The sequence below is a fragment of the Micropterus dolomieu genome, linkage group LG01 (genome assembly GCF_021292245.1).
Source record: "Micropterus dolomieu isolate WLL.071019.BEF.003 ecotype Adirondacks linkage group LG01, ASM2129224v1, whole genome shotgun sequence".
Taxonomy (NCBI): Eukaryota; Metazoa; Chordata; class Actinopteri; order Centrarchiformes; family Centrarchidae; genus Micropterus; species Micropterus dolomieu.
Window position 1 is genome coordinate 4,291,414 of NC_060150.1, and position 72,089 is coordinate 4,363,502.

Sequence of the window (72,089 nt, forward strand, 5' to 3'; positions counted from 1 at the left end):
ATAAAAAGGAATTGAGTAGTCTGATGGTCTGTGGGAAAAAGCTTTTAGTGAGTCTGGCAGTACTGCGGTAGCGTTTGCCAGAGGGCAGTAGGTTAAACAGACCATGGGTGGGGTGAGCGGAGTCGTTGATTATTTTGGTGGCTCTGCTAAGGCAGCGTGTCTGGCATAGATCCTGCAGTGTCTGGGTGGAGGTTCTGCTGCTTTTCTCCGCCGTCCTCACCGCTCTCTGGAGGGCCTTCTGGTCGGAGGGGTGACAGCTGCATGAGGCTGCTGGACATGATGGTCTCCATAGTGCCTCTATAGAAAGTTGTGAGGAGGTTTTGATTTTCACCCCCTCACAGGAAGTGAAGGCGTAATAAAGAGAGCTAATGGAAAATCTAACTCTACCAATAGTCCCCTTAACTCTGTAGGCTTTGTGAGGGTACCTGAGTGACTGAATGGCTATAATCCACAGCACAGATTGAAACTAAATCTTTTGTTGGAGGGAGGGACGTGGGTTATCATTGTCCAGATTTATGCGATTAGCAGCAGCAGTCTCCTGTATTCTTCCTCTACTCTCCTCCTCCTCCTGTATACCCTGCCTCCCCCCCTTCGCCAGTAAGTTGTTTTTTTTTTTTACCTTTCTTTCAGTTTCATTGTCTGTGAGGCTTGAGGCAGGAAATTGTGATGACGCTGGGCTACTGTGATGCCACGTGGACCATTTATTTTGGGTAAGGGTTAAAGGGAGAAGTGCAGGTTCAGCATATAAATAATTTATTGCTAGTGAAGTAGACCAAACAGAAATTATAAAAATAGTTTTGTACAGAGTTTGTTATTTTATTTTGCCTGCCATTTTACTGTGTCTGACAACAGAAATCTTAATATTCTGGCTTCTGACCTTATTGATGTTAGTGGTGACTAGTAACTATACATTGAGATTACCAGCACTGTGAAGAAAGACATGTTAAAAACAGAAAACAGAGCTTAAGTCATCATGGATTGGCTGAGAAAAATGACATCACATGCCTCTCTCTCTCTCTCTCTCTCTCTATCGCTCCACATCAGACACACTTTCTGGTGCGCGTGAAACCATGGATGCTGAGCGGCCAGGTTTTTTTTTTTATTCCGGGAATATCGATGAGTAATCAATAAGTATTAGTGATTGGTTGCTGTTGATTTGTTATGTGTTTTTATTATATATTCTTATGACAAACCGGCTGGTTGGTACAGCGTCTACCCCCCAGAGAGGAAAACTGCCACATACAAATGTGTTAATATCATACACGAAAGAGAAATCATAACAGAAGCAAAGGATCAACAACACAGAGTAAACTCTGATTCCTTCGGTGTAGCAGCAGAGCAGGGGAGGAGAAAACAAAGAAATAAAGGGATATAGAATTATAGAAGGACTACGGAAGGAATTGTGGTGCGAAAGCCGGTGGGAAACTTGGAGGAAGGGAAGTGGACAAGAGCGCAAGCGGAGAGAAAAGGAAGAGAAGTCTCGGGTTGGCAGTTGTTGGTGCCCCGCCATGCAACATGAGTAACGACAGTAACGGAGGTGGGGGGCTTCAGCCCCTCTGGAACTTCAATGGTGAGTGAAAAGCTCAATTCATTTTGTAAACAGACACGTGCACAGTTGTTAATTAAGGCTTTGACCATTTACAGTTGGAAATGTCAAACAAAAGACGGTGTAGGTTCATTGTAATTATATTAACCAATTAAAAACATAAAATATGCGTATAATTTAGGATTTTAGAAGTTCAGAAGTTTCTGGACAAGTCAAACAACACATGGCAAAAGAAAAAAATAAAATAATGCTGAACACTGTGAAGCAAATAACGTGGAAATTTTCACAGCCAACTAATACTGACATGTAAATATGTGGCATTCTTTTAAATTATAGTAAATTAAACAAGGGCTGCATTTACTTATTATTCTGGCGTTGATGTTTTTTTCTACCTTTATAGCTAATAATTGACTGATAAAGTGCTCTTGGATCAGCAGGCAAGTGATACTTTGATATGTACATGATCAATATCAGCATCATGTTGAAAAGATGAGTCAGAATAGGGTTTTCTTCTTCATGACCATGTCTAAATGATGGAAGGGCATGTTGTTTTTTGGAAATCCAAACAGAAAGAGCAGCAGCTTTTCCTTTGGGGCAAAAAGGAAAAAGAGAAGAAAAGAGGTGGTGAAGGAGGAGATAATGAACACAGAGTGAGAGAAGACATGCAGAATTAGGTTTTCAGAGATTTAAAAGCCTGAATGAACCCCGCTGCCCCCTCTCCACCCTGCTCTTTTTATGAAATTTTCCCTCATCTTTTCATATTTTTATTGGAATATAAAAGTATCAAGGCTGCAAAAGAGCAAAGATGGATGCAAAGACATATAAATGGAATTATGTGTGTAAATGGATGGTGCAAATCAACATGTTGTGAGGATCCCTCAGTGTGTGTGTGTGTGTGTGTGTGTTTGTGTGTGTGGAAAGATAGTGAGAGACATAAGAGAGAGAAGGAGAGAAATGTGGGAAATGCAGTTTATAAACCATTAGAAGACATTCAGTGTACATCTGTCAAAAGCCACTTAGTGACTGAACATGTAAAGCTTTAGTTCAGGGCTTTTGTTTTGGTTAACTCATTCTTCTTTGTATTAGACTGCATGATCGTGAAAGACGTCAGGAGGTAGAGCAGGTTGCCCGCAAATTACAAGATTGGTGGTTCGATCCTTCAGTCTGCATGTCAAGGTGTCCTTGTTCAAGATACTAATCAGCTTCCGATGGCTGTGCAATCCGTGTGTGAGTGTGAATGTTAATTTCTGTTCTGATGAGCAGTTGGCACCTTTGCCGCTGCCATCAGTGTATGAATGTGACGTAGTTTAAAAAGCGCTTTGAGTGGTCGGAAGACTAGAAAGGTGCTATACAAGTACAGTCCATTTACCATACTGTATGGAAAAGCAAAATATTAAAGATTCACCTTACATTGGAGTCCAATATAATGGGATAAAAACAACTGCCTCAAAACTGAAGGAAAACTCTGACACCTCACTGTCAACAAAAACAAGTTTGTCAGAGGTTGCATTAATTGGCTGCTAGTTTAAAATGGCTGCTCACTAAGTGTATATGTTTATTAGAATAGTATTTAATTAAAGGTCTTTATAATGTGCATATTTATACATCTTAACTGACAAATTGCATGTACAAAACAGCATGTTGGTTGAATGAGTTTTTATGTGGTAAAAATAAAAAAAGGCCTTTCTGTCACTGAAGGAAAAGTGGAAGCAAGACTGCGTGATAGAATGAGTGACAGCTCTGAGATCCAGATAAAACATCGGGGGGTTGATGTAACAGTCCCCCTCCATTTTCTGTGATTCCTCCCCTGTCTCCTCCCCTCCATCAGCAGCTCTTCTGTTCTCCTCGCCTCCCTCTCTTCACCTCTTATGCCTGCTCTGCTAATTCTATCCTATTTACATCCTCGCTCCTGCAGAGAACAGATCCCCATGGTGTATAGGCATGCTTGTCTCTGTGTGTGTGTGTGTGTGTGTGTGTGTGTGTGTGTGTGTGTGTGTGTGTGTGTGTGTATATAGTTATTTGTGTGGATAAAAAATTTTGGATGGGGGTGTGTACACATTTTTGTGTATTTCAGCAAGCAGCGGTGTGTGTGGAGCATTCATTTCTTGTATGTATCTACTGTATGAGTGGGCATGTGTCTTTGTGTGTTTGTCTTTGCATCAAAAAACAAAAAAACAAAGCAAAAAACCAAACATGCATGCAGGTATGTATGTTTTTTACTCTGATCAGGTGAACTCTGAATACTTTTCATTTCAGCCATTTTGTCATTATTTGAGAGATCTCCCTATTACTAGTGTATGCTGATGCTTAATGCTCAACGCTATAACATGGGGCCACTATACGATGTGCGTGTCATGGGGTCACTATAACATGGTGTCACTATAGACCATGTGCATGTCATGGGATCACCATGGACCATGTGCGTGTCATGGGATCACCATGGACCATGTGCGTGTCATGGGATCACCATGGACCATGTGCGTGTCATGGGATCACAATGGACCATGTGCACATCATGGGATCACCATGGATCATGTGCGCCTCATGGGATCACTATATACCATGTGCACATCATGGGATCACCATGGATCATGTGCGCGTCATGGGATCACCATAGACCATGTGCACGTCATGGGATCACCATAGACCATGTGCACATCATGGGATCACAATGGACCATGTGCACATCATGGGATCACAATGGATCATGTGAGCGTCATGGGATCACCATGGATCATGTGCGCGTCATGGGATCACTATATACCATGTGCACGTCATGGGATCACAATGGACCATGTGCACATCATGGGATCACTATATACCATGTGCGTGTCATGGGATCACCATGGATCATGTGCGCGTCATGGGATCACTATATACCATGTGCACATCATGGGATCACCATGGATCATGTGCGCGTCATGGGATCACTATATACCATGTGCACATCATGGGATCACCATGGACCATGTGCGTGTCATGGAGTCAATATAACATGGGATCACTATATACCATGTGCGCGTCATGGGATCACCATGGATCATGTGCGCGTCATGGGATCACCATGGATCATGTGCGCGTCATGGAGTCAATATAACATGGGATCACTATATACCATGTGCGCGTCATGGGATCACCATGGATCATGTGCGCGTCATGGAGTCAATATAACATGGGATCACTATATACCATGTGCGCGTCATGGGATCACCATGGATCATGTGCGCGTCATGGAGTCAATATAACATGGGATCACTATATACCATGTGCGCGTCATGGGATCACCATGGATCATGTGCGCGTCATGGGATCACCATGGACCATGTGCATGTCATGGGTTCATTATGGACCATGTGCGGGTCATGGTGTCACTATAACATTGTGTCACTATAGACAATGTGCGTGTCATGGGCTCTCAATAATATGGGATCACTATGGACCATGTGCACATCATGGGATCACTATATACCATGTGCGTGTCATGGGATCACCATGGATCATGTGCGCGTCATGGGATCACTATATACCATGCGCACATCATGGGATCACCATGGATCATGTGCGCGTCATGGGATCACTATATACCATGCGCACATCATGGGATCACCATGGATCATGTGCGCGTCATGGGATCACTATATACCATGTGCACATCATGGGATCACCATGGATCATGTGCGCGTCATGGGATCACCATGGACCATGTGCATGTCATGGGTTCATTATGGACCATGTGCGGGTCATGGTGTCACTATAACATTGTGTCACTATAGACAATGTGCGTGTCATGGGCTCTCTATAACATGGGATCACTATGGACCATGTGCATGTCATGGGTTCATTATGGACCATGTGCGGGTCATGGTGTCACTATAACATTGTGTCACTATAGACAATGTGCGTGTCATGGGCTCTCTATAACATGGGATCACTATGGACCATGTGCATGTCATGGGTTCATTATGGACCGTGTGTGTCATGGGGTCACTACGGACCACATGTGACGCGTGGTGCCACTTGACGAGGTCAGCAGTCACCAGAACTGCTTGATAAAGGATCAATAACCATGACAACACTTACAGAGAGCAAAGAATATGAGAGACTCTACTATATAGCAACTTCGGACATGTCACATTCACCCCATTCTCCCTCTAAGGCGGAGGCTACTTGCAACGTGCTAACTGCACATCAGAATAGAACTGGACACACTCATACACCGATGGCACAGCCATTGGGAGAAATTTGGAGGATTGTGACAAGGACACATGCAGACTGGAGGATCTGGGGATTGAAGGATGCAATGATGACACAGCAATTAACAGTATAGGATGAACAGGTGCAAATAGCAGATGTGAAAAACATGCTCCATTAGTGGAATGCAAAGGCGATGTAGCATTTAGCTAAATTCCAGTGGCTTCCAAAGGATGAAACCAGTTACAGAAAGTTAATAAGAACATTTACTCAAGTACTGTACTTTAGTACAATTTAGAGGTACTTGTACTTTATGTGAGTATTTTCATTTTTTACTAGTTTATACTTCTACTCAACTGCATTTCAGAGGGAATATTGTACTTTTGACTCCACTACATTTATCTAAAAGATATAGTTAGTTACTTTTCAGGTTAAGATTTCGGTTTAGATTAGAACCTGCAACGTACTGCGTTATAACTCCGGAGTTACGGTGTAATATTTTGTAGGAAGCCGGAGCAGCCGTAGAGAACCTTAAGACTTATAGTCTTGGCATTCTTTCATCTAGAAACTCCATTCAGGTTTCTCAAACATTCTGAAAAATCACAATATTGTACAATATTCAGCTTTCTTAGAAGTTGTTTTCTTTTTTTTTTAAATGTTTCACATCTTTCACACAACATTGTAATGAACATATTTATTAACTAGGCCATAGGAATTTCACCCTTTGAGTAAATGACCTGGCGTTTGAGTGGTGCCTCTCAGCTTGATCTCTATTAAATGAACTGACCCAGGCCTGAGATAGCAACACATTCTTACTCCCAACTCGTCACATATGGGCTCTTGGTCAAGAACCCTTGGCGTCGCCTTTTAACGCCCTGGGTAGCCCTTTTTTTGACGTTCCTCGGTCAAGTTAGCAACAGTAAATTTTCAACGTCTGGATTAGACTTTCAAATTAAAAGTATTTGTTAACGTTGAAACATCACAATTTGGTTAGGTTTAGGCAACAAAAACACATTGTTAGGTTTAGGTTAAAATAACGATGTTACATACGTTACTTAACTTAAGTTAGTTAAGTAACGTTGCTTGCGTTACTTATGCAACTTATGTAAATTACATACTTTAAATAAAAACATTCAATGTTGACTTTTTGATGAATGTTTGGTTTCTGACCCACCCACCTCCTTACTTACAGCATTTTAAGGAAATATTGTGTGTAAAATATTATCAGGGCTGCTATTCACATAAATTATATTTTAATTAATTTATAAACCCGTGGACTTTGATAACTCCTCTTTTCTGCTCATGTTCTGCACATTCAAAATTGATCCTACATATCCGTGTCCACTGACATGTCGAGAAAAAAAACAATATTTAATCATTCCATCATCATTTGATGAGAATTCATATATTTATTTTTTTAGAAGTTTATCTGCCCTATACTCCGCTGTGCATTAGCTTGCATTATTACTGCTGATATGATAGAATCCCCTTCAGACCATCTGACAGACCATTTGGATGAGACAAGAAAGTGGAAATCTCACTGAAAACACTTCTGATCAGACATTAATCTCACCACAAATCCACACAAATGTTAATTTCACCATCTCCGATAAAGTGCAGCTCACTGTCGCTTCAGTGGAAAGCATCCTGGAGTAGTGAGAATTTAATTCAAAAGAAAGGCAGAAATATTATTTTATTTTTATTGGAGTGGTGGGGGAAGAGGTGGGGTGCGTAAAGAATTGAACATAATTTACAACTGTAGTTCAGCTATCATTGTCTACTCTGTTTCCACCCTGTTATGGCCTAGTTTTTGAGGACACGGCAGTTGCCATGTTGCATTCAGTGTGTGCCTGTGTGTCTGTGTATGAATGTGAATGTGTTTGTGTCAGCCCCAGATGTTACTGGCGCAATCCCTGTGAGCTGGCTTCAAAATAGGCACAGAGGGATGTAAAGTTGGAGAGAGAAGGAAGGATGCAGAGGCCCGATAGACGAATTAGGGGGTAGAGGTTTGACAAGAGGCAGATGAGGATTTACACCAACTGTTCAAACTAGATTGGACAACTAGTCTGGCCTAGACTGTAGATAGATTGTTTATTGTCCTTTTCCGAGGAAATTTGTTGCCACAGTCTATACGGAGCTTCACATTAAAATATATAAATCAACATAATTACATAAAAGACATCAGATTCAGCCACATTTATACACACTCCAGCCTTACAGGGATTGATTGAAACTGCACTGGAAATGATTACGGCAGGAAAACAAGCATTTCTTTTCACACAGCAACAAAGTAGTGAGAGAATTGTGGTATTTTTCAGATGTAATATGCTGTGAAAGTGCAAGATATTGGTTCATACTGGTCATATTGTTAGGGGTCCTCTTTTTGGGACCTAAAAAATGCTTCCGGACAGGATTTATAAATTGCCCAAAATGTGTGGGATTCGGCTTTTACTTTCTACAATCAGCATTTTTGCATTGCTTTGATCAGTACATTACATTTTACTCTTTGGTGTACTGACTTCTCACAGCCTGCTGGAAGGCTTCTCTTCTCTGCCCTCTCCACCGGCGGAGAGGCAGTAGGGAGAAGATCAGGCGCTTTTTTTATCCATTCGTGTGCACAAAGTTGTTCATCAATCAAAATCACTTTTCCTGAACTGACAAATCACAGCCTGGATGGGGTGGGACATTAAAAAAGGTTGACTGGTGCTGCAGCAAATATTCAAAGAGTTAACCTTGTTATGCATGAATGTTTCTCATTATAGACAAGTTATCACTTCATTAGCATCAACACATTAAAGACTAACCACCATGGAGACCATTTTTTTTGGACAAGGATTTAATGAATGACAACAATGTACCATAATGAAACTAATAAAGGTGCTAGCGATCTGTTAGCCCAAATGTAGGCCCTATTAAAGTTCAATAGCTGAATTTTAAGTTCGTTGTTGATGAGGAGTCTTTTGAGTTTAATGGCTGTCCGTATTTATTCGAGCCAAAGTGCACAGATGAATATTTGATCTGTGAATATACACCTAAAAAGTGACTCTTCAATAGCTGAATTGCTCAACAATCATTTGAACCTGTTCCATTATTCACAATAATAGCAGAACATTTGTTTGTTTTTTATCTTTACAGTCATTGTGGAAGCAACTGCAGCTACCCCCACTGAGTGACACATGGTACAAGGAGGCATAAGACATTGTTTATTTAACTGTGTATGCCTATCTATGCTATGTTGGTTTTTGTTTTTTATAAGTTTCCATCATTTACAATAATAATAAAAGAAGCACACCTGTGTTTCTGTATCTTTATTTGAAATATATATATTTTTAAAAATTGTTTTTAACAAAAGCAACATGGCATTACAATTTACACTGTGCTAGATCTATCATTCGACATTCCCTGTAATTTACCACATTTTCACCTGTACATTTTGTTGCCTGTGGTCTGCGAATGTTGGCGTTATGATTCATGATTGCAGTGCAGCCTCTTTTAAGCATACTTCAGCATGGAAGAGTGGTACACCTCCAGAAATCCTGTTTTGGTTCAAGTTTGAAAACCACAGTGTGTGCTACAACTACAGATGACAAATTACCTCATAATCAAGTTGGCAGAAATATTCCTACAACTACAAATAGATAAAGTAGTATTTTTCTAGCTGGGTGTAACAGTGTTAGGGCAGTGCAGACAATAGAACAGTGTTACTAGTCCTCACAGCAGTGGCCATTTTTTATTCAGTAACTGTTGAACAACACAGTTGAACTTGAATGAAACAAATCTGACTATGCACAAAAGGCATAGCATTGTGCTTGAAGCTTATCATCTGCTTCAAGTCTCAAAGGAGATTCTTTTCCACCACAACAGCTTTGAGAGCGTGGAAAGCAGCTGAATCTGCTTTGAGCCACGTTTTTCTTCTCCGCTCTATCAAGGCTGGGTGATGACAGGTGTACTCAACCCCATTCTCCTCCCATCTTTGCCACAAATATGAGCAGCAGTGACTTCAAACGATGCAAACAATCCTACAAAACTATGAACGGACTCCAAATGACACTTTTATCCTTCTATTATCAATATTAGATACGGGAAGAACATCTTTATCACAAAATCTTCTCCAGCAAAGCTGCGCTAATGTCTTTAAATTCCCCAAGTGCTTCACTTCCGCAGTAACTGCAAAGACTCCCACTCTCAGTCAGTCTGCCCTCTGCACAGCATCCAGCCCCGGATCCCACCGTGGCAAGAGAAAAGAGCAGCAGAACTTTCTTCTCACCCTGATCATCTTCTTATAGGCCTTTCTTAGGGATTTTTAAATTGGGGTTCTCTCTTCCCCCACAGCCACTTAAGTGGCAAGACATCTTCAGTCAGTTAAAGAGCCAGAAATGGTTTTTCAGTTGCTAGAAGCAGAAGTAAACAATGGTTATGTTATCGGTCCATTTCAGTCCTCTTCATTCACATTGTTCAGCACTAGCCTATTAGGATTAGCCACAAGAAAGTATTCAGGGAAGAAAAGATTAATCTTCGACTTGCCCGCACCCTCAGCCTATGCATACTCAACTTAATTTCCGAGGCGCTCTGCTGGATTTTGTTTTACAGAGTCAGAGTCTCCTCCATTCTTCATCTGCTGGATGATTTGCTGTCATAGATCCCCCGCATGACAATTCAGGCCCGTCCCTGTCCAAACTGAGACATTGTTTTCAGGCGCTCGGCATCCCCCTGCCAGACGAAAAAACAATAGGCCCAGGCATATGCTTGTAGTTTCTTGGGATCAGACTAGATTCCACTGACATGAATGTGCGCTTCCTAAGTCGAGAAAAGCATCCATGAGATGGTCGCTGCCAATAATATCACAAAACATCAGCTGCTCTCTCTTCTTGGCCATCTTAACTTCACCACGCGCACAAGCGGGAAGCTTCCGGTCTACAATATGAAGCGAATGCGGAAGTCCCTGAAACCTGCATTATGTTGAAAATCCAGCAGGGGGCGACTCTTCTGGTTGCAAAAAGAAGTCCGGTTCCATTAGAAATAATGGGAAAATGACCCTACTTCTCAGCTGAATAATTACCCCAGTAAACATTATTCTGATGAGTTTATGGTCTCGGTCGCTAGTTTCAAGTCTTCTTCAATACAAAATGATGTTCATTTAGTAAATTATGGTCCCATTAGTTTTAAAATAGACCACAAAGCAGAGTATATTTCAGGGCAGGATTATCTATGATTGACAAGTCGTTACCATAGCGACCTGTCAATCAGGCTAGAGCCGACTCGTACCCTCGGCACTGTGTAAATTTAACCAGCGCCGCTGAAAAAGCTTATTAGGAGTCGGCTGTTCACTTTGTCTGGTGAGTGCATTTAGTTTTAAGACTGTTGTTTGCTAGACAAAGTTATCAGCCCTGTTAAAATGACAGTTAATGTGAGTTACAGATGCACCTAGCAAATCAAGCTAGCTAGCTCCGCACCAGGCCGTTAGCTCCGCCGTATCGTCACTTCCGGGCACTTCTTGGTTGCAAAAACTCGACATGGTGTCCCCCTATTGGCCAAAACTTGAGGCTTCAAAACGGCAGTCCACAAACCAACGGGTGACATTACGATGATTACGTCCACTTCTTATATACAGTCTATGCATGCGCACCATTGCGCTATTTGATCTCACATTTACTAGATATGGCATCTTCAGTGTCAAATCTGCAAGATCTCATAGATGAAGGGTGCCACTCTGACCTATGATGCTCGATCACTGGAACAGCATCACTTTCTTCTATGATGAGTTTTTCACAGATGCTGCTCCATTGTTGGGTTTTTGTTGTTTTGTTTCTTTCCAAAGCCAGCCTCTTCTGAAATGTATGAGATATATCCCATTGCCATAGCATGCGATGTCTGGGGTCAACACTGGAAACGCATCTCAGTGCTATATGACAATGAAGCAGTTGTTGCCATAATCAATAGAGGCGCTCCTCATCTGAAGATATGAAGCCCTTCATGAGAAACACTACTTGGTTGTTCATCACTCATAACTTCATCATCACGGCCCGTCAGTTTGTTGGGGAGTTAATTGTTATCCAAATTCAGTGTAGGTCTGAAATGACCTTTTTCACTGCCTGCCACTGTGTCAGGTAGGACTGCCTCATAATAGTCGACTAAACCATAGGTCGATGAGACGTGTCTTAGCTGAAATACATTTCATTTGTTGAGTAGAAAAAAGAAAGAGGCCTCCCGTAACACACGGACCAGGTCTAAACACAGCCTCCGAGACCGATGGAGGCTGACGACAGGGAATACAGTACCAACATGATTTACAGCAGCTCTGACCAGGACTCTGACTGAGTTAATTTGTAAGTAACATTACACATCATCCATCGCAAGTAAATCCTGTTGTCATTCTAAGTTCAGTATATTTACACAAAAACATTACATGCATGTTTGCATGTCTTTCAGTACATAACAATCACCCAACCTTACTTAATAACAATCACTAACAACGATGCATTTCACCAGAAACCGTCAGATGACAATACAATGAGTGCTCAATACAGAACCCACAGTTCAATCACCAATAAATGAGTCCTCATTTTAGTTCAAATAAGTTCATATCTCAACAAAACCCTCCTCTTCTGGATCCTTGCTAGCAAGCAAAAAATACAAATTTTGCATTTCAACACAAAAGATGGCCAACAAAAATAAAAGCAAGTAATGCTTCTGGTAACCAGTAGACAAGCTTAGTCATTACCTCCTGTAGTCTGGCTAGTGGAGAAGGGTCCGGCTGTGGTCGGAAGACCAGGGGGCACAATGTGAAGGGGTGTGGCGTGAGCATTTAGTTAAACCCCTAAAATCAGAGCCTCTCAATAGTTCGTGTAAGTAAGCAACAAAATATAGCTTTAAAAAAATCTGATTGTTTAAAATCAGCACATCTGACTCAAATTAACATGTGCATAAAATATTAAGCATTCAGTGGATCATCCCCGCTATATTTGTGTATTTAGGAAATGTTACTTATCACACACATATAATCACATGATTGTATGTACATTGTAGTTGTCCACCGTGACCCTTTCTATCCCACATAGTGTGTGCGTGTGAACGCATGTATGTGCTGTGTGTGTCTAGGCCACTCATGTGCAGCACAATATGCCCTGCCTCCTTCTCATAGGAGTAGTTTTAATGGTGAAAGCACATTTAGCTCCTGGAAATCTGAGATCTCAGAGTTGCTAAAATGTTCCTGATTTCATCTGATGTTTTGCATTGTAAGAGGAAGTGCATCTCCGTCTCACCAGTCAAACAGTGACAACATGTTCTGTATTCTTCTGGATGCCATGATTTTTTTGTCTTCCTTTTTCGTTCGCCAGTTTGTGGTCACTGAGCCTGTACTTGGTTAGGATGTCTCTGCTTTCTATCTCTGACAGTAGAGAGATATTCTGACAATTCATAATCTCTTTCTTAGGGGCAAATAAAATTCTGGCTTTTAGGTACTCCATTCCAATGTTTCAAATAGGTTTCTTTTAGGGTTGCACGATTATGGCCAAAACGATAATCCCGATTATTCATATTGAGATCACGATTATTATTCATTGGTTTTAGGTACAACATATTTATATTGAACTTTCAAATTTAAATAAACAGACAACTGTTTTCACATCCATGATGTGCAGCATTTCTGCTAATGTACAAATCTTTGCTTCAAAATAAGACTGGTTCTTAAAGTGCATCATGTCCTCTAAGCAAAATATAAATAACATTTTATCCGGAAAGTCCACTGAGTCCAGCTACTGCTGCGCCACGGTTTTGTCCCTGTCCTCTGCACAGCGTTAACTTCCACTGGAAACGTTTCAGGACCTGAGTACATTGTTGGCTTGTTGTTATTTTGACCTTTTTGTGCTTCTACCTATGGCTTCTACTCTGCTGACCAGCAAGGGCTCTTTGCGAGACGGGTTTTTTTCGGTTGTCTTCACAGCTGCATCTCCCCCAGGGAGCATTTCAGAATCAGAGCAGTTTCCCTGCCTGATTTTGCTGACATGTTTAGAATTTGTTGATTTGGTAATCAGAGCTTGATTTTAGATAAATGGTTCTTTTTTGTCTGTTTTAACTGTGTTTTTTGTTGATTTATGATCGGGAGCATGCACAGGGTGTTTTAGTTTGAAAATTGACCAGATTCTCTATGCCGTTCTGTGTTTGACTTCCTGCCCAGTTTGATCTGCTCTGTGCAACTTGACGCGGCTTCTGTAGACTCAGGCGCAGCGGGCACATGCGGACTCGTGGACTTTGATGTCTACTCTGGACTGTAGCAGCAGGAGGGTGCACGTGCAGCCAAATCGCCCCCCTTGGCTGTAAGTTTAGGAAACACTTGATTACTCACGTGGTTTACTTTGATATGGTGTTTGGAAAGCAGCGGCGTTGTGCTGGTGAGAGCGTGTCTGAGACGGGGCAGTAAGTCTCAGCACCAGCTGACTTAGGGGACTTTTCTGGGCAAATGATCAGTCGTTATCTGCCTAATTCTGCTCTACATGCATTTGTTGGTGTTTGCTTGTAAAATGTATCTGCAGAAAAAGATTCTGATGGATGTTTTCCCAATGGATATAGCTATGATGAGTGACTGAAATTGATTTTTAAGTGTTTTTGCCTTCTACATGATTTGTATGAACTTTTTTGTTCAAACCTAAGAGAACATTTCAGTTACGAGAAAATTTAGACAGGCCATGTAACCAAAACACTTCACTAAGCACAAATTTAGCTATCTCTCTGGGTGAGGGTAACTTAGGCAGAGGAACACAAAGAGCGGATTTGGAGAAACAATGTGAATGAAGTCCTGTGAGATGTGGGACCATGGTTGATGGAAAACTGGAAGGGGCTGAAGCATGAAGAGAAACCTTGTGCTGGGAACGTACTTGGCAGGCAGCTATGCATTCCTGAGTATCTGACTCCATTGTGGCGTCACCAGAATCACTTCTGGACCTCCAAAACACCAGGTTGCAACTGATTCTGGGTTTGTAAGCATGGCTAGAGGCATGAACCAACTGGAGAGTGGAGGGGTTGTGGGACAAAAAGCAAGACTTGAACAGGCCAGCAGACAAAGGGCTGAGGGTCTTCATACAAAAGGAGGTAGACCGGTTGGCCCATTAATTGGAAGATTGGCAGTTAGGTCCCCGGCTCCTCCAGTCTGCATGTTGAAGTGTCCACGGGTAAGTTACTGAACCCCAAAGTAATTAATGAATGTTTAGTTTCTGTTTCTGATGAGCATTTGGCACCTTACCCTCTGCCGCAGTGTATGTATGGATGTGAATGTGACATGTTGAGTAAAGCGCTTTGAGTGGTCTGAAAACTATAAAGGCGCTTTACAAGTAGTCCATTTACTATTCACACAGAGACCAAGGGACTCCAGCATGCTCTGTGCAGCGTCCCACTCGTGGTCTCCTCAAATAAAAATGATAATCACACGAGCCAAGCTTTCATCCATGTGGGAGTTGCGATTGGTCTCCAACACTGTGGGTGCTATCGACCAAATCACAGCAAGGAGACAGGAAGCCTGTCGTTTAGGAAGAAAGCAGGGAAAGCAGAATGTGACGGTTCTTAATAAAAATGATGCATGTCGCCACTGCACAGCTCATGTGCAGGTTTCTACTTACTTTTTAAGTTCTTCTGGTTTTTATAAATGTGTTTGTTATCTGATCATCTATGTGTTTTGGAAGGTGGCAGAAATGGAACGGACCGGCCTGGTCTGCAGACCTGCAGACCTGCAGACCAGGCGTGTGCCTGTTTAAATTTCGAGAGGCACGTTCTGGGTCCTCTGTTTGCAGAGCATACAGCCATCTTAATACGGAACTATGTGTGCAGTAAAGTGGAGATTAGGTGACTGATAAAGGCAACACTTAGAACTACTGAGGGTAGAAGAGGGTCTGAAATGTACATATTATTTTTTTGTGTCCAGTCCCCAATTAACGATGATTCAGCCATTTTGTAGTACAGACAGTGTTTTATCCATGCAGGGAAAAAGACTGACAACAATCCTGTTGGCTGAATAATGCGCTGACTCCTCCGGTAAGTCAGTAGATGTTCCTGTTGTCCTGTGCCATAGGGAAAAAAAGAAAGAATTTGACAGCCAAAAACAGTGTGTATGGTGTGTGAGATGGAAGATGGACAGAAATACACTGAAAAAACTATGCTGATTGGGATTGATATTTGGATTTGCTGCCAACTCAAAGTCATGGTCATTCACTTCCTTAAACTCTACCACGTGCTATTAAACCAATGTTAGTCATGTTTGTCTTAGTTGGTCGATTGGTTGGCGAAGACTCAAACAGACTTGCCATTTTGTGCCTGTAGACAGATTTGTCTTCCAACAAAACCGAGTAAAGGGAAGACAATGCAGAAAGCTGGAACCAAAATGATGAGATAGATGAACTACCCTGATAACAACGTTCAAAGATGTTGCTTTGACTGGAGGAAAAACCATTGCTTTGAGGGATTATGTATGTCTGATGATGGCTTCTTTTAAACTGAGGGGGGCAACATTTTAGTCTCTTGCTCAAAAATCAAGGGGAGAGAGAAATGGCATTAAGAACTGGGGAGATCAGCTCCATTACAGTGTAAATGTGTTAAATAGAACAGCTAATGTTGCTAGTATGCACACACACATTTACACGGTTACATGCATAGCCATACTGACACAGAGTGCTGCACTGTGCTTGGGGGGTATAATACAAACTCTCTCTCTCTCTCTCTCACACACACACACAAACATTTTTTAAACTGGAACAAGAACAAACCAGTGGCTTGACCGGAGGAAAAAGAGGGAGATGTAGAGATGAAGAGAAAAGAAGGAGAGTGTCTACAGACGGACAGATGAAGGTACAGAGACATTTAAAAAAAATGTAATGTAAATGAGACAGTTAGTAGATTCCTGAAACACAGAATCAGACATACCAGACTTCCTCTGACCTCAGTATAATTTAATAAAATTAGACTTGATTGTTTCATTGGGATTTCTGTTGATAATTACTCTTAAACTAGGCATCTAGATGCAGGAGGAAAAAGAACCCAGTAATAAAAAGCAAGTTCCACATAGAGATGTAAAATAATAGTAATGGTAAGAATATAAATATTAATAAAAACATAGTGACAGTAATAATTACAACAATAGGACTAACATTGGTAATTGTAGCAGTGGGTGTCGCGCAGCAGCATGGGAGCAGCTGTAAAGAAGCAGTGACAGCATAGATTCTACTCAGCCGATCTGGTGCACTTCCGCCACTCTGGATTTGATGTCATCGATGTTTGTCGCATCGGGATTGACACAAAAGACACTTTGCTATCCGACTTGAGCAGCCAGTGCATCGAGACACATCTGTAGCAATCCAATTTGCAAAAATCACATTTCATGTGGTTATTTGCTGTCCAGTCTTTCTAAAATCAATCAAAAAAACGGATTTGGGTTGAATAATTGGCCTCATTCACCAACCGTTCTTAAAGAGGTGGTATTATCTCCTTTAGTATCTCCTGTTATTGAGTTATATACCTTTTTTGTGCATTTAATAAGTTTGCAAAGTGTAAAAGCCCAAAGTCCAGCCCAAAGGGAGTTCCCATCTCCCACAGAAAACTCTGCTGTGAACTGCTTGAAAACAAAACAGCTGCTTGGAAATGCGCCTCATATAACGCTCGCCAAGCAGCTACTCCGACACTCAAAAACACCGGTGGAAAAACACTGAGCTGCAACACACTCCTCCTCTCTCTTCTAAACACTATGAAAGATACATTTGTTACAGATTAATAACTCACCACTCTGAAACTCTTGCTCCAGTCTGTTTCCAAGCTGGTCGGCAACATGTAAAGCTGAACCGAAGCTCACAGAATCAATGCACACTCAAGAGCACTCACACACAATTGAGAGCTGACATCTTTGTGCAAAGTAAGTAGTTATTCCAATTTGAAAAGTAAATGTGTTTGTTTCTGTGTGTGCACATGGCCCTGCCGTCTCCTGCCCTTTTATTGAGATTAACGGGGCGTTTAATTATGCTAAATAGGAGAAACGGGGATGCATTTACACTTTTTGAAGACAATGGGATTCATCTTTCTAAGACTGCTGAGACACAGCTGAGAACAATTGTGCAGTTTAAGAATATGTCATGAATCAGGCGTAGACTTTTCTTAGGAATATTCTTAAGAACAAATTGAAGAAAACAACTTTTTATATTGATGCCACTGGTCTGATCATTTTGCTGCTACTCAGCTCATTAACACTGATCAGTGCAATTGGAATCTAGCTGATCTTAATCATGTTTGAAATCTGTGCTGAGCGTGTATGAGTGAGTGTGCTCTCCCACCTCTAATGTCTTTACGATATTGCACCAAGAAATTAAAAATGATTATTGGATATTGTTGTAAAAATGAATGTGAGCCATGTGTCTCTGAAACTCCAGATGTCTTACACAACATGTTTAATGGAGCTCGGCCGAGGAGACCGTAGCATCAGCATACAGAGTGTGAACACAAAGCATAACCAACAAAATCTGAAGAATCCCTCCTGGTCCACAATATTTATCTGTCAGCTATTCCATAGTGTGTCTGGTCTTTCTTTACAAGTTCATCTTTAACTGACCTAAATCTGAACAGCCAATCTGCTGGATGTTAGTCACGGTGAAATCTGAAGGTCTCATGTACTGCATTCGAAGCGGAGACAGTGAGTCTATAAACATGCGAGACTCCAAGAAAACACAGTTATCTGCTAGCCTTCAGCCTCAACTCCAGCGTCTCCCTATCAGCCGGCTGTCATCACCCTGACAGGGAGAGGGACGGAGGCAAAGGGCTTTGTCTAAGGAGTCAAGGATCAGTCTACTTCTGGGGCATGCGTGACCTGTAAATGACCCGTATCTCGCCCAAGGGCGTGGAATTTAGTGGGGACAATAGGGAAATGTCTTGACCAGTATCCAGCGACCACTGATTTGTCCCTAGCATTAATTTTTATCAAATAACTAAATTAGGGCTGGGCAAATTAACACGTTATTATCGCGTAAACGCATTAATGAATTAACGCTGACAGTTATTTTATCGCATGTTAACGCAGTTTGTTTTTAAAATTATGATTATTTTGAAAGTCCGTTGCTCACTGGCTCTGAATACACATAGGCCTACAGTCAAACCATGGGTCACAGGAGGGGTGGGATGTTGATCAGCCTGCAAATTACCCACCTAACCAAGCAGCTGAGGGAGGCTTCGGCAGACTGCAGCATCAGTCTCTCTTCCAATGATTTGTGCTGAATGTTGCATACAAAAAGTTCAAGACAATGTAATGTCGACAGCGTGTGCGTGAGGCAAAGCACAACCACGAACGCACCCGCTTGTCGCTACACCTCGACCACTTTACCTCACACTAACAGGGAAACTTGCTACTGAACATAGACTCTTTATGCTGCTCCCTGATAAAAGAAAAATGTTTCTGCTGATACCTGTTCAGAAAAAAAAACAAGACAACTAGACTCGTTTTAACAAGCTAGATAAAAGGTAATGCCGTGACAGTGGCAAATAGCTTTGGTTTAATATTTCATTTGATTACGTTAATGTTTAAGTTGAAATATTTTATTGCTACTGTGTAAAGGGAATACTGCTTTTGTATATAAAGCAGTACATTTAAACTAAAAGTATGCAATACACTATTTTAGAATTCATTATTCAATTTTGCGCGTAACAATGCGATGAATCACGATTATCGCAAGAAAATCACGCAATAAATCACGATTAAAAATTTTAATCGTTGCCCAGCACTAAACTAAATATAACCACTGTTCATCCGTCAGCGTGTAGTCAATGTATTTGGTACACAAACGGTTAACAGCTCAATCAATTTTCAACTTTTAAAGGATTATGTCCTCCCCCCTCACATGCCTCACCGTGGTTTGGTCCACTGCCTACATTTTTCAGATCTTTAGCGACTTTATTTCTGAAAAAGTGAATAGTGACAAATCTAGTGAGTTATGCAGACCATCTAGGGGAAAGTCAGAAATATACAGGGGTCATCAGAAAATTACCTTCACAGATTCTTTAAATAAAGAAATTCTTATTTATTTTACTCTTTTACTCTATTTTACATTCTCCTACTATTCTATCCTCTCCTGTCCCACAACAATAAACGCATGAATCATCAAATAATTAACATTAACGTCAACATTAACGTTACAGCGAACCACCGCCACTGCTTTTGATGAGTTTCTCGACATCTTCAGTGATGTTGAGAGGTTTTCAATGTAGTGAGCAGGTGGTCATTTGAGTGGGTTCCTATTAAAATGTGTATAAATTGTAATAAACCCGTCTTTAGGGGTGGGTGATATTGTTAGGATTTTATCGATACTACTACTACTCTCATCAGTTCAGTCCTTTATAAATAACCTTATTGGTTCATAACTTAAAGTACTTTTTAAAAAATATATTATTAAAAAAATAATGAATTCAGAACAGGACTAGAATTTAATATTTTAAATACAACTAACTGTTCTTTATAGAGCAGCTCCAGTTATGTGAACAGCAGCAAAATCAGTATATACCCTGTACATACACTATTTACGCTGTAGCAGCTAAATCTAAACTACATAGACTCTAACTGACGTCACCGCCATGACTACTTTTACTACTTACACTTGAGTAATTGGTTTTGCAAGCTAACAGTACTTTTACTTACAGTTTACTTACAGTATTACAGTTTTTTACCTACTCTACCCACCTCTGATCAGGGCAAATAGTTAGTCAACAACTTGTCAGACTGCTCGTGTTTGTTTCCCTGTCAGACTTTGTTGTAGCATTCCCAGATCTCCACAGTTACTTTGAGTGAGTACAACGTTATCATAATCAATAAAGACCAAATCTACAAAATATAAACCGAAGTTGTAATAATCCAATTGTGTAAAGACTTTCTATGTTTTTTTTTCTCCCAAAACTTTAACAGCGTAATTTTTAGGTCTCTTGGGGTGAAATAATTGCATTAATGTTTTGTTTTCTGGTGCGAGCAGAAGAATAATTTGTTACTGATCTTGACATAACAGGCTTTGTTCACACCCACGGTCTTTAAAGCTTTCTGTACTGTATCTGTACTGTGGCCTGCCCACAATGGGCCAATAATTAGGATGATGCTGTGAGTGGGAACTGTGGGTTTAGTGTGGGTTTGCTCCAATCCACACTTACAGCAAAAAAACACCAGTGGCCCCACAGGGGCTTGTTTGCTGGAAAACAGCCAGACCAGCTTCGTTCCCTAAGGACCATTTTGGTTTTCTTGCTCTTTTTGAGTCCTGTCTTAATGATGTAACATGTATATTTTGCTTTCAGCATTTAGAAGTATGAGAGGAAGGTCACGTCAATCTTCACCTGTTTCTTCTCTGGGGAGATTCTGTGGGGGAGACAAGAGACAAGAAAAAGACTAATCATAGCGTACAGAGCATAAATATTTCAAACATCTCATTAAATGCATCTGTCACAGTTTGGGGGATTTTTGTATTTCCTTGTGCTTCCTGTTTTATTTTGAAGTTGGTATGTCTCCGGTGTCTTGCTTTGTTTCCTGTCTGTGCTGTTTGCCTAATGTGTGTCACCTGCCTGCTTGTGTGTGTTTGTATATATAGTCCTTGTTTCCTCCCTGCTCTTGTTTTATCGTTTGCTCATGATGTTTAGTGCGTCTGCCTGTATTTTCAGATCTAAAGCTGCAGTCTGTAAATGAGGAATGAAACAGGCAAACATTTTTAAACAGTCATTTAAAATAATGTCTGTTTTAGATTCATATTTCAATAGTGTGCTGGCTGCTTGTTGTTTGTTGACTGAGTATATCCCCATGTTAGAGAGATATAAATGTTATAGCAGCGTGCTGGCCACAGCCTTGTTGCTGGAATGCTGTTCACATGAATGCGATAGTGATGAAATCAGTGGTAATGTACCTTTCATCTGCCTGTGTTATATATTTCATAGAAGATCTAAGCCAAATCTGTGTGCACGGATGTGCCCTTGAGATTAAATTTAAATGTTTTTTATAAAAAATCTTATTTTTGGCAAGAAGCATTTTTCACAGAATATTTTTTTAGAAAATGTAAGACATATTGCAAGCTATTAAGGAAAATGTTGCTTTTAAATGGTGTGAACATGCAATACTTCATGCTCTGAAGTGTGACATTAATATCAAACGAGACACTTAAGCAACACATGTAAAGGTTAGGTTATAATAAATAATTCTTAGGAAAGTAAACAATTCAATTTTGTGCTAATAGATTGTAATGTGTTTTGGCAGGTAGTAAGTTAATATGCTAATACTCTTTGGGAATGATACAATATATGCTCTGGCAGCCAGAAATTAAAGCTGCTTCCTTATTGTGTTGCCATATTTTTTTTGAGTAAAGGACTCGAAATACAAAGTACAAGTTATTATTTTAGGATCATGAGATTGCCTGACCGAATAAACAAATATTGGTAAATGATAGCAGCTATTTGGTGAGATTGGCTGTATTGAAACTTCATATTGACCACAGAAGGTGACAAAAATCTTTCTACTGCCACACTAGGTAACTCTATGATAACTTTGGGGTGAAAAAACACACTGTGAATCTGTTGTTTTATACACTTATCAGCTTAATATGATCATAGTCTACCTGCACTGTTCAGCAAATACAGATAGAAATGTGGTTTAGTGCAGTAATTGAAATTAAACTGGGTAAACAAATTTAAACAGCACAAAATAAGCAAAAGAACTGTAGCTTTCCAGGTGATTTCTTTATTGTGTGTTGGACAGAAATGTGAGTGTATTCATTTGATTTAGACTTTATTGTCCCAGAGGCAGTAACTTACTTTAATGATTAGAGAGGCTGCTGTCAAGTCGTTTTAAACGTGTCCAACATGTGCGCAGTAATGTCACAGCAAATATCGTGGGACAATTAGGCAGCCAAACTAAAACTGGAGTAATAAACTTGACAGGACAAAAGTAACCCTCCAGAGGAAACAGAATTAGACTTTTAAGTATGTGAAATATATGTTTGGACGCTCTGATGGAGTTCAGGATTGATCAGGATTACGGCTACTTTACTCCAAACAGTTTCACCGTATGAACCTGGACTGCGTGTGAGACCTTTTGGATGTGTAGAAGAATACAGAACAATAATTAACATTAGATCCCGTCAGCGAGTTGGGAGATTTAAATAGCCTATTCAAGGAAGTTATTTATCTGTGCCTTGGGTGTAAATGCACGTGTGTCTCTCTAAATGGGGAGATGCTTCACCCTATTTCACCCACCCCCTATTAATCAGAATGTTAATTTTTATGACCAGGCCCACCCATGCGCACATTACTAGCCTATATTCAACGATAGAAAAATCATTAATATCAAGGTGAAATGGTATTAAGGAGTGAGGCTAGAGCTCGGTGAAGGGCAGAAAGTTTGATCATCTCAAATAACTAATGCAACCTCTGAATACAAAACGAACAATGTCCTGCTCCCGCCATAGGTTGTATATTCCAGCAGCGTGTCGCCTCTTTTAAACGTCATGGGTGCTGAAAAGACTTCCACAAAACGCAAAGCTCTTCTCTTCAAGCTCCTTGAGATGCATTTAGTAAGTGAGGATCATTCATGACGGCATACTGAGATCGATTTTCAGGTCACAGACAGGAGGACAGAGGAGTGAGATGAGGAGGAGGCACAACATGAGAGAAATGAGAAGAGCCACCAGTCTCAGCATCCACAGGGGAGGGGTCAAAGGTCATCTTGCAGGAGTCATGGATTAACAAATTTATTGTCTTGTGCATTAAAAAGCCACCATTGCATTTTAATACAATTCTAAGCTTGAGCCAGCAGTCAGTCAGGTGAACAGTCATACTGTCACACACGGTTTTACCAGCCAACCACGGTTCACAAACTAGGAATAAAGACAGGTGTTCCCATCACCCCCCCATATACAGAACCTGTCCGTGTGTTTATTATTGCACTGATGCACTCCTCAAAGTCTGTACTTTCTGCTTCCATCTGTTTTGATGACTCAAAATCCTCCATAGATGATTTTAGAAACCGTTGAGTTATTACATAAAAAACACAAACTGAGTATGGTGACTAGAGTATTACATAAACAATAGACACTGTATCCAGAATGAGCTCCACTTGGCCCACATGAAGGATGCATACAAAATCCCGATGGCTCTGGGTGAATTTAAGAATGTAACAGATGTCATGTTGCCCAAAACTTGCCCAAAAAAACCAACGGATGATATTTTGACCCTCAAGTGAATTTTTAAAATAATTACTCAATATTTTCCTCTAGTGTAATATGAAACAAATCATCAAGATGTTTTATTCTGCATCATATTCACACCTAACTTATATTACTTAATTTTTATTCTTCATTTTATTCAACAGTGACTTGGACACGGGAATGTGTCTCACGTGATATCATAATAAGATTCTAGTTTAAATTATTATCCTCCTGGCGTTTAATTCATTTTTAATTTGCCAGTCTATTCTGTGCTGAGGCTCTTTACATAACAGGGAAGGGATTAGTGATCAGCTGTCTGACACAGGTGGTAAGCCAATAGTCAAACTTTAACACTGTCGGAGGAATTTCATAACAAATCATAATAATTTTTGCAGCTTTTTCTCAATTTTCTCAAAATCCTATCCCATTATCCGATTTTATAGCTACTCTCTGAGCTGTTCTATAACTGCAAAATTTAAAGTAACTGCAGTTCTCTGAATATAAGAGCAGAGAGTTTGGTGCGCCTTACAGTGGCAGGATACATATGCATGTTTTAAACATTTACATTTATTCATTTAGGTGATGCTTTTATCCAAAGCGACTTACAATAGTCTCTGGAGCAACTAGGAGTTAAGTGTTTTGCTCAAGGACACATAGGTGGATGGATCACAGTGGGGAATTGAACCTGGGTCTCTCACACCAAACAACAGAACACTGCAGATACATTAAATACATGTTTAAACACCACCGCACTCCACTCACCTTATCAACTGATGCCATGGTATCATTGAACAGCTACTGTTTTGATAACAGATTAATCGTTTACGTTTGTCTTCATGCAAAAATGCCAAACATTTCATGTTTTCAGCTTCTCAAAAGTGAAGATTTGCTTCTTTTCCTTGTCTTTAATCACAGCTGAATAATTTGAGGTTTGGACTGTTGGCTGGACAAAGGTCATTTGAAGGTTAATTTCTCATACGTAATAATACATGAATTGATCAGCAGATTAATCCATAATGAAAATAACCATTATTTTAGCTCTATATAAAATAGTTACTACACAAATTAAATGTTGCTTAGACATTAATATGAGATATAATAATCTAATGCTATACTATAAAATAGTACTTACAGTATATAGTAGATAATTAAATATATTGCATACACTCACAGGAGCCATTTTTATGCATTGAGTACTTTTTTTAACATGTCCATTTTCCTCAAACTAACTAGCATTTTCAATACCTTTTCATTGTAATGGTGTATTTTTATGTGGAATTATGTGGTACTTTTACTTAAGTAAAGGATCTGAATACTCACTGCAGGTAAAAGGCAAAGATATGTTCTCTTACTCTCTTTCTCTCTCAACACCTACTAGTTTATTCATGTTAAATACTTAAATACTGATCACTTGAGTTTATAGCAGCAACACATGTTTACTATTACGGGAAAATATTTTATAGTGCTTGTAATTATTTATTATAAGGGTTTTCTTCATAAGAAAAGAACAGAAATGTGAGTGACGTATTACTTTCCCACCATGTCATTTTTAAAATTGTCATACGTACAGTTTTTAAAAAACAATATGTAATTTTATATTCCATTTAATATACTGTAGGTCTCAAAATATCCCTAACTGTTTACATTGTCAACTTTTGATAGACATTCTGCTCAACTAAAACTTCCCAATGTTTGGTTTTGTCAAGGCTGGCCCTAGGCAAAAATTGTTCAGGAAGAATCATCCAGTCAGCAGGGTCCATAGGTGCTGCCTCAGTGGACTTACTTGTTGCAGGCTGTGCTCTAACTATACATGTTGTAGAGGTGGATGTCTCTCCACCGGGAGCTACTGTAGTGGGTGAGCATCGGGCCGTTGGTATTTGTGTAGCTGCAGGCAAAGACAGACTTGCATGCACATACAATTGTGAATGTTGCTCAGACATCGACAAGCCCTCATACCTAAAAAGTCACAAAACTTTGCACCCATACGTGAACTGGTAAATACTATTTTTCTGATTTCACATTTGGGCTTGGTGATGTGAAATTTGGCTCAATAGCCCCCCATGACGACTATCCATCAAAGCCATCAGGCTCCGTAAACTCCTCCTAGAGAATTCATCTGATCAACTTCAAATTTGGGCAGTGCAAACTAAAGACCTTTGCGATGCTAAATTGTGAAGCTTTTTAAGTTCCATCAAATGGCTAAAGAGTTGCAGCAGACCTGCAGTTATTTTGGCAGATTGTTCTGGAGATATGGTGCATAAAAACTAAATGCTGCTTCTTTCCATGTTGAATTTTGACTCTAAAGACAGTAAGCATTCCCGTCTCAGATGACCTGAGAGGTCTGGATCAGAAATGTATTTTGACCCTATCCAGTACTTTGTAAACTAAAAGCAGTAATGATGTGGTCCAAAATTTTGGTCTTACTGAGGACACGAGCAGCAGCGTTCTGCGGTCTGATTTTTTAGGGAGACCTGTAAAGACACCCTTACAGTAGTCGGACACATTTTTCCAAATCCTTCTGAGACATAAATCCTTTAATCCTTGATACATTCCTTAGGCAAAAGGAGGTTGACTTTGTAATTGTCTAATTGTGGCTGTGGAAATTCAGGTCTGAGTCCATGACTACACCAAGATTTCTGGCTTAGTCTGTGGTTCTTAACATTGATAGTGGTGTGGTTGAAATCCTGGAAATCCTGGAAATCATCCATAACTCATTAGAGTTATTAGAGTTAGAGACCAAATGTTTAATGCTCAAAATTTTTATAGAATTTGCCATTAAAAATTTCTTTAAAATAGTGTAAAATCTCATCTCGTTCTTATGAACCCAATATCATGTCTCATCTCATGAACCAAGTGTCCCGTCACACCCTAAAGCTTATTCAACACCACAGCATGTGGTGTTCAGTAGCGTTATGGGTTAAACATGTAAAGAGGAACAAGACAGCATCTTTTTAAGTAGCTGTAGAAATGCAGAAAAATAATATTACAGTTTTTATTCTGCCCCCTCCACTTTATTGTAACTCCCACACAAGTTACACCCTTGAAGTGAGTTTTAAATTGCAAATCAGCAATACCTAGCATTAACAATATACAGTATGTTAACAAAATTCAATCATATCCACTCATTTATTTTACCCTCCAGATTCTCCTCAATGCCTCTTCCCACCTGTCCTCCCAATTCCAAATTTACTAGAATGCAGAAAAACAGTCAACAATTTTCATGGGGAAGATCCCCAGATTATCTCTCCTAATTTTGGCTATTATGTCTGGAGGTTGGCAAGTATGCTGATACTTATTCATCGTTGACCATAATTATTCACTTGGCTTTTGCTAAAAACACGCTTTAAAATTGTGAATTTGGCTGCTAAACAAAAACAAAATTCCTGGGGTTGAGGATTGATGATGCTGGCATATACTCATGAAATGCACCCATATCGAATCGAAACTAAATTGAAAAGTTGGCAGCCCTGATATGCCACTGTAGTTCGGATTTATTTTCATTTTCTGAACATTTACACATTAGTTCAGCAGGAATGCAAACCTAAACATTGCACTTTTGTGTTAGTGTAGTAGGATAAAAAGTTTAAAATCTGAGAATCTGCACTTAATGTCCATCTAAAACCATTAAGAATTTCCAGAAAATGCTCATTCTGCTTTAATGTTTGAAAATGAATCTCCCCAGTCCCCCCCAGCAGTCTGTCTCCTGTTTTTTTTGGTTGTGCAGCATTTGTTTCTACCTGCACTTAATACGTCTGTTGAATGTTATCAGAGCCAGCCAGTCTTTCTCTGTTAAATGAGTTTGAATGTCAACAGAATAACTGCATTGACACAGCACATTGTTGAAAGAACAATACACTGTATATTTAAACCATGGCCTAAATTTAATATACTGCACAGACTGGTTAGAGGGTATGCAATGATTTTCAATATGCATGGTGCTTTGAAGTAGTGCCACCAATAAACCTACACATTAATATGTATGATTGCCGTTCTAGATTAATGTATAAGAAAGATTTGAGCTTTTCATTTGACTGGTTTATAATATTCTAGTCTGACTCATTGTCATTAGAGGTGGTCATCTTTTTAAAGTCAACAATATCACCATTGTCACTGACCCAATAAGTAGCTTTTAGAGGTGAAACTGGTGACTGAGAGCACTAGTGTCACATCAGCCAACTTCCACAAAGAAAAACGCATCGAAAGCCACAGAAACAATGATAATCTGATACTTCTCTTGTAAATAATAGGCTGCTGAGTCATTAACATTATGCAAAGTGCTTGTTTAGCCTAGTTTTATATTGAACTCACTGCACAGCTTGGACTAACTTACTAACTTTAATAACTATAGACCAATATTAATAGTTGTCTTTTAGTATTTATTAAAAGGAAAGTACTTAAACAATCATCAGCTGATCAAAACAGAATATTTTTGATTTCACTGTTCAAAATGTTTGGTGTTGGAAAAGAATCAGCAGCAGCTTTAAGCTAACTTCCAGATTAACCCTCTGCTAAAGTAAAAAGGGATTTTCCAAATCAGACCATCCATCCATCGTCAACCGCTTATCCTGCGTACAGGGTCGCGGGGGGCTGGAGCCAATCCCAGCTGACTTCGGGCAAAAGGCGGGGTACACCCTGGACAGGTCACCAATCCATCGCAGGGCCACACATAGACAAACAACCACTCACACTCACACCTAAGGACAATTTAGGGTCACCAATCAACCTAGCCTGCATGTCTTTGGACGGTGGGAGGAAGCCAGAGCACCCGTAGAGAACCCATGCAGACACGGGGAGAACATGCAAACTCCACATAGAAAGGCCGGGGCAACCGGGGTTTGACCAAATGGGTCAAATTCTGACAGTAAGTCATTTTGCGAAAAAAAAATATCCACCATTTTACAGCTGCTTGGTTCACAATGTAAGTTAATGGGAAAAGGTCTCTTGGGGCCAATGCACATCATGTGACGAACCTGGAAGCTTTAATGCCACAGTTTGTTCACTATGTCATATTGGCTTTAAAGCATGGCCTTTGTGGAGATAGGTCTGTCTGATTACAGTACAAAACACAACTTTATTATCTTTGTTAACTGATTTTGGTGAAACTGGATCATATTTCATAGAGAAAATATATACAACACTGCTTGGTGTTGTGTTGGACAAACAGGTTGATCGGTTGGAGCAGCATGGCGGAGAGCGGTGTATTCGGTACATGTTGGGTAGGAAAGGAGCCAAATTAATACGCTGTGTTTGCGCACTAATTTACTTAAATACTGAGCAGCAGAAAGAGAGAGGGGATGTTTTTTTCCTCTTAGTTTTAGGCGCACATTTAAGTTGAAAAGACATAAAAAAATACATTTTGCATAATATGGGACCTTTAAAATTAATCAGCCACTATTTCAATGATGAGTACTGCTATTGTACGCTCCATATTTCTCTTAGTTTATGTTGTTCTCTCTATTTTTCTTCCTTCAGGGTCATCAGTCAACCAATCAGCTGACCTGCTCTCCAACACCTCGTGCAACTTGTCCACCAATGATTCAACGTTCTGCTCTCCCGTGGACGATGGAGTCGGGGCAGGGAGTCCATATAAAGCTCTGGAGATGTTTTTTATTGCCTTAGTTACAGGATCTCTAAGCTTTGTGACTGTCACAGGAAATATTTTAGTCATGCTGTCCATCAAAGTAAATCGCCACCTACAAACTGTCAATAACTATTTCTTATTTTCATTAGCATGCGCTGACTTGATCATTGGTGTTTTCAGCATGAATTTGTACACAGTGTACATTATTGTTGGCTACTGGCCTCTTGGCCCGGTGGTCTGTGACCTGTGGCTAGCGTTAGATTATGTTGTCTCAAACGCCTCAGTGATGAATTTGTTAATCATCAGTTTCGATCGCTATTTTTGCGTAACCAAACCCCTAACGTATCCGACAAGGAGGACAACTAAGATGGCAGGGTTAATGATCGCAGCAGCATGGATCCTGTCGTTCATCTTGTGGGCTCCTGCCATCTTGTTCTGGCAGTTCATCGTTGGAGAGCGAACAGTGCCACCTGGAGAGTGTTATATTCAGGTACAGTACATAAAACTTTATTGATCCTTTAAGCAGATACAGCAGGGAAAAAGACTACAATATAAGCACATTTGCTGCCTGCCAAATTATTAAGAAAGATGTTGAAATGACCTGTTGATGTATGAAGAAGTCACTTTACACATATTTAACATCACATGGCCTAAATGTGGAATGCTGTGATGGGGAGAGATGGTCTCTTGTGCCATATATGAATGCCCTCCTTGATCATTCTCCTTATGTCCACTGACTCATAGTCAATGACCTTAAACCTGTTCCCAGTGGATGTGGAGAGACTCTCCACAGGCCGCTATGCAAGGAGAGTGACAGTCAAAGGTGTTGGGAGGTCTTGGTAGCCTTAGAAAAAACCTGTAAAGCTGTTAATCAATCTGCTGCTTTATTCTTCTGCCTCCTTTTAGTTTTGACAAATTTAAGTCAGAAAAATGTACAAATATAATATGATCACAATTTATAAAAAGTCAATGATCATGACAAACAAACTGATGACTTGGGTTCAGCCCTCATCCCATCGCAAATATTGATGCAAATAGATTATAATTTCAAAATCACATAAGGATGGATCTCTTCAAAATGAATTACTTTTATATTTTTATATTACAGGTTTAATGCAACCCCTTAAACTCTAATATGTGGGTTTCTTGCCTCCATCAATACCAGCTGTGTTCACAATGTCTACAGAAATATGAGCACAGTTCAATGCCGCTGTAATTGACCCTTCGCTAAGCCACACCCTAAATATGCAGCTGGCCAGTCACAGCGCAGTATAGGACTCCCTCTAACTGGGGGTCCGACACGTTCATGGCTGCACTTCATTGAAAATGTGTCGTTTTCTAGCTCTTTTTTGTTTGCTGTATTTTTCCAAGATATGGTCAAAGCTGTTCCTGGGGCACTTTTAATAGTTACAGTCGCTACCCAGAGAGGTTGAAAGGAGAAGTACGATTTATTCATTTTTCAAAACCTAAAACAAATACAGGAAAATGTTGGCTAATGTAATGTTAGTTAGCTAACGCTAGCTAATTTACTAATGAATGTAACGTTATATATCCCTACTGTTCTGCTTTTTAATGAGACCTACAGCTGTACAGAAACAATGTTGATCCTAAATATTGTTGTGCTCTTTCTCTCTTTCTCAATATTACGGTGGTTCACTTCTACTCTGATCGGTTGGCTTTAGCTTCTGTCTTTATTTTTTTAATGTCTGTTTGAATAGCCTTAATACAACCTTCAAATGCACAACGCGACTGCAAAACTGTCTGCTTCGCTTTTCCAAAAATTAGGCATTATTTCTCCAGGGAGTGCAGGAATAGACAGCGTCGTGCTAAAAGTCCAACAGGTCCGACAGTTTGTTGGCCTTAGCAACAGTAACTAAGGAGGGCGTAGCTTAGCCAATGGTCAGTTGTTAGACAGCAGTTGTAATCAATAAGTTCCTGCTCAAATGTGTCAATTTTTTTCAAATAAAAAATCGGCGTCAAACACACAGATCGCACAGCCAAAAGTAGTTTGTAGGGAGTAAAACTTCTAGCAAATTAGTTTGCTGGCAGCCATGCTAGCTTAGCTACCCCCATTTGTCATGGTTTCGGTCTGGTTGATGTTGAGCTGATGTTTGTTTCTGGTGTTCATTCAGTCCTTTGCGGGTCCCTTGGTGTTTCACTGATGTAGTGTTCCCCGCAGTTGACACGTGATGTCAGGTGCCACACAAAAGGCCTACACCACAATTATTTTGTCACAAATATATATTAAGTTTGATCTTAATTTTAGGAGTGAATTTACATGCAGGACCTGGGAAATTACATTCTGTCGTTTATGTATTTACATTCAGACAACATTTTTTGTTGCGCTCTGTGTCTAAATACTCTGCACACTCAAATAAATAGAAGTAAGGGTGTGTACTTAAAAGTATACAAATGCTTGTCGCTGGGTAGTTACCCTTTTGACAGACAATTGTGTGCACTTTAGTGAAAGTATACTTAAAATATTCTTCAAAGGTGTACCTGTAAGTACAGAATTGTTCTGGTCTTGTACCTCTATTTTTGTGTGTGTGTCCCCTTAATCTATATGTATGGTCGTGCCTAATTATTACACCCTTAGTATGACACAATAAAGTCATACTAATAAACACCAACACAAACTAAAACCTCAAAGACTGACAGTTTAAGAAAAACAGTGTCAACAAAATTAAATATTGTAAAGCTGTACAAAGAAAGGATTGATTTCAGGTATGTTGTATTAGACTGGACAAATTGCAATAATTTCAAAACAGTAAATTTTTTCATTGTGTGTAAACATTCTCTGGTGATGATGGAAGGGTTTCTTTTTTTTTTTCCTGTCTGCAGTTCCTTTCTAACCCTGCGGTGACGTTTGGGACGGCTATAGCAGCATTCTATCTTCCTGTCATTATTATGACAGTCCTTTACATCCACATCTCCCTGGCCTCCAGGAGCAGGGTCTCCAAACACAAACCAGAGAAGAAAGAGAAGAAGGGAATAAAGTAAGGGGATCAGAGGGATCAAATAATGTTATTTTACTCAGTGTAAACAACAAAACAAAAGACAGGATTTCCTTAATTTAGCTGCTTGTGTTTGGAAAGCGTACCGTTATTGCACAAAATCAATATCTGAAGCAACAGCAAAAAGACAGTTTTGGTTTATATGTTTTGTCTGTTTTCTTTGTCTTTAATGTAACAGTTTCTCTTGGTTTACATTATCTTATTTCTCTTAGCAGAAGCCTACAAAAAAAGGTTTAAACATATTTCTTCCAAAAGACTGCATACTGAAAGATGGTTGTAAAAGGGTTTATTTTCCCCACTGAAGGGGGACAACAACTGTGCTGAGCCAGAATCTGGTTAGTTACAGGGGATTCCAGTGATGACCCATTTTCACTGCAGTATCATATTGTTCATAGAAACTTCCCCAACAACCTACAGCACATTATACTCATCTGCTGTCCTTCCAAATGCCGCATATGTTCCAAACAGAGTTGAACCAAAATATAATGTATAAATAAATAATATATATATAAATATCAGTGTCACACCATCACCCTCCCCGACGCTCAGCCTGAATTAGCCACTAACAATTGCATGATAAACAACATATGCTTGTGCAATTGTAACTACAGTATGTTAAGCACTACATTTGGCTATGTGCACCTTGCAGCCTTGTGTGTATAATTACTCTTATTCAACCAATAATTTACTGGTCACCTGAATATTTTCCTACATTTTGTAAATCTTTTGCAGTTGGCTACTATTAAAACAAACTGGCGGCAGATGCATGTTACACCCATGCTATTAACGTGAATTAATCATGTGCAAAAGTTGCTTATCAATTAATTAATTATCATAATAAATGATTCATATACATTTGGGGATTTTATAATGTGCACATCTGATGCTTTCCCCCCCCCTAGAACTCCCAGCTTACTGAACAGTCAGCTGTTAAAGCAGAACAATAACAATGAGACCAGTCCTCAGGCCAGCCCCCGCTCTACTCCCAAACTCAGTGTGGACTCAACTACCACCGCTCTAGAGGCTGTGAAGAATGGCAGAGTGGAGGAACCAAAACCAGTTCAGCCACAGGCTCCAGCACAGCCCAGTCCAGGACTCACACAGGTACTGACTCGTACACAATTAACATCACTGCTCACAGTCCACCAGACTTTGTTCTGCAGTGTGACTGTGTGGTAGCTGTAGCTAATCTGAACCTTCATAGTTCCTTAGTGCATTATTGTTCCATTGTGCAAATCAATCAGTCTGTCCATCCATCTATCTATCTAGGAGGAAAAAGAGAGCTCCAACGATTCATCCACAGCGTTTATTCACCCTACAGAACCAAAGGACAATACCAACAACAAGGGGACATCTGAGGTTGGTGTTCAAATGTTTGTTTTTTTTGCCATTTCATGCTTTATTTCCAACACATTCTTAGAAGTATATCGTCTTTGCGGTTTATAATGGGTCATTATGCGTTCAAATCTCAACCAAAATACAAATTTTCAATAGCGCACTGTCTGACACTCAGGACGGACTGAGCCTCTCCCACTGGCGTGTTTGATTTTAATGCCGCCAGCAACTAGTTATCCGCTATACTAAATAAAAAAATAAAAAAAAACACACACACACACACACACACACACACATATATTTCTTCTTTCTAGTCAGAGTCGCTAAAAGAAGGAGGGCGAGGCTTAGGGAACTGGAAACTTGTATCCACACCATAGAAACTCAGTTGTTTGTTGCCGTAGTTAGCCAGCCACCAGTATCCAGTGTGGACCAATCAGATGTTGCTCCTGTTAGCCGTCCCCCTGCAGCCGGGAAGCTAGGGAGGATGGGTGACTGTCTGAAGGAAGCATAGCCTTAAGCACAAACCTACGATTCACCACTTACCTGTTAACATTTTTAACAGGTTCTCCCCACTCAGCACTCAGACCCACTTTGCAACTTGCCCAGCTGATGTGTTTCTCTTTCTCTGGTGTGGATCTCCCAACAACTCAGACATTTTCGGGCATTGTCGGTCCCACATGGCAACTCGGGTTGAGTCGGCCTGTCTCTCTCGGTCAGCAAGCGCCAGGATGATAACATCTTAGCACACTCGGGCAAAAAAAAGAGACAAGAGAGAGATCCCTGCGTTTGCCACTGGCTGTACATTACCGTCTTCTGTCCAGGGGGCCAGCGGTGTCTGATGTCGATCGACTCAAACTTTACTCCACTCACCAATTCTGTCTTAGTTGTTTTCTTTGTCCGGATTTATTTCCTAAATAATAAATTACATTTATTACGTCTAATGCTTCCCAGAATAGTATCCACTTTGCAATAAGTAATTGACTGTTAATCCAGGTTTAAATGGCGATCATGTACATCTGTTAATCTGACAATACACATGTATATTTATTTCTGTAAAAGTGCATGTACTATTCACAACAATCTAAAAAGTCAACATGTTTGTTTCTTGCATCTGCCAAAGGAATGTCTTTGTCTCCTCAGCTCTTGTAGACAGGTCTGTGTGACTTTGTCTCGTTTTTCCTAAAATCATCGATCAGCTCCTTGTTTTTGCTGATGTTGAGCAGTAGGTTGTAACACTGCAAGCTTGTTGATTTCCTCCTGATATGAAGTCTCATTGCTGTTTGAAATCGGGCCGACATTAGTGGTGTCGTTCGTAAACCTCACAACAAAGTTGTCTCCGTGTCGGGGGTCGCAGTCATGCAGTTTCAGTAATAACATCAACTAGCTGGCTGGCACATTCTTTGTACACAGCCAGGGGTGTTATCAGGCCCAGTAGATTTACTCACATTCACTCTCAGCAGGACTCTTCTCACATCCGTTGGGGATACTGACATTGGCCTCTGGAGGTGGAGTAGACTTTACAGCTGACGCTTTGTTGAGGACATCAAAGCAAGCTTAAAAGGTGTTTAGCTCATCTGGCAATGTGGCCTTACACATGATTGGAGTGCACCTGTTTTTGTAGCCTGTGATGGTCTAGATCGCCTGCCACATGTGTGTGGTGTTATCTCTCTCCAGTCTCTCCTGATCTGTCCGTGTTGCCTACTTCATGCCAGCTTTCAGTCTCACTCTGGCAGTGCTGTTAGCTTCCTCGTTACCTGTCCAAAAAAGCAGCTTTGTGGCTCTGGACAGGGCGCTCACCTCTCCCTTCATCCAGGCTTTCTGTTTGGGGAATGATTTCAATGTCCTTGTGATCACCATATCATCAAATCAATCATGTCTTGCATTCTTTCTTCAGAGAACTGATTTTTATTGTACTGCAATAAAATGCCCCTCTGCTGTGGCCTCTTACTCGCCTTTCAACTCAATGTTTTCATTCTGTTATTATTATTAGTATTTACACACAGGTCTGAAATACACACACATGCACAAACAGGACCTATAGCAACACACGGAGAGATGTCAGAGTGAGGGGGCTGCCACTTAGTGCGGCGTTCAGGGGCTTTATCAAGGCCTCATTCGGCAGTGCTCAGGAGGTGAACTGTCACCTCTCCAGCTACCAGTCCACACACCGCAACTCTGGTCCGAGCTGGATTCGAACCCTCCAATTCCAGCCTTACGGACTGAGCTACTGCCGCCCCCAAATGAGTCTCTTGTGAGAATCGAACTCACAATCTTGTGACTGTGCCTTACCAACTGAGCTAATCAGTGAGAAAAGAAGAGTTGTGCAAAGAAGTTTCACACAGGTGGGTCATAATTATGCAGGTCATTTCTATCCGCTGTGAAAATATGTTTTCCTTTTGCCCGACACAGTTTTTTTTGTCAATTACTAACAAGCATCAGTCAATGCTGAAGCCACTTTTTCAAGCATGCAACCTGGCCAAAACACTGACAACAGTTTCTTCTCAGAAAGCAAACACTATCACTCATAACACACAGACCTTAAAAAAAAACCACACACACACACACACTCTAACTACAGGAAGCATTACATAAATTATGGACTTATCTTTAAAGTTTGAAGTATTTTTCACATAAATCAGTATTTTGTTAAAGGATAAAAGCATATTTTAAAAAGAATGTATTAGAAATGTGCTTCAATACCCTTTACAGGATATTTTTATATAATAGCATATAGTAATTTACTATAAATATAGCTCAAACTGGTTATTGCAGAAATGCAGGACAGTTGCCATCATTCTGTGTTGAATGTGTTTTTAACAGTTGTGGACACTGGGTGTTAGCAAATTTAGAAAATGAAAAAAAAAAAAACAGAGTTCATGGATTTTGGAGAAAGTGGTCATGGAATCAATTTTGTGTGAAAAATAAAAATGATGATTCACAGTTTGGTCCACATACACTTCTGTTTCACTGACTGTGTGTTTCAACAATGTGACTTCAGTTTTGACCAATTCATGTTAGTGATTGAAAAAAAGAAATGCAATCTAACAGAGTTTGGGGTCATATTAACTGGTTTAAAAAAAGACTGTAAAAGACGCTTGAAAGAAATTAAAAAGTGTCAAGCACATTTGCAAGAGAAGACTTCTGTTGTGCCAAGACAGTGATGATGACGATCAAGTGGATCCCCGTTTCATTTAGCATGTCTTCAATCAAGAAAAACTGTAAGCGCCCCACTACTAGGCCAGGTGTACCTCATTGAGCAATCAAGATGTAGCACACCTGGGCAGAGCTAAAGAGGCCAGGAGAGGAAAAGGAAACGCGCGTACAGCAGTAACACAGTGATGATGTATATTTGTCAAGATTTATGTGGTTCTCCTGGGAGTTGGCATCTCTGAACATGTTCCAATCAACGGTCATCTGTACACACTTTTATGATTGTTTGACCCTTTAAATCAGCTGGGGAAAGGTTGGTAAGAGAAGCAAGAAAAAGTGATCTGATAGTCCAAAGTCGGGGTGGAATTAAAGTAAAACAGTTCTGAGGTTTGATTAAAATCGGCAGCTATAATAAAAAATACCATCATTGTTTCATCATGTGACTGCTGCTCTGGGTAGATAATATGGTCGGCATGTTCATCAACTTTGACTACGTTTGAGCACCAAGAATCATTGATTTAAATACAGAGTCAGGCATTTTTAAGTGGCCTGACACACACAGTGTTTATCAGCACTATATAGGCAACATTAATAATTAAGAGGTCAGGCCAGTGTTAAGACGGATCCAGCTGTACAAGTAACTTACAGAAATAACTCAAAGGTCCAGTGTGTAAAATTTAGGATCAAGTGGCAGAAATGGAATATAATATTCTTAAGTATTCACTATGTTGAAACACCATGTTTCTTTTTGTTTTTCAGTTCTAGCTACCTGTGTTCTCAAGTTATTTATTTCTCACTGACAAAGTACTCACTATGAATATTGGTTCCTGAACCCAGAAGCAGAGAGATCACAATCCGGAAGATTTTAACAGTTTTATTAGAGCACAACATGTAAAGGCTTGGTTCAGGCATAGGGTAATGGCTCAGAGCAGGCAGGTTGAAGCAGAGGCGTGGCAGGCAGAGGGAATTGTTTGTTCTCTGGTGGGTTGGCAGGGCGGCAGCTTGGAAGACTGACCAGATGGGCGGAGGTTCTCGACCTGAAGATGGATATCCAGGATTAATTGCAGGTAAAACAGATTCAGATTTCCAGCTTAGAAACATCAGGTTGGCCACAGCATTACGCTCTCAAAAATCCACCGAGACCGGAAGGCAAACCAGGCTTTTGAAGGAGAGCTGTTAGGAGGCAGAGAGTCAGGTGTGACAATTAGGGCTTGTCAGCAGGTGTGAGTGGGGCGCCCGGCCACAGGGAGCCAAGCCCACAACTCCGCCCTAGAAGTAAGGGAGAACAGACAGAAAGGCAGAGAACACAAATGGCCCTAAAACACTACATCCCTGACTTCATGCACCTTCATACACCCTACAAAAGGTCACACTGGCTCTAAAAGTTCCTAATAAAGCTTTTGATTTTGTTACAGGCTGCAACAACTCCCAACCCCGTTGCCACGATGACCGCCAATCCAGCTGAGCCCAAGATCAGCTCGAGGTGGTCCAAGATAAAAATTGTAACGAAGCAGGCCGGGGATGAATGCATCACAGCTATAGAGATCGTCCCACCTGTAGAGGGAGCAGAAAGGCATTCAATCCCAATCAGCCGTCCTCGGACTGTGGCAAGAAAGTTTGCAAGCATTGCCAGAAGCCAAGTGAAGAGGAAAAGACAGATGGCTGCCAGAGAAAAGAAAGTATGTTAATGTAACACTGCACAGACATGAGGCAAAAATAGGTAAACAATACATAGAGTTGAAGAATATCAAGGCAGATATGAGTGTAATTGTTTATTCTTGTGATTAAATGTTTATAGTTTGCATTGCATTTTTGTACCATATACCATAACACGTTATCTTCACTGATCATCCGGACACAATAGGGTACTGTAATTTATCATGGAAAAAAAACAAAGATTGTTTTTACATAGCAGCATTTGTCGCTGGTGTACAGGTGGGACTATCCAGTGCACCAGCGTGTGAATGATATGGAGCAGCTGTTTTCAAAGATGACTTGCTGTTGTGCTGCAGTTATTTCACTTAATTATCGTTGAGAATGACAGATGGTAGTTGGAAGCATTCCTCTGAGCTTTTAAAAAGGAGAGCATGTATCGTAAAACCACATTCCTAGCACTCTTCAAAATCACCATGGGTCACGCTTAAAATTCAAAACATCAGCAGTGAGGGAGGAAATTTGGGGAATTAGTGGGTTTTTGTATACGTTATCAAAATGAGGAATGTATCTTTAATACAAAGATTTCATAATGGGGGGAAAAAATCTAGCCTGCAGCTGATAAAGTCAACCCAATATTAAAAAATAAGAAGATATAGAAATTTAAAGCAGTGAATGAGGACATGTTTCAGAAGAAATTAATGTTATATATGCTATATATATATTCAACGATCCTCATGTTTGAAGCTGTTAAAACAACTGTACACTGAAATCATTGGAGGACAATGATGACAGAGACAGAAATCAGTCAGTCAGTCTTGCACAAGGACACTTTGACATGTGGACAGGAGGAACTGGGGATCACACCGCCAACCTGGTAAGTAGTGGATTACCCACTCCTTCCTCCTGAGCCACAGCCAACCTGTGTCTCTTGGCAAGGCGCTGCATTTACTAATCTACTACATGCAATCGCAGATTCCTTGCAGATTATGTTGTGACATGTGTAATGTGTATTTCTACTGTTTACCTCACGATTGTCATGAGAATTTCAAGAGTTTGAATATCCTATGCAAGAGTACTATAAACCTCTGTTCGGTGTTTTGGTGTCTGATAAGCCTTCAAAGTCATGGATCTATGACTTAAACCGGCTTTCCTGGATCCTGTTTCATCATCTCGCCAGTAACTGGAACAACATGCCCCCTCCAACACAGCCCTTTGCGTTGTATTAACACAGGGCTGTTTTCCGTCTGAATGCCTGCTAAGGCTTGTGTGAGTCAGTAGGAGGTACAATAACTCCCCCTAAGCTTAAGGTTTGTAAGATGGATTTTGCCATCATCTTAGCCCTGAGATGCGTTTGGGAAACGGGGCATAGATCTTGTAGGCTTCTTTGTCAAAGTAAGAGTTATAAAATTAGCATACAAAATAAACGGAGTACAGAATATGTCAGGACTTTTGTTCAAGTGCACTTCTTTGTTTACACGGTACCTTAAACCCAAAAGGCTGAAACATGTTTTATCCCAAATATTAAAGCATGTATACTTCAATTCCAAGAATATTCCAGTGTTTTATTATAATAATAATGTTTAATAATCTTTCACAGTGAGCATCAGGTCTGCTTTTATGTCCGTCAGTTACATCATTGTTGCGAGGTGATTAAGTATATACCTTGAGTAATGAGTCTGCACAGCTACAATATACAACACTAACATATTATTTCACTATAAAACAGCACACACATGTTCACTCTCATGGATTAACTATCTCAAACCAGTTTTAATTCTCAGCAAATTGATCTTCACGCAACAGTGAAATGAATGAAAAAGAAATCAATGGCCTTCCAGGGAGTAGAAACGATAACCAGTGTTTTGATTTTCCTTTGTCCTGTTCTCTCTTGTTCAGTTCACTATTCCTCTCTCTTTTCTTCTCATTCTCTATAGGTGACCAAGACTATCTTTGCCATCCTCCTGGCTTTCATCATCACATGGACGCCGTATAACGTCATGGTGTTGATCTCAACCTTCTGTCAGTCCTGTGTCCCTGACACCGTGTGGGCTATTGGCTACTGGCTGTGTTACGTCAACTCTACTATTAACCCAGCTTGTTACGCACTGTGCAATGCCACGTTCAAAAAGACATTCAAAAACCTGCTGCTGTGCCAGTATAAAAACATAGGTACAAGATGAGATGGAAGGAGAAGACTGAGGGAGGGATGGAGGGGGAAGGGGTAAACCATTGCAAGAAGGGGTACAGAGCAAGGCAGAGAGTAAATATTGTTGAAAGGTGAGTGAGAGATGGCTGAAGGAACTAGAGAACACAAATGGATAAAGGGTTCTTTCTAAAAAGAAGACACATCTGCGTGGGGTGAGCAAATATGGTTTATTTTGCAAATGAATCCCTTTTGTTCAAAAGCAAAATGTGAGCGTAAACAAGGGATTCTTTAACCTGCCCAGCTTCCCTAAGACGGAACAAATCACACCCCAAGTGGAGACATGGTTTCACAGACATTGGGAAATATCTGTAATGGTGCAACAGGGATTGATGCGAGTAGAGAAGTGAGTGGTAAATGTAGAGGGTGGAGAAAAATGAAGGGAAAACAACAGATGAATGGAGGTATGGACTGATACACTGAGGGACAATACTACAGCATGCATGGCTGAGGAAGTGGTCCTGCTGGTTAATTGGATGCATGGATGGATGGATGTGAGGGGATATGCTGAAGGGTAAATTAATGGAAGCTTGGAAGAGATGTTCAAAATCGTGTTTTCTTATGAAGAGGATATGACGGAGAAAAATAAGTGAATAACAGGAGGGCTGGATAATTATGTTTTTATTGTCACCCAACAAATTTTAAGGGAAGGATGAAAGTGTTTTTGTCTGTAGTGTATGGATCTGACCTGCATTCTGATTGGCAAAAAGGTGTGGATTTTCTTATTACTGCTCTATGCAGGTGGAAGACTACTGGTTCCAGATGTTACTAGGGATAATTTCTATCTACTAAATGACTGGTTAGTAAAATGATTCTTCAGAGGTTGACAAATGTAGTAGCAACAAAATACAATCATTAGATCTAAAAAAAGACCACATGGCGGATTGCTTCCTTACAATCCAAGATCACAAAATATCTGTGGGCACACTAATAATTCTCTTGCATCATTTAATGTAATAGCATTAGCTGAGAAAGCATTGAAAAGCCAGACACTTAGATTTGAGCATCTTTGCCATCCTGCTGGTTTTCATCACCTCATGCTATAACGTGATCGTGTTGGTCTCAGTCTTCGGCCAGTCTTGTGTCCCTGACACTGTGTGGGCTACTGGCTATGTCATGTCACTTCTACTTTCAACCCAGCCTGTTACACGCTGTACAAAGCCACATTCAAAAAATACATTCAAGAGCCTGCTCCTTCTCCAGTATAAAAATATAGATACAACATGAGATGGAAGGAGACAGGGGAGAGTAGAGAGGAAATATTGCTGAAGAGGGCTGAAGGAGCTAGAGAGGCAACCGTTATTTATTTAGCATTTTATTGAATACCAGTCATCCCTACTGGGAGACAATAAAACATGAGTGTAAACTAGGGATTTCTTAAAGTCTTTCTGTCACATAATAATAGATGTGTTTCCAATATACAATACAGGACTTCTGAAATTGCTTCACCACCCGTTAAAAACTACGTCACAATGGCCGTGCTGAAAGCCGTAATCAACAGCTAATTACAGAGACATGCAACTGAGCCAGCTACAGCTGAGGATGTGCACACTCTGTTAGAGCTCAGCCTTCCTCCATGTTTCAGAGGAAATGCATAAAGAATTACAAGGTAGCATAAATCATGCGAGGGAACACGAAAGTAGTTCTGAAATCAAGTCCCCACTTGATAAAGTTCAGTACAAATATATTTTACTTATATAGCACTAATTTATCTCGTTGCACTTTTCATGTAGAGCAGGTCTACACCATAGTCTTTGTAAAGACTTTGCCACAGTGGCAAGGAAGAACTTCCTTTTAGCAGGTAGAACCTAGGCTCAGGGTGGGCGGCTATCTACCTCGAACGGTTGGGTTGAGAGACAGAGTGGGAGAGAGAGAGAGAGCAGGAGGGAAGATAACACACAGTAGCACAATGCAAGTTACACAAAGAGATGCCAAATAATATTGATAATAATACAAATAATGAATGATAATAGGACTAATACATTAATGTAGGGAAACCTTGGTCTTGGGGAAAGTATAACTTGTGGTAATGTTTTTGAAATTATATCTGGTTTTATTATTTTTTAAATCTGATTCTGACTGATACCCCAAATTATAGCATCATAGGCACCGTAAAGGATAAAATATGAGGCCAGATTGATCAAGAAAAGATATACGTATGAATGAGAGTAACAAACTTTGATATGGTGGAGGACAGAGGAGATGGTAGCAGCAGAACGAGGGAAAATATATTAAGTAGCATACCACCACACAATGTGGACGCCGTGTTGGAGGGTTTTAGTCCATGAGCAACAATAACAGCGAATCCTAAATAAGCTAATTGTGCTTTTAAATATACAACTTTAGAAGCTCAATAACTGTATATGGAAATGATTTTCTTTATAACAGCATGTCATCAGCTTGATTTAAGGTCGCTCCAGTTCATAAAAACAACAAGCCACCATCACTGAACTGCTTCAAAACCTTACTTTCAGTCGCCTACAGTTTTGTAAGCTAAAAGCTGTTTGTTTAGTTTTAATTGTTAAATGTACATTACCATATTTAAAACACGATTAAAGGCATAGCCCCACTAGCAGTTGCAATGTTCATTACACCCCCAATATGAAAGTTTTAAACAGTTGAAACAACGTAGTGGTGATACCTATTCTTAGAGCCTTACCATTAGTAGAACTAAAAGGGTCTGTACTGAGACACTAGAAGAAAAACATTGATTATATCGGAAGCATTGTTGTGATGAGCAAAATGCATGGGAATTTATTTTTTTTAAAGTCACTTCAATCACACGATATGGATAATGTTATGATCTTTATGATCGAATGGAATTTGCTCTGTTTTTCATCTTGTGACCTGAGTATGGAGATGTTGAATGATATTTATGAATGAATGCTCAAATTCAATTTCACGCCCAGATAGTGGAATTAAAAGTCTGCATAATTATGCCGTTGCCTCTGATGACCATGACTTTATACATATAATTTACTTGGAGAGAAATTAGTTGGCAGCTTGGCTTAAGAGTAATTCATTGCAGAACTTGTATTGCTGGCCTTTTTTTCCACCGTGGCTGGTCGTTAATTGGTGAAGCATGCTGCTGCCAGTGTTGGCGTTCTCTCTATTTGGGTCTGTTCAGGTCCTCCATATTTTGGATTGGTCAGATTCTGTTGGCTTGTCCAGTTTAGGTCCAAAATATACCTCTACTGTTATAGAGTTATAAATGTTTTTTATTTGATAACACCTTACAATACAGTACACAAAATTGTGAGATACCATATTAATGCAACCCTGAATCAACATTCTGACTACTGTCTTTGTAAGTCTTCCTGATTAACCCTGACTCAGCTGCTGAGCCGCACAAAACTATTAACGACTAATTACTTAATCAAGAGTTACTAACTAGGATACACCATATTGAGTAGTTACTTAGTGATCCCTCACTAGTAAAAACTGCTCGGTTAGCCCAGTGATACTGCTGTCTTTCTGATATTTCACAAGAATCATCACAATTGGAGTTTAGTCCAACATTGTGGGGAATAATGACAGCTAGTTAGTTAATCAATAATTTGTGTAAATTATGAGGGAATGTCAGGGGAAAGGGTTTAGGTATTTTGTGCACAACAAGAATTTGTACTAGGCTCAAATCAAATGCAGCTAAAGCGTCTGAGAAATGAAACGTCTACTAGTCAGCCAAAGTGCTACAAAATCCTCCATGACTCAGCAGGACTTGGGCTGGGTTTCTGTCTGCTTATAATGTGACTGCGTCAGCAGCTTAGCATGGCTCAGGAGCTTGTCATGACCTAGTCAAGCACCTATTGCTCACACTGAAGAGAAAAAAGGGTGCAAAAAGAAAATCGTGACATCCTGTTCATCCACCCTGGGACTGAGGAGGAGTGACAGAGAGCTTAGGCTGCTTTCTTCTTATATAGAACTTAACAAAGTCCTCAGTGAGTGTGTGCATGCTATACAATACAGTAGTGGACTTGTAAGTATGACTTGGCCTAGTTGATTGTCATTTTTCTCTTCATTCACCCACTCTGGATAACAATACTGCGTGTGCAGTATTGCTGGAAACTGCTGATGTCAAGTAACCAGTAATCCATTAGAGTCCTTGAAGTGTTGTCTGACAAATTCAACGCCGGCTTCTGTTGACTAAAGCTCGACTAAAGGCCTGATCGATGTAGGGCTGTAGCACTCAAGGCGAGTCTTGAAAATGTCTAAGAGTTTCTTTTAAAGGTTAGGCCTTGGAGTTATCTAAGTTTTGGCCTCCGCTCTCACTTATTTTACTCCACTTGTTTGTTCTTTTTGCGTTTTGCTTTTTTCCTTTGCTGCCCAGTGTGGCTTGTTGCTCTTGTAGCAGACCAGTGAGGCTGCTCTGCTGTTACACAGATATTAGTTCCCCATGGAGACACAAAATTATTTAATCATGTGCACAGTAGATTGTGAGCACAGTCCGAAACAAAGTTTAAAAACGGTTGCCCTTCATTGTCAGTGGTTGTTCTCAGTGAGAGACGCTGAAGACTGCAGGGACATTTGAAGAGCTTTTGGTATTTCATTCTGTTCTCCCTCCTGCAGTGTGGCTTCTTTAATCATTATCCCTGATTATCTCATTTTCACTCTCAAGTTTTTGCTTTGCAAATTATGCAACATTTTTATGGAGCACCTTAGAGGATAAATCGGTAATTACACTGGAATATGTACCATTTAAACGTCATGGCAGATAATCAAAATTCCCCAAAATGATTTTAAAAACCAATGGACATTTACAGATTATACAATTCCCACTTAGGTAGTGTAGCTCCAAGATTGAAATTTGTCTTGGGGATATTGTCAGGCCCTGAGTTTTGACATCTTAGATATTGGAGACTACGATAAAGAAAAATGACGGTTCTATGAGCAAATCTTTTTATTGGCTATTCAGACTGAGATTTCCTTGTATTTGTTGGTTTTCCATAAATGCCTGCTCACATTTTTCCTCTTCTGTATGACCTCAATTTTTTTTTTTTTTTTTTTTTTTATTAAACTTCAGAATTAATCATAAAAGCCAGAAGACTTTTGACAGAGATTGAGACTGATGGGTCACTGGTTGGTTAGCTGACATACTTAATTGACTAGATGTGCAGAATAAATGACATGACATCAGGGTTTAGGGAAATTGGACTGACTGCTTGACTCCTTTACATACTGAAAGAATTTAAAGCCTTACTAGACACGACATTCATGAGAAGGTCTATCCATCTTATTAACAGTATTTTCAAAACTGGGCTATAACAGAAAAGAGGACCATAAATTTAACAAAATTAAATTCTTTAACTTGGTGAAACCTCTGGGAAACTGATGTCCTCAGCAGTATTATTCAGTGCATTTCAGATGTCATTTTAGACAAAAATCCCTTTAAAAATTGCTCAGCTTATCCTAACTTGAGGTGACGATGAAGGCAATGAGTCTGCCAAGGGCATCCAAAGACATGTGGGTATAACTGCAGGGAGCATGAGTGTAAGGAAGGGTCACCAAAGGGAAATAAACAAACCTCTCCCCCATCTTAATCCCAGGCTAAAAATAAAAAATTAAAAATTGTGCCCAAAGAGCAGCCCCACCCAGAGCAGCCACTGTCCTTGCCTAAGCCCCACATAGCAGGGCATTGGCAGAGACGTATCAAAATGTCCCTTCCGACTCCTTGTTATTATTTTTGAAACAACCACATTGGCGAAAATAAAGCATGTGTGTGTACATGCAGTTTGTACTATCAGCATTTTGCCTCTGTGTCTATAGAACTACAGGCAGATTGTACGATGATTTACAGTCTCAGTCAGCCGATGGAGAATCATGAATACTTTGGACAAGGGTTAAAGAAGATTTCCACTGTTACTGGCTAAATAGCCAATGCGTGGCTCTGTTTAGTATCCCTGTAGTCACTGTCCCTCATGATCAGATGGAGCTGGAGAACCACTAGATCAACGGCCATGTTAAGTAGATCGTCTCACTAGACTGACAAGTGTTATCTGATGGTAGCTGATGGCAGGTTTATCTTCTGTATATCACACAGAATGTATTTCACATGATAAAACAGAATATGACAAATAAGTGTTGTGCCATGATGGTGTAAAATCACATTTTCTGTTTTATAATGAATAGATGAACCCTGTACTACTCCCAAACTGAAGCAATCGCATGGAGAACCTTACATCGGGCTAACAACTTGACGTTTGAGTTCATTTGGTAGATTGCTATAAAACACCGTCCAAATATTTTTACTCGTAAAAGTGAATGCAAAGGTAATACATTGTCACTAGTTCAAAATACATCACTGTATGTTCGAATGACAGTTTGAAGGGCATTGCTGTAAATACACAATCATTCTGAATATTTGAGCTTAATATATAAACATACTGAATCATTCCAAAGAGAGGATATGTGGTCCTTGTGTTCTTTCAAATTATATGAAGTATATTTACCTCCCAATGTACAGAGCATGTACTTTATAGTGATCTAAAGACATTGTGAATTATAGTGGTATTTTTGTCCGAGTATTGCTATTACAAGTTCAGCTCAATGGCATCAGTTAAGTGACAAAACATTTTCACCACGTTGAAGAACAACTGATTCATTTATAATTTATTTTATGTCAAGAGTACATCCCTGCATTAAGGCATAGTTTTTATATTGGGAGCTGGAAATCTGTAACATAACTGCCAAACTAGAGGAAACACCCACATTGTATTAGTAACGTTTCCTTTATGTTGGTAACCATCTGTATATGTACTGTATGTGTTTTAAAATGAATCTGCTACGCCAGAACTGGATTCCCAACGGCACACAAGATTCTAACCGAATGACTCTTTAAAGGGTAAATCAACACTAAATGTAGCAGGTGTTTTGGCTTTGGAATTGGATTCTTAAAATGGGGCATACACCAAAGAACAAAACCAAACATTTCCTTTCATGTCGTTCTCTGGTGTGGTATTCTCTCTCGTATGGTAACGTTATATGACACATCAAGCGATCTAACAAGTCACCAAGTAGAAATAAAAAACACAGCTTCATTACCAGGTAACTAACATTACTAGCGAAGCAAGCTAACGAGACAACATGCCAGCGGCTGAACTGGCAATTTTTTTAATGATTGTTTAGAAGAAAATCACCATATTATATTGGAATGGCATTAAACTAAGAATAACCTTTGTTATCATAAATTATATGAAGAAAATACTTCTGGGAACTTTCTCGTAGCCCTCCGTTTGGACTGTGCTTCTGAAAAAAATCTCAGTTTCGAGGGCTATATAGCCCTACGCCTCCATCGCAACAAGAATTGGTACACCCTACCCCTTGACGTGAACGTGCAAAACGGAGGGGTAGGGCCAAGGGGTGAAATGGTGTTGAGCCTAAATCCAAATTCCAGGTACTCAATAAATAAATGCAACAGCTGGTTTGCAAAATGACAAACTCAGGACATGTGTTAAGCTAAGCACTGCAAGGAAGTGTGTTTCAATATATGGGCTATATTCTGAATCAGAATATTTAATGTGTTTTGCTGCCTTGTTATGCATTTCCCGTGTAAACTGTAGATTGTGTGCACAGTGTTGGAGAGTACATTACAAGTTTTAAGTCCATTCCCCTCTAATCTTCGGTTTGGGTTAGTGTCAGGGTCAGTCGCGGGGCAGAGCAACTACGTAACTGTATTTAATTTTCTCTGAATGATGAATAGCTCAGAAATGATATCACTGCATCCAGTAGTTGGTTCTCTACCAGATAGTACATAGTGGAGAACATGCAGAATCTAGAATATAGACCTCACAGGTTCTTTCAAGTTCAGCTAACAAGCAACTGAAATAACCAACTTCAAACACTTCAAAAGCACAGCCCAGTTGTACATATTCAGTGTGTGCTCTCACATCCTTGTGGAGTTAAAATACCTGGGTCCTGCAGGACTCTTGTCAAACTGGCCTGTTTGACAAGTCCCTTGCAGTCAACCGAGTAGAAGCATAGATTAAGAAAAGAAAAGAAAAAAAAGAATATAAATAACACAACACACAGCTTCCTGTGTTGCCTGCCCATCACTTCATGCTTGTGCTTTTCTGAAGAAACTTCAGGTGTCAGATTTACAAAAGCAGCAAGGTGTTTAAAGTCACTTAATGAAGGTTCAGTGCTGTCAGAAGTGTGCGGCTTACCAGTAACCCACCCACTGTGATGTCACAGTGTACTGGCACACTTCTATGTCACTGCAGCGAAGTAAGAAGTTAAACCATTGGAGATCAACAAAAACAAGACTTACAGCTGCTGTTAAGTTGTTGTGCAAGAATAATAATTACTCTTCTCAGGATACATGTAGTGGATTTAATAGGAAAGCAGTAAAAAAGTAGGTTTTACTACTTACTGGAGTAAGTAGTAAATCATTTATTAAACTCTTTGTAATAGTAGTGTAAGCAGTAGTAGGAAGTCTTCAAAATGAAAGTACTCCATAGATGTAACAGTTCCTCAAACATGTACTCAAGTTCTTAAAGTACTTTAGTAAATGTATTTAGTTATTTCCCACATGGGCAATATAACAATGAAAGAACAGTTTGCTGCCTTTAATGAATCACAGTTGATTTACTCTTTAAAACATTAAGTGCCATTCAGGTTCCTTACTTTGGTTTCTTCTCTTGTGATTTTTTTGTCTGTATAATGCTTTATGGCTGTTATACTTTGTTATGTAAAAAGATATTTGAATAGACGCATACTTTTCAAAGCAACAGAGCATTGCCTGACACAATACACAGCTAGCATTACTTTTTAAATTAAATGTATTGTAGATATATCAAAAGCAACTTGTGTTGACACAAAACTGTTATGCTAATAAACACCTGCTGTTGAAATGTTTTATAACGTGTGTTGTTTCCCCCCCACACACACACACACAGTGTATCAACATGTTTTATCCAACTCAAACCCTGCTCTCCTACACCACAGGCATGTGTCTTATGCACGCCGAGTTACTCTGTGATCCAGAATGCTCTATAGCTTTCAATGGGAGACAAGAGAGACAGTAAATAGGTCTCAGGAGGTCCCAACGGACAGTGCCACAGGCAGACTTGGGACTTGCCTGTGAAAGTGAGTTTTGCACACATAGAGGAAAGTTCAGAACACATCAGAGTGCCCCAGGTGAGCAGGTGTGCTTCCCCTTCTTATGCCTTTCAGAATGGGCATTGTCACACCCTCATTGGCCCAAAGGAAATCACCCAGCTGTTCTCCATCACTGCTGAGGAGTCCCCACACCCTGTGCAACAGGTGCTCTGAATGATCCTCTAATCAAGATTCAGAAAAATAGTGATTGAACCAGACTTTTATTTTTAATTAAAATAGCAGCAAACACATAAGGTCTGCTGCGCTTGTGAAGTGCCTTTCGTTTTCCACCACTATATGTCACATTCAACCCATTCACACACATTCGCACACTGATGGCAGAGGTTGCTATGCAAGGTGTCAAATGCTAATACAGAAACTTCTCACACCGAAGGCACAGCCATCGGGAGCAATTTTGGGTTCAGTATCTTACCTGAGGCTATAACATGCAGACTGGAGGAGTCAGCGATCAAACCACCAATCTTCTTATTTGTGGACGCTCTACCTCCGGAGCCACAGTAACCAAATCCAGAACCTATAAATATGCAAATGTTGTTCCTTTCCAAAGTATAACTGTTGGACACTTAACTGAAAAGTCCATTCTCGGTGCATGTGCACTGGAAAGCTTCAAATTTCCACATCGGACCCAAGACAACTGGCTCTAAACCAATAGTGACCCTGTCACAAATCTACAGATACGTCCAGATTGAGATTTACTGTGAGAACAGAGACACTTTCAGCAGATAAATGTGAAAGTGCACTGTACACACACTGTACACCATTCTGCACAGTGAAGCGCAAATACCATAGTCATGGAACAAGAAAAAAAAAATACATGTGGGTGATGGATTACTCTGAAAAGAAACGAGAGGGGATGAATGCAAACCAATTAAAACATATTTTCCTCCATTTGTGTAATTTCTTAATTACCATTAGTTTCCCTTTTTTTATTTAATAAAGCATGTGTGTTGGAAACTAGAGATAACACCCCCCCCCCCCCCCCCCCCCCCCCTTCCACTGGCACTGCAATGCCAACATTGCCCCGTAACCATGGCAACACATACAGAAAACTACACACATCATTTATTGCAATGAAATGGAAAACAGAGATCAGAACATCAGAGCTGACCTAGATCGGGAGGAGCAAGTCGTTAAGAGTCAGAATCAGAAAAATTAATCCAATGGACAAATAGCTCATTGTTGATTAAATTGTTCTGTTTATGCAGTAAAATATTCAGAAATTAGTATTTCAGAAAGTATTTAAGCATTCAGTGAAGCATTTCAATTGCACGGGTTGTCTTGTACTGGGCAAAATTATATGTTGTCTTTACCACACATGATATATTTCACCATATCTTGATGGTGTACGAGCTGACGTACATTGTAAGGAACACATTTAGAGAAAAACAACACCTATGCATCCCACACAGTTGAAATATAAAAAGAAATAATGGAAGTTACTGTTTTTTTAACAGTCATTCACACAGTAAGAAGTCGAGAGGCAGTGTGTTGCCATGGTGAAGGTGTGATCATCATCTTCATAGTCAGATGAACAACTCTGTGTCTCGTTATGAGCATGAATAATCATCGGCAGGAATTGGAAATGGTAACTCTGAGGTTGTACGCATGAGGCATCTCACACACACACACACACACACACACACACCTAAAATTAAACATTGTACCAACAAATCAGAGTGTGTAAATCAGAAACCCAGAGGGACATGTTCTCACACATGTTTTGTCCCATTTACTGTTGGCAAAGAAGGGATTCAATTCAAATTCTCAATTTTATTCAAATTTCAATATTTATACAGCCCTAATTCATAACAAAAGTCATCTCATTGCACTTTTTATACAAAAAAAGTCGAGGTCTGCAATCCCGTTGGGTTGGACCTGGGGTCATTTGACTTCTCTCTTTTCATTGTGCCCATATACGCGCAGAGCACACACATGCTTCTGTATGAAATATTGTTATATTGCTTATATTCTAAATATTACAAGTACATCAGAAGTTGGAGCGTGTGCGCGTACATCCGAGAAAACGTGATATTGATGTCAGTCTCGGATCAGGCTCCGGCTGAAAAATTGTAGATGTGGTCCCGGTGTCAGAGACATCTTGACGTGCTGCTTCCTGTCCGTCAGGAAGTCTGTGATCCACCTGCAGGTGGAGTCAGGCGCGTCCAGCTGGGAGGGCTTGTCCTGCAGCAGGGCCGGGATGATGGTGTTGAAAGCGGAGCTGAAGTCCACAAACAGGATCCTGGCGGAGGTTCCTGGGGAGTCCAGCTGCTGAAGGATGCAGTGAAGGGCCATGATTACTGCATCATCTACAGACCTGTTGGCTCTGCGGGCGTACTGCAGGGGGTCCCGGGAGTGGGTCTATGATGGATTTAAGGTGGGACAACACAAGGCACTCCAAAGACTTCATCACAACAGAGGTCAGGGCGACGGGTCTGTAGTCGTTTAGTCCCGTGGTCCTTGGTTTTTCGGGGACAGGGATGATGGTGGAGGCTTTGAAGCAGGCTGGCACATGGCATGACTCCAGTGAGGTGTTAAAAATGTCTGTAAACACCGGAGACAGCTGATCAGCACAGTGCTTCAGGGTGGATGGGGAGACAGAGTCCGGCCCCGCTGCTTTGCGAGGTTTCTGCCTCCTGAACAGTCTGTTAACATCCCTCTCTTGGATGGTAAGAGAGGGGGAGGAGGTGGGGGATGAGATGGTGGACTGTGGCCGATCAGTGGTGTGACGGGGGATGGTGTCAGGTCTGTCCTATTGTCTTTCAAAGCGACAGGGAAAACAGAGTGAAACTAGGATCAAACAGAACACAGAACATACAAGGCCAAAATAACAATAAACACAGAAGTACACAGGCCAGGAGTAACGCTGAGACATGAATTGAGGCACAGGACTAAGAACTGAGGCAAAGAACTAACGCAGGAATAAGAACTAAGTTAAGAGACAAGACAGATACTATCTTATGTGTATATACTAATACCGATAATTTGAATGAGTGCCAGTCAGCCCCCGACAGGAGCCCTAGTTGACTGAAGAGCTCCAACTCACCACTTTGCCAGCTGATCTCCCGATGGCAAACTGGTGAGTTGAAGCAAATTCAGAGGGTTAGTCCGATAAGTGACACGGCTGAGCTGTTTCCCATTTGACACATTAGCATTTAGTGGGGTAGGAAGCAATTTCATCTCTATGCCAGCTTGAGCAACCAAGTTGGAATCAAAAATGTTCTCATTAGCCTCAGAATCCACTGAGGCCAGAAGAGGGAGAGGTTGGTGATATACCACAAGTTTAGCATCAAGCTGCAGACAACAGTAGACCGACTCACCACCACAAGTGGAGGCTTGGGTCTATTTCTTGCAAGAAGTGGGGAAACAGAGCAAGAGGAGAACAAAGATGGAGGACGGCTAATTTGTGTTTGTCTATTTGCATGTGTTTTCTTAAGTTGCAGTGCACTGAGCTCTAAGGTCTACCACAGGTTGGACCTTTAACAGGTGCATCTAAGCAGTGGCGAACAGTAGCTAAGTACATTTACTCAAGTACTTAAGCACAAATTTAAAGGTACCTGTCCTTTACTTGAGTATTTTCTTTTCATGCCACTTTCTACTGCTCCTCTACATCTCAGAGGGAATTATTGTACTTTTTACTTCCCTATATTTATTTAACAGCTTTAGTAGTTACTTTAAAAATTGTAACTTTTTACACAAACATGTGAAGAGACGACTTTATAAAATCTGATGTTTTGTTATAAATGAAACATTTCATGGTTCCAGCTTCACAAATGTGAAAATTTGCTGTTTTTCCTTTTAATTATTTTAATTGTTTGAATGTCGTGTTAATAATGTTTAGGCTGTTGGTTGGACAAAACAAAGCATTCTGAAGGTGTCACTTTCGGCTCTGTGTTGTTGTGACAGCAGAATCTTTACAAACCAAACAATGCACCAATTAATTTGAATTCATTAGGAGAATAATTATTAGTTGCAGTCTGATAGATGTAGCTGTAGCTGTCCTCATTAACAACCCTCTTTAAAAATACTGTAAATGTCTTTGCACATGTAAATATCTTTTTCGATTTCATATCACTGCACAAATTGACATATTGCACATATTCGTTGTTATCCTTAAATTTTGTCAATATATATGTATACAAATCCTCTCCCCCTGTAATATGTCTGCACAACACAAACCCTGTGTGATACACATGTAAATACCTGGCATATTCTATTATAACTTGCATCTGTTTATTCCATATTTATATATTTTTACATGTATTTATGTCAACTGTATGTTTGTCTACGTGTAGCACCTTATCACCAAAGCACATTCCTCATACATGTAAAATACCACTTGGCAATAAAGCTCTTTCTGATTCTAAATAGTTCAAAATGAGCTCCAGCTGAACAACTACAACAGTAAAATCCTGATTTTACATGAAAGCATAAGTGATAATCTCATGATATAACTATATACTAGTAACAGTCACAGTTTCTGCATTGAATACTTTTACTTTAGGTACATTTCCCTGATTATACTTTTATATTTTTACACAAGTAACATATTCAATGGAGTACATTTACTTGTAACAGAGTATTTATTCAGTGTGGTATTAGTACTTTTACTCAAGTAAAGGATCTGAAGACTTCGTCCACCACTGCATCTAAGGCACATGTCCAAACCCAAGGCCCAATGATTTAGATTTTCAATTATTGTCCACAACATGCTGTGCTACAATCCCCAGCAACGTTCTGCGATCTAAATCCACCAAATCTCCTGTTGAAAATCAAGCAGTGTTACAAAACAGCAGAACAAGCTGGCTCTGCATGAAACGTTGCCATGTGTTTTGATTAGTCGAAGATCACTCACTCACTCTCTGGGTGCTTGGGTAATTCTGTGCAATGTCCGTTGTGTCGCCCAACAGTCCCAACATAGGTCTCAAAAAAGTACACATGAAGAATGTGTAGTGTACTTTGAAGCTCAATTCAAACTACTTCTTTGTGATTTACAAATACATGCATGATACGCTGAAATTGGAAGTTTAGTAGTAGAACCAACATAAAAAACATGCAGAGAGAGGATGAAACAGAGCGACTTTGAAACATCTTTTGTGAGTGAGTTGGATGGTTCCTTATCATACAAAATCTAAAAATATAAAAGGTAGCGTCAAATAACTATACAAACTTCAGCAGACTTTCACAAACATTAGGATGAACTACATCAACGAATTGTGAATCTGCGGATGAAATGAAAACAGCAGACATAAATCATTGCTGCAGGGAGCTGTTTATTTATTGATGAAGGCTTTCTTCTCTAACCTACATCAAAGGCAGAGACACACTAGGTGTATGTATGAGAGAGACACAGACAGAGAGGGAATGACTGAATGTGCATTCGATGTTTGTGTTTTACAGTGACAGCCAAATAAGGTCATTAAAATGAGATCAAAGTGACATGACACCACATCATCAAGATCACAACCAGTAGAACTTTAAGTACAGACCTCAACAATTCTTGAACTATTCAGAAACAATAAGAGTTATCATAATACAATTTTTATTGGACACAATATAATTGTTACTAGACAGCAGCAAACTAAACATTCAAAAAGGCACAGCATTTTTAAACTGGTTCTAATGGATACATGGAACTCAGCACCACTCAGATTTTGAGTGTCTATCTCAACATAACACCCCCATGCCATATGTGGATTAAAAGAGTCATTGGGAGCCATAATTATTTCCAAGAGATCCTTTGGTAGTGTTATTGTGAGAGATGGACGGGCAAAATCAAAAGGCCTTATTATAGGAATGCATCACAAAATTGAACTGAAGCTGATATGAAGCTTTACAAGGTTACAAGGAGCACCAGCCCGCCCTACTGCTCGTCTCTACAAATTAAGAAGCCTTAGTTTCCTCAAGAGATACAGCCGTTTCTCAGCTTTCTTTACCAAGGTGGAGTTCTCCGTGATGATTCCCAGGAACCTAAATCTGTTCACCAGCTCCAGCTCAGCTCCACTGACGTCACGAGTGTGTGTCTTTGCCTTTTTTTTCCTAAAATCAGCTTCTTTTGCTTTGTTTTGCTAACGTAACAGTAGGTTGTTTTCAGTGCACGACTCAAATTCATTTCCTCCCGATATGAAGTCTCATCGTTGTTTGAAATCCGATGATGGTGGTGTCGTCCACAAACTTCCTTACACAGGTCTCTCCGGGGGTTGCCTGAGTTTGTTAAGTCAGCTGGTTTGGAGTGAAGAAACCAGGCTATGGCACATGTAGTTATCTCAGTAGTTGATGTTAGGCATGGCTGTAATAAACAAGAATTAAAGGTTGCAAGCCAGAAACAAAACCAGTCGTATACTTGTGGAAAGAGGTCTTCAGGAATGTGTTTCAAGTGAGCAGTTGCTGCCAGTCATGTTTCCGCGTTATGAGAATATCCAGCAAGACGGCGACAGCAGAAACAGCTCATCAGTCGTGAGTTACATGGAACTGTCTAAGTGTTTCCAACCTCCCTTTAGCGCATAAACTCTTTTTCAACAAAGGCAAAAAACCACCTCAAGCAAGTGTAAAAACTTTTTTGCTGGATTAAGGAAGTTTTTAGAATTTTGACCATTTCCATCAACCTTTTCTATTGTGATACTTCAAAATGCGCATTTAAAAAAATGTTTTTTGCTGTCGTTGTGGTCCTGGCAGCAAACCTACTTGTAATTATGAGCAGGAAACGCAGTCTGTGTAAGCAAAAACAATTGCATTTTGTGAATTTCAGTTAAATAAAAAACAATTCCATTCATTTATTTCATCAACAATTTATTGAAAATAGTGTTAAAATATTGTTTCATCTCTTTATTTTGAACCCAATGTCATGCATCATCTCATTCCTAGTATTTAGCTTAAAGAACCACTGCACCTCAGTACAGCTTCACTCATACCATCATGGCTGTAGACTGTTATGGCTGAATTCCACCAGGCACGGCTTCAGCGGATCCGTCTACACAATGCTTGTGATTCTACCAGATGCACCGCAGCATTTCATAAGCGTCCTAGAAATGGCCCTCCACTTTGATCCATGGAGAATACGTGACTATTTTTGATGGAAGCCGTGTCAAGCTGCACAGAGCAGATCAAACCGGGCAGGAAGTCAGACAAAAAAAAAAAGGCATCGAGAATCCAGTCAATTTCCAAAATTGAACATCCTACGCAGACTCTCAATCATGTATCAGCAATAAACACATTTAAAGCCGACAATAAAAGAAACCTTTTAACTACGTAGCCTACTTACCCATGGTAGAAGCACAAAAATCAACCAAATCTGAGCAAGTCAACAAAATCAGGCATCCCTGTGTAGTTAGTCCTGTTAACTTACAGTCGTGGTTTGCTTGTAAGACATGAAAAGAAACACACCAGTGGAGCTGTGATGAAATTATTTACTAATTGGAGATAGTTAAATTGGGCAGTAGGTGCAATGAATTGTTCTTTTACTATGCTTCCAAAAACAAAATCTAAAATATGGCTACTAAAGAGCAAAACAGATGACTGTTTGTTCTTCTCCATTGAGATGGAGAAACATTTTTTGTCTCTGCTTTTCCAGGTCAAGGTTTAGAGACCTAGTAATATTATTATTCAAAGCCCTCTTCAATGTCCCTTTTCTGTTCCGTGAGCCAGAGCTTGGATCACACTTTACCCATCTCCCAAACCAATACTTACAGTCAACTAGAAGAATGAGACAGAAAGAAGGTACCTGAACACATGCAATACAGCTTTTATACATTCATTACTCTGTGTATGCAGGAGGGTCCAGAGGGAATTGGTAACACTAATGGGTACCCTGGATACTCGAGGTAATAAAAGCAGACATATCACAAATCAAGAACATGCTTCCGCAGACCTGCTTCGGGATGGTTTCATTATTATATGTCAAACAGAACTCATCACTCATGTACTTTAAAAATAACTTGTCATGGGGAGTAGGGCCTGGGAGGTCACCTGAGTCCTTACCACAGTAGCCCGGGTACAATTCCATCCCGCGGCCCTTTGTTTCATGTCATCCCCGCTCTTCCTTCTTCCTTTCCTAGGTCTCTGCAGCAGTCACTATCATAAGACTCACACAGGGAACAAAGAATAAACGAACTGACTTGTAATGCCAAATAGAATGTATTCTGATTTATATGTTTCGTTGACAACACAGAAAATGATGATTCAACATGCTGATTTTGGTTTTAGCCAAAACAAACTCTGAATTGAACAAACATATCTATCACACCATGTGGGGGTGAACAAAGATGTTACCACACTGCTGCATGCTGAGAGAAGGAGGGATTGCGCCTACCCAGCGGGCTTCGGTATAACAATAAAGCTAACTCTAGCTGAGCTAGTGCTGTGGTATAAAGTTCCACAAAAAGAAGGATAAAAAGACAGATAACGACATCCAACTTTTTATTCTCATTATTTAGTTGGCTTCAAATGAGGCTTGTTTCTCTGGACTGTCCCATCATTAGTCCACTATCGCCCCAGCCTGTGGGAGTACCATTCTAGCTATTACTTTGTTGGCCAAAACATAGCGATAGAAGACAAAAATACTCACTCAGTAGTCATCTGCCATCTCGGCCCTGCTGGTCTTGGCTATCTTATATCTAACTTATCTTTGGGATCATGAAGGTCTCAAGCACACCTCTGTCCAAGTTTAGTGTTAAATTTCATGTATGCAGAACGATTCAGTTTCTGTTGGCAGTGGAGGGCAAAAGACCAAGCTGAAAACGCCTGTCGTTCTTTCTTGCCTCCAGCCACGTCACTGTCATGTCAAATTATGGCACTGAATGCGGGAAGAACTACTTGGTGAATTAAGCTTTCTCTGTCAATATAGCACTAAGCTTATGTGTCCAGAGAACTGATAAACTTTTCCCAAGGAACCTCTGCTATCCCGTGACCTTTTGCAAGACTCGGGAGGCCATTAATGGAAAGCTGAATGACAATCTCTGGCTTTATGATATGAGGGGGTTAAATGCCAATTGGAGAAGAAAGTAAGCCCGATCATTAATTATGACTTGCTTTCCACAGTGAAGTTTGCCCCGTACTCTCTGTCCTACATTATACAACTTACCACTTTTCATTTTAACAAATCATTTTTCATGCACTTTCATGCAATAATGCACTCAATAAATGGTGACTGGAGTACAGGCCATTGCTAACATTTACGCCACCACTGATCCAGTTTGTTACATCTGACTTGGTAAAAACTTTTTAAAGTATTTTTTAGTGAGCTCAGTTTTAAAATTGAGAACTTCCAGATCAAGCTAAATTTAAACTTGTGTAAATTAGTTTCCCGGGACTGTAGTAGTGATGGAAGTCAAATGAGACAGTAACAGAGCAGGTCTCCCCTTACCACAGTAAAAGAGAAGGCCAACTTTTAGACGCAACGCCCATTGTAAACCACTGAACATGATGGTTAAAAACATTGTAAATTTGATATATGTAGGTAAGTCCCACCCTTTAGGCGGCTTTATGGGGTACTAACCCAAACCAGCCACAGAAAAACACCAAATCTATGGGATTTATTGACATAAAAAGACAATCAACCATGACAACAAATCAACAAGACTAAATTCAAAAATAATTACAAATACAAAAGAGAGCTATTAGAGCTATATCTGCGCTGACACAGTGTCAACACAAATTCTATTATTACTGCTACACAGAGGTATGTATGCAGGTTGCTGCACTGGATTACATCACATGTTACAGGTGCTCATGATGTTGTTTCAGTCACCTCCCTATTCTCATACTGTTGAGTCATTCAGTCAGTATCAGCAGACCTGATGAAGGCTTTGAAAAAACCAAAGCAAAAGTTCAGATTCAGTGTTCTAGTTGAAGAATACACCAATCAGCAATAACATTGTGACCACCGACAGGGGAAGTTAATAACAATCTTTGTCTCATCATCATGGCTCTTGTCAGTGGGTGGGATTTATTAAGCAGAAAGTGAACATTTTGTTCTCAAAGTTATTTTGTTAGAAGCTGGAAAAATGGGCAAGTGTAAGGATTTGAGCGACTTTGACAAAGGCCAAATTGTGATGGCTAGACGACTGGGTCAGAGCATCTCCACAGTGGTCAGTACTCATCAAAAGTGGTCAAAGGAAGGAATAGCAGTGAACCAGCAGGTCGTGGATGGCCAAAGCTTATAGATGCATGTGGGGAGCGAAGGCTGGCCTGTGTGGTCAGGTGGTCATAATGTTATGGTTGATACTGAAAAATATTCAATTTACCTTCCCTACTTTCACCTGCACTATGTATCCATACATTGAATCTATATCTATTATCAGGGCTTTTACCTTTTATTAGATAGGGACAGCTGAGACAGTCCCAGTCCACTGCAGAAGGGAGTACATGGTGCGCACGCTGTACTGATGGGGCTAACAGGTGGCCCCCATCAAATCCCTAACTTTATGGTCCAATAGAGCACTACAAGTGGTTGTGTGTGTTACTTTTTTCCAGTTCAACAGGTACTTTACATTCCTCTTCTGGTTCTGCTGGTCACATGACCCCCCCTCCAAACCCTGCTTAACAGACCCTGTTGCCAGGGACACAGTTGCCATAGTGCCAGTCAGTGCTTTCTGACCCAGACAGGGGATTTGTTTCCTCCGAGGACGGGATGAAGATTTATTAACTGGTCATATCAGACATGCATACTTTCAATATTATTTCAGCGTGCAATCCACAAATTTAATGACAGCCTGAGCCGCCCAGTTCAACCAGTTTGCCTCTGATTGCTGTGATGCTAAAACTTAAAAAGATAAATAAATAATGGACCTATAGATGGTTGTTTATATAATAATAATAATAATAATAATAATGAATCAACGCTCTCAGAATGTGTATCCCCAAAATGCAAAAATACAAACAAAATTTTCATTAAATAAAAAAAAGGAGACTATAAACATCATTGTGAATAAGTTAAATGAGATTTCGGTTAAAACAATTAGTATTTGTAATACATTTACATTAACTTATAATCTATAGTAACAAGAAATATAGAGAGTGAGCAGGTATAGTCCACTATATAGTGAGTTTGCCATTTTGTAGGGCTGTCCAAATCTACAGGGAGAATTATTATTCCCTTTATTAAAGTAACCCAGAATGAATTTTGAAATGGAGTGTACCGCCGGTGGTCACTAAGCAAGCCATATATACTATCATGCATTGCTCTGTTACACAATTATTATTTTTACCTGTCTAATTGTTCTGTGGAAAAATGCTTCTGCTTGTCAAAAAAACAAAACAGACTGTATTTTCAATGTTAAATATATTTTGTTTTAGGTTTTTTTGTCTGTTTTTAAATTTCATTTTATTGATTATAATAAGCATAGCGTCATCACTCATTCACTGAGCCTGGAAGCCTGGGAGTGAGAAAGAGAATAACTTACTCCTTTGTTGTTCCCACAAGCAACAGTTTAGATGGTTATGAGAGTGTCTAACAAACAGATCCTAAATCTGAAGGGAAAAAATTTACAGGACACACAGCCTGGACAGTTACTGGACAAAAACAGACCATGTATCTCTACTTTGTTTTTAATCAGACATGGATGTCAGTCTTACTTTATGTATTATAATATTTATTTTCAACAAATATATTTATTGCCCTACAGAGTGGACGAGAGGTAAATGTCAATCTACATTTGTCAATAATTAATGCATTATTGTTGGTCAAACCAGCATCATTAAGCAAACACTAAAATAAATAATTGAATAAATTAAGAATGTAATAAGGTGATTGCCTTCCTCTGACTTCATGTGTTATATTTACCATCTTAAAAACTATGTTAAGAGCAATTCTAACAATTGCAGCATCGCCATTGGTTTCCAAGCTTGTTTCTACTTCTTCTCTTATAAGGCGGATTTGCCGTGATATTTCTCTCGCTTCCGGGTGTCCCCTGGTAACCCACGTGTTTCACGTTATACCCATATGAACTGTGGTCAATTCCCTCAGGCAAAGTCTGCAGAAATACGGACTTACGAAAAGGGGTTAGAAAGGGCTCAAAATGTACGCGGGAGAGCCCTCGTGCACTTGACGATTTGACAGTGGGACAGCACAAAGTCCTTGCGGACTTCCCGGGAACGCGGATCAAAGTCTGTGAGTCTGTGTGTGGACATTGGGATTGGGCCTTACACACTGTCAGGTTTCAAGAATGAAAGAAAATGGTGGTGTTTGCTGCATGCTTAGTGACATGTTCAAGGGATTGAACACATTTTCTCTTCTACCAAGGCTGTTAAACACACCTACACTACCATGATATTTTCTTCTTATGGGTGGTTTTCTTTCTGTTTCACCCTAGTGGAGTAGATATTTACAGCTCTTTCACAGATAATTCCCCTCTGTTGGCCTGGCAATGCTGGAAACTGCAATGTGTCTCCTCTGACACACATGCAGTCACTGGTATATTCCTACCACCTGACATACAGAGCTTTACTGGGAAGGTGTGCAGACATGTTACTGTATGCTTTCCAACAACAGACTCCCACTACACTCTGCTTAGGGACAGATTTGTGCCCTGCACACAATAATAATAAGACAATACATCAGCTAAGAGAACAGCATGAAAAGGTGATCATGAAAGCACATCAAAGATTTCATTCAAGGTACGAGGCACAAGGTTGTTTATTAGTCATTATACAGCACAAGGCTGCAAAACGACACAAAATTTGTAGTTCCTTCGTGCCATACACACACACACACACACACACACACACACACACACACACACACACACACACACCATATAATTGTAAAGTGTAAGCCTATATTAAAATATGGTAACATAAATTAAAATAAAACAATACAGTTATACATTCCACAGTGCATTTTTTGAATTTTCATCTGGGGTGAAGCAGCAACCAGATGATAATATGAAAGTTTCATCTTCACAATACAGAAAATAAAACAGTCAGACATCTGGGAAACGGAGTCCATCTTGACTGCCTTTGTGCACCAAGCATTCTTCAGACAGAGTCCACTTCCTCTCATTTTGCTGGAGTCTTGTGCTGACAGCTCAGAACATGGACCACCTGCCGAGTGCTTGATCCGGGATGTTGATGGGGCAGGTCTCTGTAACGATGTGGGCACAACAGTCTCTGAATTCCATTGTCTGGTCAAAATGAGTCCCATTTTGTCCAGACCGGATCTTTAGATGCAGAATTAAGTCCAAGCTGGTACAGCATGGCTCCTCTCCTGGCTTTCTTTCCTCTCTGCGATCACCGCACCCGCCGTTGCGCCTCGTCTGGTGGTTTGGACCAAGTTGATTGTGGTCTGCTGCTCTATAATTTCAAAAACCCCGTCTTAACCTTCCGATGACGTGTGTTTATGTCGGAGGTGGTGCATGTTTCGGCAACAAAACTGGAAAAAACTTGTGAAGTTTGAAGCAGCTACCGGCGGCGCCTGTAGAAGCAGCAGCCGGTACATGCATGTTTAGAAATTATCATACCATCTACAAAACAGTAATTTTCACTTTTTAAGATGTGTCAGATTCACACACTGCATATGCAGCCACCAGCAGTGAGCAGCCAATAACAAACATAAAAATGTAGTTCACTTCTGTGGGGCTCATTGTTGTAAAGCCAAAAGTCTTGCTGCCCACCATATTTCTAAAAGTAATAATTTATCTAGACATGAGATAAAAAGACCAGCAGAAGATGAATGACATGTTTTTTTTTTCCCAATCCATGGGAACTCTTTTATCTTCAAGTGAAGATGTCAAGCTTGGCAAAAGAAAAAAAAAATCATTAACTATCTAAAGCTTTCTCTCACCAGCCAGCAGAATCAGTTTCTAACGAATAACCCCACGCCCTCAGTGCTGAGATGATCTGATCAGACACTACATAATGAAAAACTCTTTTTTTAAAGAGTGAATCAACTAATAAACTAAATTTTGAAAGCATATTATATATATATAAAAAAGTTTTATTTGTCAAGAAAGAAATAATATTGACTGTATTGGAATTGTTGCGTTTCAAGAAATTTCCACTAGATCTTGTGGCTCTCTTCATAGATAACTCCATTAAGGAGCGCTGAAAGCGAAGTAAGTGGACGTCTTTGTTTTCAAACTGCTATTTTCGAGATGAAGCATGAACCTTTAAGCTCAATACATAGTGAATTGTAATCTTCAGTTTGAACAGTGTATACTATCTCAATATCTTCCAAATTCAAACAATTCCTAACACCACATGTCCAGTATCAGTGCCCTTATTACAAGTTCAGACAAATTATTTTGCACACATAGTGCAAGCTAAGCCAGTAGAGCATGGTGGAGTGGATGTCTTACACCCCAACCCGGTTGCAATTATCCACTGCTGGTTTAATAACCTGTCCAGGAACTAGAGGTAAAAAGCACCGCTGTCACGGTTTGTGGTGTGGAAGGGCGGTGGACCCAAATGCAGGACATGTAGGCTGACTGGTACAGTTCAGAAGGTTTATTTAACAAACCAAAAGCGAGCACACTAACAACTGAGTGGCTGAGTCCATAATCCAAAATAATAGTAGTCCAAGCAAACATGGTGATCCCACAGAAAATCCAAAAACAAAGAACTGACAGGGAACCAGCAGGTAACAGGACAAGACAGTGCAAACTACAACCACAACAACAGACAGAGCATCTACATGCTACAAAACACTGCAATGACCGAACAGGGACTGAAGAGAAACGCCAAACATATATACACCAGGGACTAACGAACAGGGCGGGAGCAACACAGGTGACCGGGATCAGGGCTAACGAGACAGGTAGCCAGAGAGACAGCAGGGAAGGCAGGCAGACAGATTACTGGAGGGGAACAGACATAACACAAGTTGCAGGACACTAAACATGGACCATATCAAAGTAAGTAGTAACAGATCAGAATAATAAAAACAACAAACTAATCCAGACACAAGCAATACACTTATAACAAGGAACACAGACTGAAGCTAAGATTTAAACAGAACTCAGGGTAGACATGGACAAAACAACACAGAAGTACACAGACCAGGAGTAAACACTTAAGACATGAACTAAGGTACAGGAACTAAAGTACAGGGCTAAGAACTAAGACACCGAACTAGGAACTAAGGTACGAGACAAGACAGATATGAAGTAACTTAAAGATGCGGATGAATAAAATAATAAAGGCTACACAGAGACTAAAGCAAAATGATCAAAATAACACATAAGAGACAGGAACAGAACTAAACAAGCACTAAGGCAGACACCGAGATAACAGGACAGAACAGACCCGAACCACCACACAGAACAAGCAGAAGATTGGATATAAGACCACAGACAGACAGGACTGTAACCCAAAACCCAGACACAGAGAAACCAAAATCAAAACACAGAGAAGACATGGCCAAAATAACATAACCCAGACAAGCTCAGGACAGGATCGTGACAACCGAAGCATCATCCAAAGAGGAAACCATTCCAAGCTTTTCCAAAGTAGCAGCAAGGGGGAGAAAAAGTGATGTATGACTAGAAATCTTAAATCATCATCAAAAAAATTTGGTCAGCCAGAGCCTCGTTTATGTAAAATCAGAATTAAAAATGTTAAAATGACGACGTTGCTGATTACAATACCTGAAAACTGTGATATAATGAGACAATGTGAAGGATTTTACTTCTGGTTTTGTGCAGTTAGTTATTATTTTTAAAAAGCATGATTGAAACAAATCTATATAAATGACAAAGGCAGCAGTGTCTCATAAATTGAATTGGCCTTGGTGCAAATATTTTTCCTGTGCTCCCCGGTCCCAAAATGCATATTCGTGTACACACGGGCGTACAGACACACAATGACTCCACACAATTGCAAACCTGCAGCCTTTGATCAGCACCAAGGACAGCAGCCAAAGTGCCAAATGCAAATCCGACAGCCTGCCGTCGACTCAAACCTGCTGTCTCTGACTATCAAACAAACAGCTTTAACCAGCCTACAGTAACAAATCGACACAAATTAGCTGACACAGTATGTCAATAACCACAGAACAAATTGCAATCAAGAAAAGCACAGCAACTCATTATGCCAACACAGTATGAATAAATGGATGACGGCATCTGATCATGATCCACATGGCAATTGTCGCCGTCCCTCGCTGCCCTTGTAATCAGCTGGGCCCCGGTCCATTCCATTGGCTGCACGGGTGGTACTTACGCCACTGGACAAAAGAAAGAGCTATAAGAACTAATAATGATAGCCTCAACTTCCCCAACTGATGGTCAGAAAACATCATTGTGTCCAGTCAGAGTTGAAGAATGACCCAACATGAGGCGTGTTTTATGTTACAAGTTAATAACTGCTCAGGATGCTTTCAATAAGAAAAACTGACTGAAGGCCAGCTCAACCATGTCTTATAAATCAGCATTTTTCCCCATTCACAAGGCAAACTAATGTGTTCAAATATATTTGAGATTAAGGTGTCTATTTCAACAAAATGCTATCACATGTACAGCCACATGTCATAAGTCCACCGCTGGCTGTCCAGGTGGTGTCCAGCAAATGATGTGGGCTTTGTAGATAATTGGTGGACTCTCTGGGGAAGACCTGGTCTGATCAGTAGAGACGGCATTCATCCCACTTTGGATGGAGCATCTCTCATATCTGGAAATCTGACAAACAGTTGTCTGAACCAAAGCTATGACAACCCAGAGTTGATAACAGGAGGCGGAGTTGCAGTCGCACTCGCATCTCTGTGCTTCCGCTGGAGCAATTACCTCAAAACCCCGTGGAGACGGTGTCTGCCCCCGACTACTTAAATGAAATTAAATCAAAAGTAAACAGAGGAGGAGCTGTGCATAAAAACCTACTAATAAAACAAACACTGCAATAGTGCAACAAAATAGGCAATTAAATTTGGACATCAGATCTCTCTAAGGCAGTACACTTTAATATCAGATTATCACATTAACTTACTTTGTCTTACTGAAACCTGGCTAGGTCATGAAGAATATGAGGAGGGGGAGTTGCAGCTATCTTCGACTCCATCAACCGTAAACCTAAACTAAATTACTCATTCGAAAGTCTTTGTCTTTCACACCCTACCTGGGAAATACCACTACCAATTATATTTGTTATAATGTAAAGCTCTCCTGGTCTGTTTTCTGAATTTCTATATGAATTCTCAGAGTTCTTGTCAAGTTAAGTCCTTAAAACAGAAATAATTATTGTAGGTGACTTTGAAACAACATTTTCTCAACCGTAGAACTTCCGCAACTCCCACGCATAAGCGCAACTTGGCTGCGCACTGTAAAAATGTCTGACGGCAATGTAAAGTGCTGAAAATATTCTAAAAATAGCATCCATTTGAACTGATATTCAGTGGGCCTTCTTTTAGGTGGCTAAAATACATTTTGCTGCTGACTCTGTCCACATCAGCACATTGCTTAACTTACAGTACAACTTTCTGCTTCTCCAAACTGGGGCGCGCTGGCCGCCATCTACTTCAGGTAATACACTGACTATGGACACCTCATGCAGTCCCACTTCACAAATCCCAAACTATCCCTTTAAGGAAGTGATTCCATTGGCATTTAATTCACCAGGTCTCAAAAAAACCCCTATGCAAACTTCAGTCCCACCCTAATTGATAGCTCACTACAAATCAGCTCTATTGCTCCGCTAAAAAAGAAGATAAAACGAAGGAGGTTAGCACCTTAGCAAAAAAATAAAATCTCCTTTAGTCTGGCAAAATAGTCTTAAAACATATAGTAAGGCCCTCCATAATGCCATCGCAGCTCATTACTCATAAGAACAACCCCAGGTTTCTTTTCAGCACTGTAGCCAGGCTGACAGAGACTCACAGCTCTATTGAGCCATGTATCCCTAAAGCCCTCAGTAGTAACGACTTCTTTCAGCTTCTTTAATGATAAACTTCTAATTATTACAGAGAAACTTCATCACCTCCTGCCCTCAACCAGTACAGATTCATCCTCAAACACAGGAACTTTAGAAACGGCTTTAAAACCTCATATATAGTTAGACTGCTTTGCTCTCATTGATTTTCACCAACTGAATAAAATGATTTCTTCATCTAAGCCATCAACCTGCCTCTTAGACTCCATCCCAACTAGGTATCTTATAGCACACCTGCAAACTAGTCAATTTTCTTTGTGCAAGGCCCTACCTTACTCATTTTTCCACAGCAACCTAAGACTTTTGTCCAGTACTGCATGTACACAGGTACTGTCATGGTGTGGTGCTGCAGCCTCTTTTCATTTGACATTTTATTGTGCAGTATGAGACAGAGCCTGACAATCAGTGTCTCACACCAAAAGAATGAGAGTTGGCAGTTGTTGGCTCAGAAACCTTCAACTTTTGGAAACAACTAGATAATGAAAGATTATAGATTCTGAAACAATACTGCTTTTTTTCCCCCCCAATGTGCTTCCTGTAATGCTAAATAATTATTTGCTCTGCGTGTGTGTTTGGATGCTGCTGCTGATCCTTAGCTAACAACAATTGTTAACAGTACAACAGAGGGTAACTGTTCAAGTAGTCATTTTTACAGTAATTCAAACTACACAAAGGCAAATCTAGAGTTTATACAGTAAGGGCAAATGAAGGGATAAGATGCCGCCCACATGTACAAAAAGTAGAGTGAAAAGAGAGAAAGGCCAAAAGAAACAGAAAGTAGAAAGCCCTTCATCCATAATACACAATCTTATTTTAGTGAAGCCAGTGACCGAGAAACACACTGTGACCACACCGCAGGGCTTGTTTGTGTGTTATGTGTTTGAGTGTGAGAGTATTTGTGCAACATAACAAGAGTGTAATGAACAATTAGAAAGTATTTCATATCTCCTTTTTAGAGGGTTTAATATGTGCTAATGCATACTTGTCCTTAATTACATTTAATAACCATAACAGATGCCATTTTTACTTAAAATTTGCTTATTTAAAAAATTTATATTTAATACCTAAGGAAAATACTTTAGATTTAAAACTGCTTTTTGGAATCACATCAATAATTTTGCATATAATCCAAGGATAAATAGAATAATGAGAGACTGATTTTTAATGTGTCAAATTTCTTGTCTGTTTATTCAGCTGCTGTAGCACTGCGAGGATGTGAAATACTGGCGCTACCAGGAAGGAAAAACCCTGGTCAACAGACAGAAAAACTCTAAACTCCCTTGAGTGACTTGCTTTTCTCTGCTCTGATTATCTCTGTCAGTGCCTAGAGGTCCATCTGCCATAAGAAACAACAAGGGGAAAAAAACATAGTAAAATCAGTCCTGAAACCACATTCAGACTTTCTTATGAACATGAAAGCAGACAAAGAAAATATTTCTTCGGGGTCATGACGGCATGAGAAGTTATTTACGGTGGAATAAGTGTATCAGAGAGAGAGAGAAAGAACAAATGCTTTCCTTCTTCTTCAGTGACTGGAGTGCACTGCTTGTCAATGACATTACACAGATTGCAGAATCACTCCAGTGGTCTAATATGTGCAAATAAAGCAAGGTGAAAAATCACTTTGTGTTCAAATTGAATGCCCCTTTTGACTGTTTTCATGGTGCACAGCGGTTTCCATGGTTACTGTGGTAGGACAGCCTCGTCGTCATCTTTACAGATTTTTAAGCAAGGTCCAAGTTTATGCTGGAATAGTTTAGCTTTAGAGGGTTCTGTCTGCAGTGAAGAACTAGGATTACAACACATAACCTTTAATTTTAACTTCTGCAGAGCTGGCATTTAGCAGGCAGTGTTCTTATCTGACAGGACCAAGACTCACGGTTGCTCACTGAAGCAACACACACAAAATAAAAGGCTGACTATACATTTCTGAGGCATGTTCGTTTTTTAAGCTGAAAAGCCTAGTGTGCTGTGAAAAAAGACAAATTTTGCTCCCCAGACACCCAAGTTTGGATTATGACCAAATTATTAAAAGCAAAGGAGGTTTGGGATAAAGGCTTGAGAGCTGGTGGATGTGTGTTTGCGGGTGCATGTGCATTGCTGTTGACTCTGTAATTAGGGATTGTGAAGATCAACCGAGCGGAAATGACTTTTTATTGGTCCCTGTATGACCTACCAACTTTACCAGAGAGACAGAGACAGCTAGTTGGAGAGACAGCACACACACACACACACACACACATCTCAGTGTCAGCTGTAACAGCCTGTCAACACAGAAAGTCTCACGTCTATCTGGTGGAAAAAATATGCTTCAGTTTTAATCAGGACAGCTTATCAAGGTTGTGCAAGCAAGGTAAGAACAAGGTAAATTCTGCATCCAAATGCTGCAGAGGCAGAACTGGTGCAGTAAAACTCATTTATTGACACAGTTGATGTACAGAAGGCTCACTAGATGGTCAGGCAGGCACGGGCCAAAGCCAGAGAAGGATGTCCAAATCAGGCAGACAAATCCAACAGGGTGCAGGCAAAATCCAAATACAGGCAAGGTCCAAGAGAACAAAGCATAGATGTCCAAACAAAACTAGGGAAAAGGCTGAAACACCTGACACGTGGGGCGAAGGGTATCACAATTAGCTGTGGGCTCAGGCAGAAAAACAGGTTTCTAACCCATATGCAGGAAAAAACTAGGCATGGACAGTATTTTTGATTTATTAAAGCCAGACATAAAGAGCACAAATTCACTTGCAGAAATGTCCATCACAAAAGGACTCCAAGCAGGGCTGGAACAAAAAAAAAACGGCCCTGGCGGCCCAACAAAATCGGTCAGACACCCCTCATCATTACATCATCCCTCCATTTAAGGGCTCAGATTAGGGGTGTGATGAAACACTTTTTTAATAGGTTTACTATTTATGTAAAAAAAATTATTGATGAAATAGTTGATAGGGGGGTCTGGGTGTCCTCCCAGAAGATTGAGCATTAAACACATAATTTCCTGCATTCTGGGGACATTTTCTGGAGACATTTTCTGCACCAGGGAAGCACAAGCGCAGGTGAAAATTCAGAATAAATAAATATAATAGGATATAATGCAGTAATGAGTAGCTTATTACTGTATTTAGCTTAAGTTACTTTTTTTGGACAAGGCAGAGGTTTCTTCTATATTTACATGGCATTGAAGGCCTTTTTCATAGCGTTTTTATTTGTTAATTAACATTTCTTGGTGCAAGCTATTTTTCAGAACTTTTTTAACATATGCTTTCAAAAAGTGGTGGCTACATGTCCGGTACACATGCTTCCTCCTCTGCCTGGCAGTGGCCACGGCTCTCCTTTACTCCTTCAAGTGCCTGTGCCTACTTTACGCAGGGTAGCCTAATACAGCTGATGTTGAAGCTACTGTAGCGCCAGTAGCAAACATATCGGTTATTTTTGCGCATTTGGCGGCAGCCATCTGAAGATTTAGGTGTGTGCGTAGTGGGGCTAGTAAGAGCTGTGATTGGGCCAGCCCAGTGTCAGTATAGAAAATGACCAAATGGGCTGCTGTCCATGCTTTATGGGCCGGTCATTGGCCCATTTTTAAAAAACAATTATATAAATACATCATTTATATTTCATCTGCCCCAAGGGTGCGTCGGCCCACCGGGCATTTGCTCGGTATGCCAGATTACCAGTCCAACCCTGAGTCCAAATACAAAATGAGTACAAGAAGTATCAAAACAGGGAAGGAAAGAAATCTATAAATCTACAGACAGGGAACACACAGACAGAACACTCTCTGAAGAATGAGAAAACAAACAACAAACGATGAGGAGACTGAATAAAACAGCAGATTAAATACAGAGGAGGGAAGGAGTGAACAGGTGAAAGAGATTAGGAGAAAATAAAGCTAGACAAAAACACCAGACATAGACAACTCCAACATAAACCAGAAAGTAAAACTCCCAAAAACGGCAACTAACAGAATAAAACAAAGAACTCAGAATGAATGAACGAACAACTGACAAAACCAAAGGACATGGAACAACAAAACAGACAGAAGGGGAATAACAACTAACAGACACTGAAAAGGGCCTAACCAGGAATAAACCAGGAAAATACTGAACACAAATACCAACACCATAACAAAGGGTGCTTTCACACCTGTCTTGCTTGGTTCGAATGAATCGCACTAGAGTTTCATTTTCCTTCTTGGTGCAGATCTTTTGGGCAGGTGTGAATACAGCAATCACACTTAAGCACGGACCAAACAACCGTACCGAGACCCAGC

At 40.1% G+C, this 72,089-nt stretch overlaps 1 protein-coding gene and 2 long non-coding RNA genes across 4 annotated transcripts in view; 1 reads left to right on the forward strand and 2 right to left on the reverse strand.

Moving 5' to 3' along the window:
* The first annotated feature begins 1,469 nt into the window (after nt 1-1,469).
* Nucleotides 1,470-47,272, forward strand: LOC123978827 (muscarinic acetylcholine receptor M4-like). Its single transcript, XM_046062349.1, has 7 exons — nt 1,470-1,570; nt 29,395-29,993; nt 32,345-32,499; nt 33,420-33,621; nt 33,787-33,876; nt 38,418-38,681; nt 40,593-47,272. Exons 1-7 carry the CDS (start codon nt 1,516-1,518, stop codon nt 40,836-40,838), a joined length of 1,611 nt encoding a protein of 536 aa, XP_045918305.1. The 5' UTR covers nt 1,470-1,515; the 3' UTR covers nt 40,839-47,272.
* Nucleotides 37,862-38,667, reverse strand: LOC123978836. Its single transcript, XR_006827057.1, has 2 exons — nt 38,557-38,667; nt 37,862-38,039 (listed from the first exon to the last, which is right to left on the reverse strand). It is a non-coding gene; the product is annotated as an uncharacterized LOC123978836 (long non-coding RNA).
* Nucleotides 47,273-63,122: 15,850 nt separating the features above from the next.
* LOC123976464 overlaps nt 63,123-72,089 on the reverse strand; it is a 13,970-nt gene continuing 5,003 nt past the window's right edge. The window contains exon 3 of one of the 2 annotated variants that reach the window (XR_006826363.1): nt 63,123-63,259. This is a non-coding gene — a long non-coding RNA (uncharacterized LOC123976464). Of the gene's footprint in view, nt 63,260-69,029; nt 69,159-72,089 lie in introns of those variants that run through there. The other variant, XR_006826362.1, reaches the window with a different exon arrangement.

Bases quoted from the DNA above. Each gene is read 5' to 3' on its own strand.
- LOC123978827 (XM_046062349.1), top strand. From the start codon at position 1,516: ATGAGTAACGACAGTAACGGAGGTGGGGGGCTTCAGCCCCTCTGGAAC. The intron at 29,994-32,344 runs GTACAGTACATA...TCCTGTCTGCAG, and splicing joins CTGGAGAGTGTTATATTCAG to TTCCTTTCTAACCCTGCGGT. The intron at 38,682-40,592 runs GTATGTTAATGT...CATTCTCTATAG, and splicing joins TGGCTGCCAGAGAAAAGAAA to GTGACCAAGACTATCTTTGC.